This window comes from Haliotis cracherodii, unplaced genomic scaffold, assembly GCF_022045235.1.
Source record: "Haliotis cracherodii isolate W230 unplaced genomic scaffold, xgHalCrac1.p SCAF_7, whole genome shotgun sequence".
Taxonomy (NCBI): Eukaryota; Metazoa; Mollusca; class Gastropoda; order Lepetellida; family Haliotidae; genus Haliotis; species Haliotis cracherodii.
In genome coordinates this window covers 37631247-37703335 of record NW_027266330.1, presented here as the reverse complement: position 1 = coordinate 37703335, position 72089 = coordinate 37631247, and the positions used below count along the sequence as shown (strand labels likewise).

The window sequence follows — 72089 nt, the reverse complement described above, 5'->3', positions numbered from 1 at the left end:
TTTATGGTATTTTGTTTTACTAAAAGCCAAGGCAAGTCTAGATCAAACTTACCAAGGCTAGTTTGCTTGATTCCACATGACTGTGGAATTTATATTTTTATGGTATGTATTGTTTTACTAAAAGCCTAGGCAAGTCTAGATCAAACTGACCAAACCTAGTTTGCTTGATTCCACATGACTGTGGAATTTATATTTTTATGGTATTTTGTTTTACTAAAAGCCTAGGCAAGTCTAGATCAAACTAATCAAGTCTAGGCTGCTTGATTCCACATATAAGAGTAAAGGTCATTTCAAAGAAAAAACAACTATATTAAAGACATGTTTCTTTCAAAGAACAAAAAATAATATGTTAAAGACATGTTTTCCCTGACTAAATATTAGTCTACGGTCTTCCAAACAACTGAACACATCTTTTCAGCTTTTACCTCTACACAACTACACACTGAATATAAATATATTAAAATAGTACCTACTTCTAATAACACATACTTCTTCAGTCAACAACAGACCATTGATATTTCCCCAAACCACACAAAATCAATAACATCAGCCTGTCATCATTGATATTCGTATTGGAAATTAATGGTCAACTGATCAAGAAGCTTATAAATGTCTTGCTAAAGGCCAAAGTCTGGGTCGTGTCCAAGAGTTATATATGATGCTGACTGACCCATACAGTGTATTCCAGACATATGTATTATTCATTAATGCTTGCCAAGTAAAGGTCAATAGCGGTATGTCTGTCTCAACCAATTTACAAATGCCAAACTTTATCAGACCGATACAATTCGATTACCATACGATACAGCAGTAATTGCAGATGCATCTCTTGTCCACGCTTCAACCTTTATTTGAAATGAGGATTATGTCGGATCTTAATTTGATAATTTCTTCATCGCCTCTTCCCCAGCGTGTAATATTAGGATCAAACATTACCGTGATTAAGTCAAGTGACGATGGCCTTCACCACAGGATGTCAGCAGTATTATATCGACCCTTCTTCAGTACCTGTTAAAGATGGTCATCGAGTCATAATAAAAGACTGGAAGACATAACGTAGCATGTGACCTACATGGAATTTCCCTTTTGCACGACACCAGTACTAGTGTTATAACTGTCACTTCAAAACCTGCATTGGACGTATCTCGCGAAGCAAGGACGTATGGTTAGCGACGACCATGTCAGTAAGTCTTGCTGTGGCATGAAGCTGCGCTTGATGAACACTTGATGCTGACTGGATATGACAGTGTGTAAGTCACGGTAGGAGAATATGGTGTTGAAACAGTGAACTATTATACAGCACACTTGATGGTCATAATTTAGAGCACAGGTGTTCCGATATCGTGCACTATCCAGTCCCAATATGTAGAACAATATCAGATGATCATGTATTTGTTACTGCCATATACGTTGAATGCTTTATTGCACAAGGATACAATGAATAACTGAATCTGTGGCAATATGATGTATATTATGTCTTAGAAGGGCTGGCAAGGCAACCCCTTTGTCCACGTGAAATGAAGCAAGACAGATAATTCACAGAAAGATAATATGCTGCTGTAATCGTCGCGGGTTTTTGATCCACATGTCCTTGTTTTGAGTGGATCAAAGAGTGGATGTACTGATAAATGCAGTTCACAACGACATTCTACACATCCGATTTTCTGTTCAACACACACATATGCTTGTGTCATCCTTAGCGGATTTGGGGGGCACAGGTGGCCGAGTTGTCTAAGGCGCCGCGATTCGAACCCCCGGCCTTCCTCTCTCCGGGCAGATGCTCCACCACTCGTCAGGGGCGGACAGATAATGTAGGTTTACAACAGCGAGTATACGGGTTCCCTCGTTTACATTGCCCGATGAACGATGAAAGGGCAAGAAACAGCCTTGACATTCTATGCACAACAATACACAGTGAATGAGTGGAGTTTACCGTAACACTTTCAACCAGTATTCCAGTTATGTCAGGGGCTAAGGTAGCCCACTCGTATAAGGCGCCGCGATTCCCTGGGCAGAGTTGCGTCCCTTGGGCACGCCCGAAACCTATGATTGTGGGTTCGAATCCCGGTTCGCCGGGATTATGTTTCTAGGTTTGGATAATGTTAAAAGCGGTGTTAAACCCAACTCACTCACTCACTCAAATAAAGGTCAGTGCGTCAAAGATAATCAATTTACATGTGCATGCATCAGTAACAGGTAAACCAAACAGAAATAATCACTTCATCTAAGGTGATTTTGTGTTGGTATGTGACGCTGTAGAATGTGTCTGGTCGGACTTATCGGTTTAGCAAATGGGAGTCAATTCAGAACAGGGCTGATACTGCTATGGGGCGTTACTCAACAAACAAACATATTATGCAAATTGCGTGAGTGGTAATCAGTGAGGCAGAAAATGATGACTATTTCGCGAGCATCTGGTGTCATCCCTGGTTTCAGCGATCCATTCAAACAATGTTCATTTGATACCCGGGGGAGTCTTTTTCGGTGGCTAATCCAGACTGGCTATTCTGTGCTGTTAAAGTTACATTTTTACGTATAGCGTCCATAGAGCTGATATCTTGGGGTTAGAATGCACTGTTTTATATAAATAGGTACCTGATATTACTTACTAACGTATACGGCGTTGAAGACGTTCAATCGATAGCTCTTCAAGCTGTATTTGGTACGGATACGATGGAACAATAAAATGATTGATGTGTCAGGGAAAAATCTATAAGTGAAGTTTTTGGGTATGCTGGCAAACGGATATCTTGTTGATTTAGGTTTGCTCCTTGAACAGCTAAGTGCAACTGGGTAAGTAGTCCATACACATCAGATGTGCGAGGATCACGGGTACATATGGTCATTTACAATTCTTATTTCCTTTTCAACACACCGACGAATGACAAAGCGATGAGAAAACAGTGGGGGTTTTATATTGCCCCCTCTTGTTTCCTTTAGACACAGTTATGTCAATTTGACTTCAGTTAGTTGGGTTTAACGCCGCTTTTAACAGTATTACGGCGTGTCAGCTTTATGTGGGAGGAAAGCCCGAAGGGATGCAGGTCTCAGATGTTTACCACTTCGGTGAAACCCACGAGTACGGGTATGGTGCTGACAAACATAGAAACATAATTGGGGCGAACCGGGATTCGAACCCACAATCATAGGTTTCTGGCGTGCCCAAGGGACGCATCTCTGCAAAGCGATTCGCGGCGACTGGGCCACCCGTGCCCCCAATTTTACATCAACATGTGAGTAGCATTCCATTGAATGATTCTGCAAATTATATATGAAATTATATGTACAAACTGGTATGTTCGTCGAACACGTTTTGAAATAATCGAGCCTGGATCGGATAATCCAATGATTGGCATCGTGACATCGGTCTTCACAATTGGGTCACGACGAGATGCATCGGTGATGATAGCAACAGTTAAATACCTTCCTGTTCTATACGTAAATATAGCATAATGCCAAGGAATTCATCTACTACTTCAATTAGTTTTTACTTGTAAAAAGAAGTCAAAGAACACCCGATCCGTTCATATTACTCAAAAACATAGTTACTCTGTCATTACATAAACTTGTTTTGAGCAGTAAATATGAATATTTGTATAGCTATCAGAAACCAGAAATCGCTGCACAGCGAAGTGAACAAATTGTGAATTGTCTTCCCGTGTTGTGTTGAATGTGAACTTGTCAAAAATAAATCTGACCATTTATTACTACTTATCCACTGAGGTTTAAGCTCCCAACTTCACTCGATGCATTTATCCTTAAAGAATATGCATACAGCATAGTGTTAAAAATGACTGTCGTGTTGTTCGAACATTGACTTCAGACAATAGCACTACTCTGTTCCGGCCTTGTGGATTATGTAGGTAATAGGCTCAATAGCCCCCGAGTCACTTACCGGTAGATGAAAGGCAAAGATCGTATTATCATTTGTAGATAAGCACATGAGGCAATGATTCAGCATATCCAAGACCACCAAGTCAAGCGAATCATTTAAGTAAACTCTGCAATACAACTATCATACGCTCCTGGCACACAACCTACAACTCATCAAGGTGGCCACAACTTGTCCAAACTATATCGCTTTATTCCTTTGCGTCTGTAATGTGTATGGTATGGGTATATTATCCTTAGACAGTACATGTACAATGGACAAGTCTGCAGTAGTTCTACATAGGTACATGCAATACAAAAATACGATATGTTAGAAAATAACACTATACACCCTTCAAAAAATGAAACGCACAGGTAGATTATTAATACATTTATTGTACCTAATAAAGTCGATATATTTAATTTAATATCATGGATACATTTATGAAATTTTGGAGCTGGATAATCACATGTCGTCGTTGTACAAATGAATTGAAAACTGTTCATTGTCATGTCACTTACGGCCACAAAGTTGCGCTGAACTCGTTGCCTTTGACCGCCCCGGGCAGCAATCACGGCTCTGCATCTCCCCGGCACTGACTGGATAAGTGTACGAATTCTGTCCTGTGGAATTCTGCGCCATTCTGCTTGTAATGCGTTGGCCAGTTGTGGGAGTTGGATTGAGATCTGGAGACCTCGACGGCCAGGGGAGGCCGTTGATGTTGGCATTGTGAAAGGTAGTCTACAGTGGCACGAGCTGTGGAGCTTTGTCCTGTTGAAACAGCTCCCTCTGGCGGTTAATGATTGTAAGAAGGTGAAGTTGAAGAATTTGACTCATGTAGCGATTTGCTGGCAAATCTCCCTGAACCACAACCAAGTCAGATCTCGTTGTGTAGGATATGGCCCTACACACCATGACACCACCGCCAGAGAATTTGTCGAATTCACGTACACAATGTGGGGCAAAACGCTCATTTCAACGACGATAAACACGTTGTGTTCCATCTCGCCGGTGAAGAAGAAATTGTGATTCATCGCTAAACCACACTCGTCTCCAGTTTCCAAAATTCCAATTCCGTGAGGTATGGCACCAATGCAAGCGTCGGTGTCGATGAATCTGTTGTAAAACATGGACGATAACTGGTCTTCTGGGTCGGTTTCCAGTTTCGCGAAGATGGTTCCTGACAGTCTTGTCCGATGTCCTCCTCAAACCAGGGATGCGTCCTGCAGTCTACGTAGCATTGCGATGACATAGGTGGAACAGTCGAATGTAGCGATTCATTGCAGAGGTGGTAACTCTTGGACGGCCGGTTCTCGGACAATCTGCTGTGGAATTGAACTGTGTGCATCGGTCACAAAGACGGCAATGGTGTTGTGGTGGAAATTGAAGTGGCGTACAACAGAAGACTGCGATTCCCCTCTTTGGACACGTCCAGTGGCGATGTTCCGATCGGCAGCGCTGAGTCGCGGCATTTTCAAACTTGAAAAATGTTGACAATTGAATGACATCTTATTGGCTTAAGTTTGGCTTTTTGTAGCAACTACTACGAGTTACGAATGCCATAACTTGCACGTCCATTTTGCTTTAATAATTTCCTCCATGACATTTTTTATCAAGTGTGAAAACAATGCCCTTTAAAACATTACAAATCGACAATGGCTGCGTTTTAACGCTCTGTTTGTCAAATATCAGGCCACCAAAATTTTTCAATAACATATATCCAATTTATATACCGTTATTTTTTGTTTAGTCAGGTTCAGTGAACTATACACTACCTGTGCGTTTCTTTTTTTGAAGAGTGTATGTCAAGGTAAATGTAATGTTGTTGATGTTCCACGTCGACACAATGTACAGTAAATAAACAAATATCTCAAAATATGTTGTGCTAGTGTCCCAGTTGGCAAAATATTGCTACCAGCGGTGACGCAGCAGTGACAATTCAGTATTCAACCCAGACCAGGAGCGTTTGGGTAAAACAAACAAACAAGCACGCTGTGACTGTTAGAGTACACGTGGCATGATGAGACTAAGCTTTGAAGATTGTGTTCGTTCATCTTCTGGGTAGATAGATCGTGGGTTCGAATCCTAGTTCATCCTGATCACGATTAAAAGTTGATCATGTCATGCTTGTGGGTTTCATCAAAGTGGTAAATGTCTAAGACATGTATCATTTGAGGCATTCCTCATGCCATTATATGAGTGAAATACCCTTAAGCCAATACGGCGTTAAACGCAACTCACTCACCTGACATTATTTTAAATTGCAGAGGGTCTCGGCTCATTACACAGCGAAACTAAAAAGGTTTCTGGCCTTCTCGTCAAGGCTCTGCAGGTGATGGATGTAGAATATTGCACACTTGCGGTTATAAATATATGTACAAACCTGCAATTATCAAGATGCGTAGACTTTTGGATCTTAATAAAAGAACTCTCTGCTCTTCAAAAAAGAAAGAAACGCAAGGCCAGATTTGTGCGAGGTAGGAAAATACATTTATACAAGGAACCATACAAGGTATTGAGCCAAAATGTTTTGGAGAAAACACTTGGTGATTGTAGTCATCCCAGTCATCGGTAAATAGGAAAAGTCCAAGGTGGAGGTCAGCTACCATCAATAACGCGTATGTCCACCGTTGGAATCGATAGCGGCTTGACATCTCCTGCCCATGGAAAAGACGAGTATGCGAATCACATCCTGGGGAATGGTATCCCACTCGGCCTGCAACGCAAAAGCCAACTGCTGCAACGTGTGGGGTTGTGGATAACGTCGGCGTAGCCGTCTATCCTATTCATCCCACAGGTGCTCTATCGGGTTCAAGTCCGGGGATTTGAAGGGCCAGAGGATAACATCAACGTTGTCCTGCTGGAATACACTGTTGCCGTTGGCTGCAGTTGGGAGGACGTGATGTAGGAGAATGTTGTTGACGTATCGTTGAGCCGTAAGATTGCACTGGATAGGGACCAAACCTGACCTCCCATGATGAGAGATATCCACCCACATCATAACGCTACCCCTACCATACTTGTCCACTTCGTGTAGTTAAATTCCGGCGTAACGTTCTCACCGACGTATGTAGACCCATGCTCTTCCATCCCCTCGACGTATGAGAAATCTTGATTCGTCGCTGAATCTGACATCTCTCCATCGCAGTTGAGGCCATACTTTGTGTTGACGACACCGATGCAGTCGTTGTTGACTATGTTGTCGACTCAATATGACGCGTCGAACAGGACGTCTTGCTCGTAGACCTGCTGCTCTTAAACGGATTCGTATGGTTTGGTCGGAAGTTCTGCGCAAGCCGAGTATTTGTGATACGGTTGAGGTGGCTGTGGTCGTCCTTTCACGTAGGTGGCGCAGTCGGATGTAGCGATCTTGGGCGGGGTTACTCTTGGTCGTCCCGACCTTGGCCGTTCATTTGTTGACACATGTTGGTGAAACCGATACCATAGCCTTGTGATGGTGCTGGGTGCTACAGGGATTCCCTTACCTTCAAACGACCTATGACGTTGTTTCTTTGCACTTTTGTTTATCTTAGCATCTGGTTGAACTGTCACTGTTCGACTGACGCAGATGCCAAAATCAAAACCCTGCACTTTAATACCGTCCATAGTGCTGCTGCACGTGCAGTACGTGAAGCTCCATGGCCCTTTTGTTATTGCACTGGTTGCGTTTTTCCGAATCGTACGTGTTTCCTGACTAATAGTTTGCATGTCCTTGTTGTGTTAATTTTGATCTGGGAAATTTTTCACCGACAACATAACACATTAACACGCTTCATTTGCACCTCTAGGTCCGCTAATTATGCCCTTAAGGCCAAAAAATATCTGTATTGCGTTTCTTTTTTTTTGAAGTGTATATTTCAAAGTTTAAACTCTTTTTCTTTGGAAGAAAGACTTTGTCCCTTGTCTAAACGATAACCCTGTAAATGGGGACAACGAAAATAGTAGGGGTTCAAGGAAGATGAACGACTCATTGCGACATTCTTCTACTTTTGTTATCACTTTATTTTCTTTTGAAGGTACAGGTACACTCCATAGGTATTAACTCATTTCAAAGAAAAAAAATGATGGACAATATACTTTGTAAACTAGTTTTGACATAAGGACCAGAATGCATTCTGAATAGTTAGTGAACTATTTGAAATAATAAGAATTTGTTAGAAGGAGACCATTCAAATTCGTACGTTTGTTATTGTAAAGGTATGATTTAGTTAGAAGGAAAGTCAAATTGAGTACGTCATTCCTTCTATCCAAATATGACATTTTGATTACTTACTCCAATTTTATGCCAGTACGGCTTTCTATCAATTTCGACATTGTTATGGTTTCTTTGACGTTTAGACCTAAAAGCAGCCACGAACATGATAATATAATTACGTCTCTGACACCACGTCTTTCGTGAAACTGATGGCCTGCCTGACACACCCGACAAGGTCAAGGTCAAGGCAACAAAATGTGTGTCCGGAGAGAAAAACATATACGGCTGCCCAATAAAAAACATGAGGCTGGTTTTATTTGTGTATCTTTATAGCATATGATTCATCTTAACGGGCATGTGTGTCCTTGGGCCTCGGGTGGTATGTTCAGGCTTGCAGGTGGAAGGAAATGTCACTGCTTGATTGGGACATGTGTGGGATCCAAAATGTTGAGTTGAGAGTGGTCCGGATAAGGGCGAATGTAGCAGAAATTGTGTCCAGTGAGTTGGGTTTAACGCCGCTTTTAACAGTATTCCAGTCATATCACGACGTGCCAGCTTAATGTGGGAGGAAAGCCCGAAGTGATGCATGTTTCAGACGTTTACCACTTGGTGAAACCAACGAGCACGGGTATGGGGCTGACAAACCTAGAAACATAATTGGAGCGAACCAGGATTCGAACCCACAATCATAGGTTTCTGGCGTGCCCAAGGGACGCAACTCTGCACAGCGAATCGCGGCGCCTTAGACGACTGGGCCACCCGTGCCCCCGTCAGCGATATGAACACATAGGGTCAAATATAATATATACTTGAATTCATACATGTGTCAGGTCTTTGAATCTACGACGTTTACAATTCAAACCTTTACAACAATCGTATTCCTCTATTCTTTGACCGAAGGGTTGTAGGAAGTTCAGATTTAAAAAAAACTTAACATAAATTACCGTAGTAAATTTGGGTTTGTCGAAATGTCTGGTATTGAAGGATATTGGATTAGTCCTAATCCAGTTTTGACAGATCTCACTGCATGCAAGTGCTGATAAATACGATAAAGCAGTGTAGAGGATCAAATATGTTGACAAACCTATTATCCATCACCCGTTCACTGCCATCTCGTTATAATGACACTGGGGGTGTTATATTATATAGGCTGTCGTTGCATTGGCGTGAATTGTAGTCCCTATTAGTTGCGAATAATTGACGACAAGGCAGGTACTGTTTCAACTAGGTTAAAAATATGTGTTTAACAAATGAAAACGCGTTGGCTTGTTCATCTAAACAGCTTTTTCATGTCTTTGTAGATTTATATAATTCATGAAAACATGTAAGAACTCATCCTGGTCCAATGAGAAGAAACATGTGAATTGAAACTGTTGTCAAGGACTCACCTGGAGGTCTTGCTGTTGCCACAGCGCCAGCCGTGCTTGTGACACAAGCTATTCATCATCTACCTTGTGTCATGTCGACATCTTTTTTTTAAAGGGATATAAGTTGAACACCATATTTTAGAATATTGATATAATCATATCAGCGTCCGCTTTACATGTTTTAAGATGGTTTAGGAAAACCAAATAGGAACCCGTCCAGGACCCGCTGTTCCTGGTTTCCTGGTTTCCTGGTTTCCTGGGTCCTGGATTCCACCTTGTACGTTTCTACATCGTGCTTCAAGTCTACTACGACGTGCGTATTAAGCTCGAGCTCACAAGCTGTAATATTTCTATGTAACACTGTTCAAGGGGCGTTAAACCAAACTCACTCATTCTAAAGTAACCAATTTTCAAACTCTGGAAAATGACTCTTAACCTAAAATCTAAGTGATACTCAAAAACCGCATCTGTGACTTCAGTTATCCTACAGTGATCGTCTGACATGTTTATTAACTATTTACTAACAAGTTCAATACACATTTCAATAGTTTATGTCCCATGGCAGACTTTATGTTGGTTCCAGACGCGAGCTTATAGGCTAAGGCTTTCGCCGAAGACCCGAGTTCGCTTGACCACATGGGTACGATGTCTATGTCCCCCGCCCTAATATTGCTGGAATATTGATGAAATCGGTGCAGGACATGTGGGTTGGTACGTAAGCGTTCTCTCTCCATCCTCCATAGACCTGCTTGACAAATATAGTTGCGAGTTTGTGATTTCGGTGAGGCGCGTCTTTATTTACTTCATAAGACATCAGCGCAGATTGATTTGGCAAACTTCCGAACCAGCCTTGTTCTATGAGCAAACCGTCTAGACAGCGTAATAGGCAAGCGATAGCCTGAACATGCGTGTAGAAGGAGGGTCTGTTGATGACTGGAATCCGAAAGACATTTTATGTAGATGTCGAACTGAACAAAAGGATATATTTATATGTGTGCGTAAGACGACGTAATTATCATGCTCCCTGGCAACTGAAGTGTTATGACGTCTTTTCAAGATGCGTCATAAAACAGCCATATTAACAAACGTCAATGTGATGATCAAAAGAAATCAATCGTTAATACTGAGCAGAATATAGTTAATGTCATAACTGCTACCAAGGTAGAAAGGTCAAGGCAGCCAAAGGAGGCGCTCTTGTCTCAGATGGAATGCAGCTGAGACATAATTATGAGCTGCTTCCCTGTGGACGGGAACCTTAAGGCGCCTTATTTTGCTGTGAGGGCTGGGTTGCGGCCCTTTGTTCAGCCAGGAGCAGCTGAATCCCGATTTCTACTCACAAATTGTGAACCTTGTTTTGTCAACACCCAACTTATTTAATTAGCATACGCCATGTCAGGATCAGCGTGACATTGGATTGGATATATATATATATATATATATATATATATATATATATATATATATATATATATATATATATATATATATATATATATACATGTATATTCTATAATTACTTCCTGATGCATATAAGTTAACAGTTCCGATCGGGCTGCATATACGTACGTACACAGTTGTTGTGCTGTATGCCAGGTGAAGGGCGAGTGTCAGCACTGTATCGTGACAAACAGATGGACACGACAACAACATGATGTGTTTTTCACAACTATACCTTTATCATGATCAGTGAAGAAAGTTATGGCCGCTTTATTCTGTGATGATCCTTCGTGATTACTTTCGTCACGATATGGCTGAAACATCGACGATGTGACGTAAAGCATGAACTCACTCACTCACTCTTGATTACTGAGAAAGTCAAAAGATGATTATGCGTGCCTACTATTTGTGGCATCGCCTGAAATATTCTATAAAGAAGGACGACACGGAATGGTGACTGCTGGAGTTCTACTACTTCATGACAATGTCTCTTCTCACATCTCTCGACTTGCAAAGGTTGCTGTGCGAGATTTCCTCACCCTCCATACTCGCCAGAACTGGCACCGACATATTTCCACCTGTTTCCTAAACTGAAAGAACACCTTCGTGGAAAAACTTTGACGACAAGGGTGACCTCATTGTTGCCGTGAATGTTTTTTTCAGGGTGGTTTCAGAAAACTTCTCCCTGACTGGCTTTCAAAAGCTTCACTACCGATATGAGATGTGTATGGAAAAGCAGCAAGATAATGTTGATACACAAAAAAACACTTTCACATTTGTTGGTTTTGTTTGTTAGGCTTAGAATTTTTTTTCCTCGTATTTCCCCTACATCAAACCTATTCATTCCCGGAATATACGGCTGATTTGAAAAACATGAAATGTTAAGAAGTCACATATTTTGACGTCAATGCAAATAAGAAGATATTTTGATAAAATAAAATAATGTTTTATGTTTGACACGTTTTTTAACCTCCGTGGGTGAGTATGGTTGTACGTCGCTTTTAGCAATAGTCCAGCAAAATCACGGCGGGTGACACAAGAAATGAGCTTGACACATTGTACCTATGTGGGGAATCGAACCTTGACCTTCGGCGTGAGGACGCAACGCTGTTATCACCCCGCTACCCACCGTCTATTTGAAACGTATGCAGCGCGCCCCGGTGCACGTAGTCTCTTTACCTCCATTAAGCAAGAATAACGTGTCTTCAAATTAAGATGCAAGATTTAATGATATTCTTTATTATTGTCTGAATCGTGCAGCCTCATCTTTGTACAACCCTTCATCCCGACGACGTAATAAGTATCGATTTTTAGAACAACCGCGTAATTTGCTTCCGGTGACTAAATTTTATATCGCGTCTGATTGGCTGATTTTATTGCCTCATTTCAGAGGTCGCTCGGTTTTATTTTCGCGACAGAAATGTAATGAAAACTCGGAGGCAAATGAAATGTGGTCGATAAAACAAGGCTGTTATATTTGACGCACACAGTTGTATTCCACGAAGGTTTGAGATTGTAAAAGGTGGATGAAAAAATTGACATATCACTTGATGGCAGAACAATAAATATGACAGATCGTGACCATGTGTTTTTTGCTACAAGCTGACATACCTAACCTTGATAGAGAATGTCAACTCACTTGTCTGTATTTACTTTGAATGTGGACTCGTGAAGATCCGGGGTAGAATAGGTCTTCAGCAACCCATGCTTGTCGTAAAAGGCGACTATACTTGTCGTAAGAGGCGACTAACGGGATCGGGTGGTCAGGCTTGCTGAATTGGTTGATGCATGTCATTGATCCCAATGGCGTGGATCGATGCTCATGATGCCAATCACTGGATAGTCTGGTGGAGACTCGATTATTCACAGACTGCCGTCATGTAGCTGGCATATTGCTGCGAGCGGCTTTAAACAACAAACAAAAAAAAACAAAAAACGTTAACTATGTCCGCCAAGCTCACGTGGTACAGAATGAATAACCCCAGGGAGATGACGAGTGAGAACGCTAATCGTGAAAGGCGAGGTGATGGATCCCGATGATTGGTGATTTGGTTGATCGGCGTCGTGTATCGTTGGTCATAACATCAATCACTGGATTGCCTGATCCTGATTCGAAAATTGAAAACTATTTTTCAGTTGGAATATTTCTTAGCGCGTCGTTAAGCACCGACATCACGATGTCTCTGAAAGCGACATTTAGAAACTAGTTTTCTTGAGCACATATGTAAGGTGTGTGTGCTTGTATGTGTGTATGTGTGCGTTTTGTGTTTATGTGTGTTTTTGCGTGTGTTTGATTGTGTCTGAGTGTGTTCGTCTGTGTTTGTCTGTGTTTGAGTGAGTGTGTGTGTATGTGTATGTTTATGCTGTGTGTGTGTGTGTGTGTGTGTGTGTGTGTGTGTGTGTGTGTGTGTGTGTGTGTGTGTGTGTGTGTGTGTGTGTGTCGTCTCGTAACATAACGAAAGATGAAATTTCCATTACATGATAATACTTTGGGAATTTTGAGGTATTAGTCTTCTTAACTACACTACTATTATGAATAATAATGAAAATATTCGTGTGTGTGTGTGTGTGTGTGTGTGTGTGTGTGTGTCTGTGTGTCTGTGTGTGTGTTTGCGTGTGTGTTTGATTGTGTCTCTGTGTGTTATGTTATGTATATCCATGTGCGAGTACATGCAGAAATATTAAGTGTACTCTAAATGTACCCACACATTCGTTCGTGTGAAATTCGTTATTTCTCAACACATAATAGTAAACGAAAGTGGAGGTTTGGCATGTTTATACGACTAAATATCAAATCTTCAATTAACGAAGAACAGTAGCTTCCCATCCAGGTCGACAACAATAGCTCACTCACTCTTTCATCACAGAAATTAGACAAATACAATACAACACACAATGGAAATTGTAATGATCAGACTGGCCATTAGAAACATTAGGATCGATGGAGTTGTGCCCCTTTAAGGAGACTATTGAAGCGCCAGTAAAATAGAACTGCCTTTAACGACTCAAAATAACCAGTTCGCCGCGATAATAAAACATTGCATGATCCTCAGATTGGTTAAAATAACTACAAACATGTCAGAATGCAGAGAGATAAAAGGAATAGTAATTTTACAATGAAATAGTGAAAGCAAATAACAGATTTATCACGGGGGAAAGTAAACTGGCGGATATTTACTTTCCAGATGATACATAATAGATTTCTTTCCCCGTCAAGTATTGGTCGTCTAGGGTTAAAGTCAACTTGCTTTTTATGTCTATCCCATTAGAATATACACATCTTGCACTTTAAAAAACAATTTGTTTCACGTCACTTCCGATTCCCAAATTTGACATTTGTTTATCTACAATGTACTTGGAAATTACTAGATTCTGATTTTTAAATCGGAGGCTATTAAATCACAATAAAGCCCCTGTGATTGAAACAGCTTGTTTTATCACCGCGGAAGCTCATATTCATAGACTATGTAGGCATATTTAAATAATTATATCTACAATTACAGGTTACAAAATGCGGTTAATACAATATATAAAGGATGTATGGTAATACATTTCGTGCATACAACACGATAGAAATCTACAAAGAGAATGTATTTTAAGTTTTGGAGACAACAGAGAGCTTGGAATTTGGCGCTTTTCTACATACGACTATATCATTTGCGTCACAATGAGCGATATGACGTCATAATGGTGACGTGCGGTGTGGAACGACAGCCTTGCGAGGCTTGCATGATTTTCTTTAGGGATGCCCACCTCATGTCAGTTTGCCAAGCTGCCGCGGTTATATGCTTTCAATGCCTGATCACATGCTCGAGTAAAGTATTACTACGTTAAACAAAATGTTTGGGCATATGCAGCGTCATATTTAGTTTACTGGCCGTTATCGGTGATTCCGTAATTCAGATCGACAAACTCAAAACACTGGACTCATACCGCTTCACTCAATATATTTGCGTTTTATTTAGTCATGGTAGTATGCGCGTTCGGTTCCAAATTCAATTTAGCGCGGTTAATCTGCAGGTAACCTGGCTCTACATCGAAAACACAGTATGTTTATCTCCCAATGATCTATGATAAGCAAAGCTTTCAAATACAAAATGACAACTCTACCCTGAAACCAAATAAATCAACACTTAGTTAGTGTCTTGAAAGGCTTTATTTATCTAGTGTTATCTCCATTTGATTTAAGCTCTTATGCAGCGCATACACGACAAAAATAGGCAGCTGGGTCAGCCAGGTTTGGATTTCCCGTATTGAGCTATTATTATGCATGACTTATTTTGTACCCAGGGATTTTTTACATGACAGAGATACCACGTGTGATAATTAAGTTTGCGGATTTAATATTTATACAAAATGAAGATGTCCATCAAGTTAACCCCCAATTAGGAACATATAAAAGAACACAGCACCATTTGACTAGGAGTTATTTACAAGATTATGTATGTACACAGTATCATTCGTATTGTTGACGCTTGAGGCGAAGGGTGGGGGTTAGTGGCGCTGTGTTTATGTCATGTTATTTTACCTTACGTTAAAGATAAACTATGCATGTCTATGTTAGACGATACTGACTCACCAGTGGGAGATATTGTCACTAGGTGATGTTCGGATTCATTATATTCTTAAACTTTAAATAATTTTAGCGATAATATTCAATCATTTGTGAATGTGTTTGACCATTTGTGAGATGGCATTGTATCATTTAAGAATATGTGGAATGATATTTGAGAATATGTGGAATGATATTTCAAAATAAGGATGTGTGGAACATTTAAGAACGTGTGATATGTTGTTTGAGAATATGTGGAATGATATTTCAGAATGTGTGGAATGATATATAAGAATGTGTGGAATGATATGTCAGAATGTGTGGAATGATATATAAGAATGTGTGGAATGATATGTCAGAATGTGTGGAATGATATATAAGAATGTGTGGAATGATATGTCAGAATGTGTGGAATGATATTTCAGAATGTGTGGAATGATATATAAGAATGTGTGGAATGATATGTTAGAATGTGTGGAATGATATATAAGAATGTGTGGAATGATATTTCAGAATGTGTGGAATGATATTTCTGAATGTGTGGAATGATATATAAGAATGTGTGGAATGATATGTCAGAATGTGTGGAATGATATTTCAGAATGTGAGGAATGATATATAAGAATGAGTGGAATGATATGTTAGAATGTGTGGAATGATATATAAGAATGTGTGGAATGATATGTCAGAATGTGTGGAATGATACTAGAATGTGTGGAATGATATATGAGAATGTGTGGAATGATATATAAGAATGTGTGGAATGATATTTAAGAATGTGTGGAATGATATATAAGAATGTGTGGAATGATATATATGAATGTGTGGAATGACGTGTCAGAATGTGTGGAATGATATTTCAGAATGTGTGGAATGATATATAAGAATGTGTGGAATGATATGTCAGAATGTGTGGAATGATATTTCAGAATGTGTGGAATGATATATAAGAATGTGTGGAATGATATGTTAGGATGTATGGAATGATATATAAGAATGTGTGGAATGATATGTCAGAATGTGTGGAATGATATTTAAAAAATATGTGGAATTTAAAGAATTTGGAAATAATATTTAAGTGAGTCAGTGAGTGTGGTTTTACGCCGCTTTTAGCAATATTCCAGCACTATCATGACAGGGGACACCAGAAATGGCCTTCACACATTGTACCCATGTCGGCAATCGAAGCCGTGACTTCGCCGTGACTAGCGAACGCTTTAACCGCTGGGCTACCCGACCGCCCCTGGAATGATGTTTAAGGATGTGTGGAATATTATTTAAGAATGTGTGAAATGATATTTAAGGATGTGTGGAAAAATATTTAAGAATATGTGGGATTGAACTGAAATATATGTGGGATTATATTTAAAAATGTGTGAGATGAAATTGAAGCAGATTTGTTCAATGATATTTAAGAATGTTTTAACAGTTTGGTCATACTGACTGAACATATTAAGCATGAGGCTTGACTTGACATCACATAACCAGCTAGGCAATGTCTCACATCAGTCTGTTCATGACAGGGATCTGAGGATAAGTTTAATCTTCTCCTTTGGCATGTGCATCTCCGCAACTGTCACAATACGCATACTAACTGATACTCTTTCAGGGTTGTACACGCCAAACATCGGCAACAGTGGCTGACTGAAGTCCACGTTTTCCAGTACCTTCATGACCTGGCTGGTCTTCACGTCAATGAACACAACCTTTTTCCTGCTATCATCATAAGCAACACCAATATGTAGGGAGTCGAAAGCCCCTGTTGTGTTGGGGAGAGTCTCAGTAGGTAGACACAGCAGATGCCTCTCCTCCTTCCAAAACATTCGACAGATGCGATTGTGGATTGAGCAATGAGACACTGCCATACTGTAAGAATGGGGCAACTTCGAAATGGTGTGTTCCGTGTCCGCATAGTCTTCCCAGCACATACCTATCTCAAAAATGAGATCTTGGTTTGTAAGGGTCCTGTTCAAACCAACCCGTGCCACCATCTCCAGGTAGCAGGGAAAGCCAGGACAAGGGAAATAAGGTGTACCGCAGGTGCCCATATATCGCTGAAGCCTTCCTTGACCTTGAAAACGGATAAGCTGTTTCTTGTTCACCAGTTCATCGTTGGCGGTTATGGAAGCCTTGTGGACGTTCACCTTGTCATTGTTAAACGCATGTTGAATGCCTGTGAATTGTAGATATGGTCATCTGGTCAGAACATTAATACAAAGGACGAAATGCAGCGTAATGTTTGCTAACACATTCCTTAAGCTATTATTCTTTGATTGACTCTCGATTGATGTTTAACGCCGCACTGAGCAATATGATGTTCACGCTCGCTTAACTTAAAATAACACAATTCATCCCTGATGTCTGAAGATGAATCACAGGGAATGGAAAAATACATCTTTTAGCAGTGGGGATGTTCATAAACTGAATAACTCACAGTGAAGGATGCTGGTCTTTGTTAACTGCGTCGGCTCTTGGATGTAGAATCCTACGGAAAAGGATACGTGTACGTCACAATTGTGGATAACATGATCACAAAGTAAAAAGTGTTATTTTTCACAATAGTAATCACGTTAATAACATGTTCCATCTAGTACCATACTTACCATTCTGTTTCAGTTGTTCATTCAGCAACGAGAGTGCTTCACCTCTTAGATCGTTTTCCTGAAAAGAAAAAAAACAACATCTTAGGTTATAATGGACCCTTATATCTTGCATGCACACCCATTATCAATACACTGATCCATCTACCAAAACGTTCTTTGATCAACCATATATATTCATCCATCCATCTTTCTTTCTATCCCAGTTCCAACAGACGCCATTATTCGGGGTACCTCACTGATGAGATACATCGAAAAAAGAAACTGGCCACTAATAGATGCTTCTCTTGGTTGTTTTTAGTTGTGCAGTCCCACGTTAATAACCAACAACAAATTTTATGTTTTATAATCAGCCTAGACCAAACATAAACATTATAAGGTTATTACAACTTATTACAAACCCAACTTTCAAGGACTCGTTTAAACACAATGCTTCAGATTTACCGTCTACCGTCTAATTATGTGGTAGTTTTTGCTCACTTGTTCTATAAGTATAATAGATCAGGTTATGAAAAAAGAAACAGTTTGCTGTGGTCTTAGGTGTAACTCAGAACCATCAAATATCGGTAGTTTATGATGTGCCGATTACTGAGACAGTTTCAAACTCACTTGCTTGCTTTTGGCTTCTTTCATTTTGTACTCGTCAGTAAGTGATGCAATTGTCCGTTGCGAGACACCATTCTGTTGTTGTAGATCTAGACAAAACAAAAATGTTTCTTTATCCCGAGAAACATAATTCATAGCGTGAGTTTGTATGTATTCAAAGCAACGAAATGGTCATGAACTGAAAATGGTCACCATGCGAGAAATATAGCAAATACATTTCACTGTGCGGGGGAACTCTTACGAAATATTGGCATTCAAATACTCCTACATACAAATTATGATAGTTCATAATTGCATATATCCGCCCACATGTGTTGGTATAATATTTAAATTGAATAACAAACTTCATCTTACCTTTAAGTGTTGGCACTTCATCCCTGTGAACTGTATCTCTCTCCGTACAGATAATGTCGCCGACTCTGTGTATCAGGCTATGTAATGCCCTCAGTCCTTGAGGAGAGAACACAATGTCCTTATTCAGTGATGTACATTTTGGAAGTAATCGCTTCCTATCTTCCACTGCGTTTTGGGCTATCATTGGTGCGAGAGCAATCAATTGCACCTGGTCAACGTCCAAGCATCGTTGGGCGTAGTCTGTTGTCATCCTGAACGCAGCTTGTGTTTCTTGTAAAGACTTCATATCCTGTTGGATGGCATCTTGCAGTCTTTTTATTTCAAGTAGTGTGTTTTGTCTAAGATCTTTGAACCGATCCTTTAGGGCTAAGACGATGCTTTCGTAAGAGTTGGACAGATTTTGAAGCAAACCATTCCTTCGCTTCTTGAGTGAGTCCAAAACTCTAAGTCTTTGCTGGAGATAGGCCTGATTGCTCTGTAGATTTCCTGTATGATCTGCGATCACCTGCTTCAGAAGTGTCATTTGTTTTTGGTACTCATCGTCAATGAGGCTTATGTCATGATCAGCAGGCAAATTTGAATGGCAAATGCTACATACGGCCTTTTGGCATTCATGGTCTATGAACATCACACTTTGATTAGAATGGCTATCACATATTGGTCTCTTGAACTGTTCAAAATTTGGATTTTCAGGAAATCCGTTAATACTCTCTACGTCATGAAATGTACTTGCCTTGATCTTCTTGTGAAGCTGTGTACAACTTTGGCACAGGTAGTTTTGGCAACCCCTGCATAACGAGACCACTACACCTTCGCATGGTTCCTTAAGGAATCCACAGCGGATATTTGTATCACGGGTTAGTTCATTTCGTCGAACATGATCAACCTGCTTAATCTCATTGCAAGCGGCCTCACGCCCGCAGAAACAGATAAAGGTTTTCTCTGTATGCTGCTGAAGACAGGGCGCACACACAGTGTGAAGACAAGGCAGGACAAGGCCTTGTTTAGGGTCACATGCCTCGGAGGTCCCTAAGGCACATTTCATTGCATCAATATGACCTACAGGAAAACATAAACAATATATACATATAACAACATATGAAACATATTGTTAGGCCGTTTTCGCTCACCCAAGGTGGGTAGGGAAGCCAATTTATCGAAACCAAATCTATTTATATCAAGCAACTTTTAAAACTTACTTTGTTAATTTTGGTATTTTGGCAGCATTTAAAAACTATTTAATCAGAACAACATTTATCTATTTGCGGTTTGTTTTAAATAAGCCCACGGTTCCCGGGTAGGCTTGTTGTTGTACCTATTATTACATACGCCCAGATCAACAACACATTATTCCGTCATGCATATCATTCTGATTTAGCAAGCTGCTTATCCGAATATGAATATTGCCGAGACCATGAGCAAAGCTAGGAAGTTGAAACACAGTTATATGATAATCGAATCTATCATACAATGAAAACTCCATTCGTTAATCATTTATTTTGTCCTAGATACGTTCGAAATGTTCTGAGATGTCATTTTTGTTCAGAATGTTATAAAAATATGTTAGGAAAATGATTAACATGAGTGGTAGTTCAAAAGTTAGGTACTAATACATACAGTGTATGGCTTCAAACGAAGTACAGTTTACAATGCAGAAACCAGGCTTACCGATGACACTTGTTTGTTTCTCTTCTTCCATCTCAAACTCAATTCCAGGAAGAGCTAGCGACTTTGACTGTAAGTCTTTAATCTCCTTTAAATAAATTTATAAACATGTATTATTATGAACGTCATTAAAATGTGCGTGATAAACAATACGCCTGAAAACTGCACTTATACAATACTCTACTTACAAATTACATTTGATTTAGATAGGATTTATGTCAATGTTCAGAAATGATATACATTCAGAGTTATTTTACTATTTCAGAAAATCCTATCTTAATTTCTGAAATAATACACGTTCAGAAGACCCGTGAAGATCCGGGGTAGTATAGGTCTTCAGCAACCCATGCTTGCCGTAATAACCGACTATGCTTGTCGTAGTTGACTAACGGGATCGGGTGATCAGGTTCGCCGTCTTGGTGTATGTCATCGTATCCCAATTGCGTGAATCGATGCTTATGATATCAATCACTGGATTGTGAAACAAACACCATGCAGAAATAATTAACAAGTCAGAACTTCTTTTTATAACAGAGATAATCATTGGGGAAAAAACTAGGAAACAAAACAAAGTCATATTCTTACTTTCTCCAGTGTGGCTATATGTTTCTCGAGACGGTGGCACCATGTTATCTGACCCTCCAATTCCTTTTCGGCTATGAATGGAATGTTAAATATGTATAACCGTATGCCGTATTGGTTAAAGTAAAATGGAGCCATTGTCTACCTTGTGGTTAAACAGTTTTTTAATGGTTTTCTTCAACATTAAGTTAACAACGAACTGCTTGCTCTTAAAGAAATATTTTTATTTCATCTAAGAATCTCTCTTCACCAAAGACCACACTAGTACTCATGAAATACAAATACATGTACCGTTTATCGTCCTTCGCCTTGCCTCATCGAGTTCTCTTGCAATCTGTTCGCTCTTGTGGAAGACATTTGTTTCATATTCTTGCTTCTGGAGCTCCAGCTGCTGCAGTGCAACATAGTGAGTGAGTGAGTGAGTGAGTTGTGTTTAAGGCCGCCTTTAACAGTGCATTGTGTATTCCAATCAGATCACGATGAGTCAGCTTAACGTGGTAGGAACGCCCGAAGTAATGTAGGTCTACCACTTTAGTGAAATGCATGAGCACAGGTTTGATGCTGACAGAGTAAGAAATATAATATTTTGGGGCGAAACGGGATTCGAATCCACAGTCATAGGTTTATTTGCGCAATACACGGCTAACGGAGGCGCCTTTGACGACAGGGCCACCCGTGCCCCAGTACAACAACGAACCTTGCTGTCATCCCATTAAGCAATAGTTTAAGCGAGCCATAATACAGGAACCTCACAGGACACACTACATATAAACCTTTTACATTCACATTCACATCCACATATATTTTGGCTTTTGCTATTTAACAAGGAACTATCGTTAACAGGAATTTCGACTTCATGATATACCTTCAAGGCAAAATATTGAGCCATCATTCTTTTTTTATAACTTTGTGATGGTTCTGCAGAAGGATAATATATATTACTGCATCTTAACCGCAGCAGGGATATAATGTTAACGTTGCTGACATTTTACAAATAACACCGCGCAGTATAAGAAACAGAGCAATAGCTTTTTTTGTTCGGCTTAGGAATCCATTAAACATCTAAAACATACCTGTTGTAAATGACGAATCACTTCCTCTTTAGCTAGAAGTTGTCTTGACACTTCCGTCTGAGGAATGTATACCAGATCAGGACGTTCTGAAAGGAATATTCAGCTCACATCAACATGAACAGGTACAATGATACTAGTACACCATTGGATAAATGTGTGATCGTAAGCGTGATAGCAGCAAAATAAATACAGACAACAACATTTAAGTAAATGCTTCCTTATAAATATCATAAGTACAAAAATAAAATTAGGTGCCTTATCGAAATGACATATGCAGAAATAGGACAACTCGAATAAGCAATAATAATCACGATCATAGTTAGTATAAGTTTGACATATTACTCCTTTGTATATATATCATAAATAAACTTGTTTGATCTAAAACAAACAATTGATTTTGTCATGCACTCTATTGTCTATGTATTATATCAAACTAAAATATTGGAACAAGTACATTTCAATAATTTGCGAAGCCATACAATTGATTGTTTGTCAATGACTACACATTTACGTCTTTTAACTCCAAATCTGCTCTTTTTCGAGATGATAGGTGTCCCAATGATTGCTACACACAGTCGAATCTGACAATATATACCTGTCCCAAGTGCTATGTCATCCAATACCTGCTTGACATGGCGCTGATCCTGGTTCAGAACAATACAGAATTCCTTGTATGCCTGCTCCCCCTTGCACATTAGCAGCATGACCAACTCCCTGGTCTGGTCACACTTGACCTTCATGTCCCTGCATCGGTCATACTCCACCTGACTGAGAAGATCCACAGAAAGCAGGTGGTCAAGTACTTCCTCCGGCTGTAGCTGTTGCTGCAGCAGGCGGAGGCCCTTCTTCAGAATGGTAGATGGGTCCATGTCGAATCTTGTTATGTATCAGAATAAGGTATCATCTTGTCCTTCATCCTGCAATATGACGGTGTGAATTTATTGATATGCAGTTCGAATGCACGAAAAGCTAAAGAAGACATCCGTCATCTTGGAACTTTCGCCCTGTGTGAATTCATTGGAGTGTGAACTTTGTGGAGTGAGAGCCATAATGTGAAATAGAGACGACATTCACGCAATGTTTTTTGATCATTTTTGTATCCCAGTTTTGTAACTTTATTTCATTCTGTCAGTGTGGAGGATTGCAGTCAGGACATTATATCGCGAACATGCAGTCAAACGCTCCGAGGTGTTCATATTATGTATGCAACACGATAAAACTGTACATGTGATCCTAAACAAGCGTTCTGTATTATTCAAGAAAGGGAAATTGGTGGTTTTCACGGGAATGCGTCAGTGTCGTAAATACAGTTTTGTGAGAAAAAAGAGAAAAAACAAACGTGTGAATGTCAAAATGTGTCGTTCTTTCTCTTATGGGCGTCGTCACCTTAAGGTGAAGTGAAGGTGGGGTTTAACGTCGTGTGTGTGTGTGTGTGTGTGTGTGTGTGTGTGTGTGTGTGTGTGTGTGTGTGTGTGTGTGCGTGCGCGCGCGCGCGCGCATGTGTGTGTGTGTGTGTGTGTGCATGTGTGTGTGATTGGCCACTGATATACCATGCCGCAGTTTAACACGAATACCCAAATCAGACACACAATACTGACTCGAGCCGACCGATCCTTGTTTTTAAACCCTTAATGCCGGGCGCCAAGCAGGGTAACAACAAGTACCATCTTTTAACGTCTTGTGGTATGACGAACGGCGATCGCACCCCTGACCTTCAGCTTTCCATGCGGACGCTTCACCACAAGGAAGCATCGGGGAACCAGGTATTGTGTCTTCCTGTCTATATGAGAGATATACAGTTTTATACATTCGTAATTACTACCGAGTAATGTTGTATTATGATTATAGCACGAGTGGCAGATTAATTAAAGGGGTGAATATAGACCATCCTGTATATTACACATAGACATTCTTTGAAAACTCCTGAAGCAGTTTCTGTGGTTTCCAATCACAAAATGACATCATCTCACATCATCTATTGTATGAATGACACATCTTTAAGTATGTACGACAATGCAATGAAATGGCATCTCATTGAAACCTTCAAAGGTGGGTCCTGATGGAGTATACTGCTCAGCGTTAATCAACTAAAATAAACTATTGGTAACATAAGATGAGTAAAACAAAACAATTCGTTAAATATCAACGTTAAATGTCAATAACATTTGCTTTAGATAGTCTAAATGTATAGTTATTCATCATATAACATACATTTTATAACACCATTCAAATCAACTGCCTAACTATGATTGGAAAAACCTGTTCGAGACGTTTCTACTGACAAAGCCGAAATACTAATGACTTATGACTAAACACCCACATTATTTTATTTCATTTTATTTTTTTATTTATCTATTTATTTATTTTTAATATCTTTATTCACATTTCAAATAAAATACAATGTGTAGCATTTCATCAATTATACATTAATCAAAAACCAATCCCTTTCCCAAATTATATTATACTGACTGGTGACTTGTGTCACCTCGCCGGAATCCTCACATGCTGCAAGGTTGTTGGCATACTTAATGAACACGCATCACTCGAGATGAGGATGTTCAATACCCATCCGTCTGATTTCATTCACTGGTATTCGCTTACGTTTCGCTGAAACAGCTTTCGACCGGTGGGAAATCCCAACAGTATTACAGTCTAATCGTTTTCGCGTATTTATACGCTATGCGTTATTGAACAAAGCGACCAGGATGTAGCATTCTTGACACATGCGGATGTTGTATACGAACATAATAGATATATATACATACACTTCAGTACAAACTCCCAACAAACGTCGATGACCTTTGCACTCTAATATCCATTGTTCGTGGACAAAACCTTTCAATTTGTTTCTCGGCTTACGTCACTGTAAGCATGGGTATATATTTTTGCGACGCCTGTAGCCATATTCTATTCATATCTTGGTGGGTGACACCATGGACTCGACACTTTGTACCCATCAGGGGACTCGATGCGGGCGTGACGGGCGAACGGTTAAGCCACTAGTCTACTCATTCGCTCCTATCTCTATAGACTGTACATTTTATTATCGGATCTCGGTCAGAAAAACCTGTGATTTATTGCATGATGAAGCTTTGTGTGTGTGTGTGTGTGTGTGTGTGTGTGTGTGTGTGTGTGTGTGTGTCTGTGTCTGTGTCTGTGTGCGAGTTTGTACTAGTCTTGACTAATGCCCATTTTATAGTGCTAGGCCACAGAAATATCCATGCCACAGTAAAACATGAATACCCCACTCAGACACAGGATACGGACGTGGTCCTTGTTAAGCCTCTTAATGCCGGGCGCCAAGCAGGATAACAACACATAAAGCTGTCACCCACTGGAGCATGAACAACTTGGTATACATGTACATTAAGGGACACACGAGACATTCCAGGCAGAGTTTCCCGTTCAGGCCATGACATTAGACGTGTCAAAGAGATAACATTCATAGACAAAATAATTCATGAAAATTATTGGTTATAACTGTTATCTGAAGACGAACTAGTTTAAATTTAACTACGAAAATAAAACTAGCATAATCGTCAATGGTTTTCAGCAATTGTGTATTAGTTTCTATTTTATGTTCCTTTTGGCCAAGCAAACTGGAGAAACGAGGGAACATATATAATTTTAGATTATGAGATAAATATCCATCTGTATATCCACAAGAATGCATTCATCTTGCTCTAGTCTTAGATAGGATTTATCTTTTTTCAATTGTTTTGGATTAAAGATATTTTTTTGTAAATGAATAATATTACCAATCTTCCCAATCATGATGCACTTCTTTTTTGTTCAGTCAAAGAAAATATTATTATTATTTAGAAATTAAAACCACGTGTATCCATGATACGCCGACGACACTAATCAGCTGCTTGATGTGACGCCATTCACGTCACAAAATGCGAGGTCAAACCACGAACAACTGTCCAGACAGCAAATATCTCAGAAGCGGGAAATCACCGACCGTTTTAGCCTTGATTCTAAATCGGTGAACCAAAGACACAAAGCATTTGCTAATTGCTGACACTACAGATAATATTTGAAACAAAATTTCTGCAATACCTCATTCTTTCAACACACATCAATGCAAATCCTTGCAGGACTGTCCAATTCCTTTTTGGTATTAATTTTGTATGATTGTCGGCTATACCCTGTCAGATATTTACAATTTTACTACTTATGCGTTTCTTTTTCTGCAGAGTATACACAGCTGTATGTTGAAATGACGCATCCTATCGACTTCTGGTAATATTTTATTTTCTGAGGAAATTTTTTATGTGTATTATAATATACGACATAATAATAATAATAATAATAATAATAATAATAATAATAATAATACATCTGTATATTGTACTATCACAGTATCATAGTGTCAGATGTACAATAGACACACGGGACATACAAATCGGCGCCATTATCCCAGTGTATGGTATCCATAAGTGGATATCTCAAATGCAAAAAAATATGATCCATAAGATTAGAAGTTGATGTTTTCAGTAGTTGTAAATTTTGTGCATCGCCTGTATCGTCGACAGAAACTGGACCGAGTACCTACTTACCTTGCCATACTGTGTTGCGTCAAATCACGTTCCGATGTTGTGGCCATAATCTTAAAATCTCCTTTTGCGATAAAATGTGCAGCGGTGGGGGTAATCAATTCACACGAACACAAACATAATTTATCTTTCGAAACGGGCGAGCATGGACGTCAACTGGTAGGCAACTACACAATGTTGACATAAAAACGTAATTTGTAACACGCTGGTGTTGACGTACGTAGCTTTATTTCCATATCTTAGATTAGAATAGATTCTGTCAATCAGTGCCATAAACGTCCTGACAATATGCACTGTCGGTTCGTCCATACCGCCGTGTAAATCGCCATTACATACCGTTGAAAAAATGCAGTACTTTACAAAACTCATTCATTACAGACCGCCTCCGTGGTCTACTGGTAGAGCGTCCGCCCGGAGAGCGGAAGGTCCGGGGTTCGATCCCCGGCCGCGCCATACCAAAAGACGTTAAAAGATGGTACTTGTTGTTACCCTGTCTGGCGCTCGGCATTAAGGGGCTAATACAAGGACTGGTCGGCTCGGAGTCAGTATACTGTGTGTGAGTGGGGTATTCATGTTAAACTGCGGCATGGTATCTCAGTGAGCTAGCACTATAAATCGGCATCAGTCCGGACTAGTACAAGCAGCCACACAAACACACACACGTACATGCACGTCCCTATATAAGTGCAATAATCTTGGACGCGACGTCAACCACCCTCTTAATACATCTGATCAGGTCCGCCCGGAGAGCGGAAGGTCCGGGGTTCGATCCCCGGCCGCGTCATACCAAAAGACATTAAAAGATGGTACTTGTTGTTATCCCGTCTGGCGCTCGGCTTTAAGGGGCTAAAACAAGGACTAGTCGGCTCAGAGTCAGTATACTGTATCTGAGTAGGGTATTCGTGTTCAATGATATAGTATCTCAGTGAGCTAGCACTATAAATCATACAAGTTCGTGTTGCGAGGGCAATGCTGGAATTCCTGATCAAACAGGTCCCGGCTCCCAACACAGGTCGTAAGAGGCGACTAAATTCGGATTATCTGGATAGGTGGGTGTGGCGTTACACAACGAAAACAACTATTAAATAACTTGGCCTCAAATGACACACGTATTTGCATTCAATATGCCGACATTTCACCATGGTTTGAGCTTGCACCCAGGTATTATCTAAAATGTCAAAGCGATATGACTATAGATGTTTCAATCTTACATTGAATTCAAACTTGTTCCGACTAGCTCGGGGATTTATGCTCGGTTATTTTTACCACGTCGTCATGTTTGATTGTAAAGATATCTAACAATCACGGAGGAAGTTCCCGACACGGGTAAACTAAGAATGTATTGACAATAGTTGTGTTTTCAATAGTGACGGTTGCGATTTACGTGTTTGGGTTGCTAAACACATTGAATTGATACAATGGAGCTAAATAGCAATATTTCATTTACATTACTCCAAGTGTGCTAAGGTTAAAGTTTTGGTGATATAAAAAAATCATCCAACAAATAACGATTGACATATGCTGGTACATGATGACTGGGGAACCCCTAGAGGGTAGAGAGGCATTCTGTCATGGACCATGTGCATAAGGTGCTTGCAAACCTGTGTTTGGGTGTATCGTAACAGAATCGCTGCACATCATTATACGAGAGCACAACATTTCCTATTAAGGTTTGCAAACTGAATGCACTTATGCAGCCTCAGCGTCAAGGAGAACGTTCCACGACAGAATGATAAGGCTGATGCATTGGCATGCTTGAAACTAGGTTAATACGTCACTTTGCAAACGTTGTTGGTGTCAGCTCAAAGTGTGATCAGTAGGGCATGGACTCGATTAGATCATAATGAATCGTAAGCAAGTTTGTTTGTTGCTTTAGGCCCCACTAAGCAATATTTCAGCTACATGACGCCTTTCAGTAAATAATCGAATCTGCCCCAGATAATCCAGTGATTGATATTGTGAGCATCGATCTGCTTCTCTGTTAATAGTGAGTGAGTGAGTTGGGTTTAACTCCGCTTTTAACAGTATTTCAGCGTGTCAGCTTAATGTGGGAGGAAAGCCCGAAGTGATGCAGGTCTCAGACGTTTACCACTTCGGTGAAACCCACGAGTACGGGTATGGTGCTGACACACCTAGAAACATAATTGTGGCGACCCGGGATTCGAACCCACAATCATAGGTTTATGGCGTGTTCAAGGGACGCAACTCTGCACAGCGAATCGCGGTGCCTTAGACGACTGGGCCACCCGTGCCCCCTTTCTCTGTTAATAAACAATTGCCTCGAAGATGACCCATGATCAGAAAGATATCACCAAGGTACATGTTGATAAAACACGTGATATGATTATGAATGATAGATGACTCACCAGCCGCCACATCCCCCTTGAAAGAGCTTTGAACATTATCAGGAATAAACAGGACTGGACCAGACAATCCAGTGATTGATATTATGAGCATCGGCCCAGGCATTTGGATACGATGATACACAATCAAACACAAAACATAACCTGACCACCGCCGTTTACGACAAACATAGCTTATGGGGACCTACATTTTTCCCCGTAATCCCAAAGAGGTCATAAACATGTACACCACGCGGCATACAAAAAAAGTACTCCAGAAACTGCCAGTATAGTATTCACGTAAAAACGGAGTGTCAGCGTAGAAAATGGAAAAAACATAACAAAGAACAGAGACAGCGTGAACATGGCCACATGTATTTGCATAAACTACTCACATGGCACTACACCCGTACAGCTAAGTATCAATATGCTTCGTCCCTGAGAATAAATCTTTCATATCATTAGTTCAGCTGAGGCAAAATGCCCCCCCCCCCTTCCGCCTCGTGGACTTTGCCCGAGCAGTAATACACGTAGACTAAATGCTTTTTGGAAATATGCCATAAACAGGTTGTCATGTAGAGCAAAAAGAACAGGAACAGGAATACAGTTTACTGTGAAATGTAGGACTATATACAAGGATGTATCTGGAAAAGATACGGATGATGTATTGATTATTCATAGTCACAAGCCCAATTATCGGAAGGAAATTGTTTCATAAAGTAGTGACGCATGGTGGACTGTTAGACTCCATTAACTAGTCTCTTTTGAAACCAACGTCCGTCAGCCTATCTTTCTCGGAATCCATCTTTTAACGCACACACATACACCTACACGCAGCCAAACACAAACACGCACGCACGCACGCACGCACGCACGCACGTACGTACGTACACACGAACATGCAGCATGCATGCATTCAGTCAACCACCCTCTAAATACATCTGTTCAGTCAACAACCCTCTTAATACATCTGTTCAGTCAACCACCCTCTCAGTACATTTGTGCAGTCAACCATCCTCTTAATACATCTGTTCAATCAACCACCTTCTTAATACATCTGTTCAGTCATCCACCCTCTTAATACATCTGTTCATTCAGCTACCCTCTTAATACATCTGTTCAGTCATCCACCCTCTTAATACATCTGTTCAGTCATCCACCCTCTTAATACATCTGTTCATTCAGCTACCCTCTTAATACATCTGTTCAGTCAACCACCTTCTTAATACATCTGTTCAGTCATCCACCCTCTTAATACATCTGTTCAGTCAGCTACCCTCTCATTAAACCTGTTCAGTTAACTACCCTATTGATACATCTGTTGAGTCAAAGACCCTATTGATGCATCTGTTCCATCAGTCATCCTCTACCATAAATGTGTTCAATGAACTACCCTCTCTGTACATATTGTCAATGCAATTACCTTTCGGGACATGTTTTGAGTCAACCCTCTCCTCTAATATCTGTTCAACCAAACAACATCCTGGTAATATTTGTACAATGCACCTTCATTCAGCAGCGATTAATAATATTACCTAATAAAGGATAATAATTGATTCAGATTGACAAAATACAATACCTGATACCACGATAATATGTCAGACAGAGTCTACACACTGCCAGTCTGCCAGGAATATATCGACTTTCTGACCAGGAAATATTTACCCCATCACGAGTTGCAGGACAGCCATTGTTACGAACAATGACGTGCGTGGGTTTTTGAGTGAGAGAGCGACGTGAGTGGTTGAACTAAGATACTCGTACAGTTGCTATCATCATTTGCCCCATGTATCGACAGTCAATATGATCGAGTACATCACAGAGTGAAAAACACAATCAATGATGGCTACCTCGAAATTATTACACCTATATAAATATGGTTGAGGTGCGGTGAGGTGAAATGGGGTTTAACGTCGCCTCCAAGAATATTGCACTTATATAGCGACGTGCATGCAGGTGTGTGACTGCTTGTACTAGTCCGGACTGATGCCGTTTTATAGCTAGCCCACTGAGATACCATGCCGCAGTTTAACATGAATACCCCACTCAGACACAGTATACTGAATCCGAGCCGACCAGTCCTTGTTTTAAACCCTTAATGCCGAGCGCCAGACAGGGTAACAACAAGTACCATCTTTTAACGTCTTTTGGTATGACGCGGCCGGGAATCGAACCCCGGACCTTCCGCTCTCCAGGCGGACGCTCTACCACTAGTCCACGGAGGCGGTCTAACTATGGATTCAGTTATATAGGAACACGCATTGCATTGTCAAGTGATACCTCAATAACCCTGACATTTCTAATCAAAGTGAATTCGTCCCGGTTAACAAATGTGTGTGTGTATGTGTGTGTGTGTGTGTGTGTGTGTGTGTGTGTGTGTGTGTGTGTGTGTGTGTGTGTGTGTGTGTGTGTGTGTGTGTGTGTGTGTGTGTGTGTGTGTGTGTGTGTGGTGGGGGGGGATACGTTTCCACATTTGTCAGCACCATACCCGTGCTCGTGGTTTTCACCAAAGAGGTAAACAACTTCGACATGCATCACTTCCCACATTTCACGCTGTGATATGACAGCAATACTGTTATAAGCGGCGTTAAAACCCTAATCACTATGACTGAAAACATTCATAAACATGTACCGCGCCATTAATTGGAAAGGGGCATAAGAATACGACTAAACTAGAATAACAGCCATTACAAGTTATACTGTCATATACACCTACATATAGCCATGACGAGACAATAACGTCCGATCATACTAAAACAGCAATGCAAAATCCTGCAATGATATCAGTTTCAGTGACTGCTATGCGGATTGCTCCTAAGTGTATTCAGTCATCGACAGAATGTCAACTGCCGACGTAACATGACACATTGTCCTATCAGTAAACATACAGAAATATTCACAGTTTGTTTTACAGAAGTGTAAATGATTGCCCAAGGGTAACTGTAAATGTTTGCCCGACTGTAACTGTTAATGTAAGTGTAACTGTACCTACGAGTATATCCATGTCTGGATGATGCAGATGCAGGCTTCGATCAGCATAGGTTGTTTGGAACCTATTTTAACCCGGAAACCTCACGGCATATCAAAACAACAGCAGCATCTAGATGATTTGCCACACATGTGTTATTGAGGGGCTCCACAATCGCTGCACAGATGCACAGAAAAGTTTGAAACGTATATAAGCAGGGACGAGTTATCCTACTGTGGGAGAAGACCTACAAATCACACTACTGTCAACAGGATAATGCATTTCGTGCAGTTCATTCAGCATGTAAAGTTTCCAGAAGAGGTGGTTGTAGGTGTTTGAATAATGTCCTTGTCATGACATAGACAGTGTATTTCACTTTCATACATAACCGTTACTTTAAATGTGTGCTGTTCCTATATATATATATATATATATATATATATATATATATATATATATATATATATATATATATATATATATATATATATATATATATATATATATATATATATATATGTAGTGAATGCTTTTGAATAAAGATGCATTTTCCTCATTTTAATACACACTGTTTACATTATAACTAACACCATTCATTGGTCATATAATTTGCAATGTGATAACGGATTATGTTTCTTTCTTTAGTTTCCAATTTTTGTGGAAATAGGAGCATATGCCAAACTGTTACTCGTCTTCAAAGTTCCTCTGAGATAAAGGGACGCCAGTTTATATTATATATATTAAACCGGCGTCCCGTTATCTCAGAGGAACTTGATCAAGATCGATATGGTATAATGATTGCGTATACAAGACATTGTAGAAGGAAATAATTTACCGATTTTGTGTCGTTGGCATCAGGTTTGACATGTGAGACAGCTGTTTCAAATACACGATAACTATCCTCAATGTAAAATAGTAAATACAGTAGGTCATGAAACGCGAACCATAGGACCCTTGCGTGAGCCTAGTGTTGAATTTTTCTGTCCTTTGGTATACAAATACCATTGAAAACGACCATGTCACTCACGCACAAAGAATATACAATGACAAAATTCAGCACAGCTTTGTGGATACCGCATCGACGCATTATTACGCACTAACTTGTCATAATCTGGGACAGAGGAATGTATATAGTTGTATACAAGTAAACGAAATATCATCCTTTTGTTATGCTCCAATTCGAGGTGCGTGTAACACGATATACACGACACTGCTGGATTTCCCTGTGAGAAATCATCCGGTATACACGTACATGTAAGTTCGCATGAATCTGTCCTCCACACGCCTGTCAGCGCTGTACTCCGTCTGTGATGCGGTATGTCATATGAGTAGCACTCCATTACATGAATAGTCTCAAATCAAGTGTCGAGGTTTTCAATTCTAAGGGTAAACACTCCTTACCTTAACTGCCTCGATGCCCTCTCGATTTTCGCCTGTCAAACGTTGTTGATATAAATAAACGGGTGTTCTCAGCGCATGCGTACCAGGCCATCCTGCAACTTTGTTCACTTATTATTTTATATATTCACTTCGCCTAGCTGTTTGTTTAGGTATTTAATAGACTTATTGATATCCCATTTTACAGGACCCAGAAGTATATTTGATTATTGTTTGGTTACAGAGACACGTTGTAACGTCGCAGTTTCAGACGAGGAAGTATATTGACTTTACATAGTTGTGACTGTGTCGCTATGACATGACAGTAAAACCATACAAATTACTTACGACCTTTCTATACAAGGCGTTCTACCATTCTTTATACACTACGCCAGACTGAGCATAGAGCTTTATAACAGGTTGTTTATCACAAGGTTAAATCAGTGACCCACATACAATGTAAAGCCGTTTCATGCCGATGTGTCCTGCCTGTCATACTATTTCGACATTGAAAATACAGTAAACTACGTTTATAACGAACACGATTATAACGAACTAACGGATATAACGAACTAACTTTTTAGTCCCGACTACATGCTGTAGTAATGCTGTTCATATGCTTATAACGAATTACGGTTATAACGAACTAAAATTAGTAGTCCCTTTGAGTTCGTTATAACCGTAGTTTACAGTATCTTTGTGGACTGTTAATGTGCAAAATACTAAAACGTGGTTAAATCTGGACCCTTTCGGTAGGTAGTACCGTACATTCCTTCCTGTATCAGGCCGGGTCAACCTACGCTGACACTGACTGTAAGTGTACGCTAGGTTTATATCCTACTTAGATATTATCCCGGGGGAAGTTTTACTCTAGAGTATAGAAGCCTAAATTAGTGTTGGACATCTGGGACAGGTTATGTCCAAATATTAAGGGTAAATCATCCCAGTAAAACACACCTAAGTGGAAATAGGAAAATGTGTGCTGGGATAATTTACACTAACTTGAATCAGTGTATATTTTCCCATTAGTGTATCCGATCCTAGGATAAATAAAACTATCAATAGGTTAAAATATTCTAGTGTTATTTATGTTGATACAGTAAACTACGGTTATAACGAACTCAAAGGGACTACTAATTTTAGTTCGTTATAACCGTAATTCGTTATAAGCATATTATACAGCATAACTACAGCATATGGTCGGGACTAAAAAGTTAGTTCGTTATATCCGTTAGTTCGTTATAAGCGTGTTCCTTATAACCGTAGTTTACTGTACTTGAATTTTCATCATGTTTGGTAGGAATGTATAGCTTGGTGTGAAATAAGAGGTGTGTATGTGTGTGTTGGGGGGGGGGGGGGGGGGGGGGGGGGGCGGGGGGGGGGGGGGGAGATGTTGTGGTAAATATATGTTGATAGGGTTAAACACACTGGTATGGGTTCAAATTCACTAGGGAGAATCATCCTGACACAAGAGAAATTCATCCCCGGGATAAAAAAAGGGTAGGATAATATTCACTCTTACTTAAGCTGGCTGTAATACTCCAGATAGTTTTTTTTTAGAATCCCACGTGGCTTATACCATGCGACGCTAGTGTGAGGGGAGATGCCTCATACTTAAAGCATTAATATGCCGAAAGCAAAAGTTTAACATACGTTTATGTCAAGAGGGGCAGTATTACCCTCAACCTGAATGAAAATATGACATTGAAATTTCAGTTTCTACTAATATAAGGTTTTACGCCGCTTTTACCAATATGTCAGCAATATCACGGCGGGGGACACTAGAACTGGGCTTCACTCATTGTACCCATGTGAGGAATCGAACCCGGGTATTCGGCGTGACGAGCGAACACTTTAACCACTAGGCTACCCAATCGCCTTCTATTAATATAAACTCACCGAAATTTCATATTATAACACTGTTGCTTGATAGTAATTGTTTCACAACCAGTCTACATAATCACCTACTTATGACACTTCACAAATTAGTGTGATCACCATAGAAATGTACCATCCTCATCAGCCAAATGTCTTCCTCTTGCTGACAGGGTATCCTGACTGTACCCTCTGATTCCTGACAGTTTCAGATAGTCGACGTCATGTGATCGGTCTATCAAGTTCTCCTTCCATTCAAGGATCGCAATGTGGACTCTCAATCTATAATTATTTTCGGGAAATACCATCCTTTTATCCACACACTAGAGCAAGGCATTAAAGGACTCCACATAATATGTGTCCGTACATAATGCATATACTTCAGCTTTCTTGTACAATGGGAGGGTGTGAAGATATGATAAGAGAGCCCGTGACGCATCTTTATTTGCGAATGGTTCATTCTTCGGATCACGTTTGCATCTTGATGTGGCATGGCAGCTTTTGGTAATGTTCCACACTGTTGGAACATATTGTTCGTTAGCTTTTCTGGACCATTTTCACAAGTTTTAATTTCCCAAAATATGTGTACGAAAAGAACTAGCTTTGTCTTCCTGAGCTTTGTACCATACCTTCCCTTCATTCGTCTTGGACCCCTCAGTAAATTTCCGTACGCTATGCTCCTAGCTATACCGTTTGTCATGTGTGAGGTGTCATTAGCATTTTGAGTGTCACCCCGTTCTCTTACAAATCGTGTCACTGATGCGTTGTTATTATGTTTTCTTTGTTTGTTTGTTGTTTTACGCCGCACTCAGCAATAGTCCAGCTACATGACGGCGGTCTGTAAATAACCGAGTCTGGACCAGACAATCCAGTGATTGACATTATGAGCATCGATCAATTGCCATGCATGAACCAAGTCAACGAGCCTGACCACAAGATCCCGTTAGTCGCCTTTTACGACAAGCATAGTCGCCTTGTTATTAAATGATCGTACAAGGACTGGCACTTGTAGCTTGTCAAAATGGTCATAAATCGTTTTAAACTCCAAGTAGTCCATGTCGTTGAGTAATGGGATCATCTCATTTTGAAATGGTCCCTAATCTAAGTACCCTATGGGTATATCAGAAAAGCGTGCATTTCTTCGCCAACAATCTCGCGCATCCGTCATTATCCCATTACCTTCTCTCATGTCGGGGCGGTCGGGTAGCCCAGTGGTTAAAGCGTTGGCTCGTCACGCCGAAGACCCGGGTTCGATTCCCATGGAATCAATAGGTACAATGTGTGAAGCCCATTTCTGGAGTCCCCCGCCGTGATATTGCTGGAATATTGCTAAAAGCGGCGTAAAACCATACTCACTCACTCACTCTCTCATGTCAGATGCAACGTACCACCATTTAGAGATTTTTCCTGCCATGTATTCGATAAATCTGTTTGATTTTCCTCATTAAACATTTGCACCTCCTGCACATATCGTTCCCAAATATTTCCTAATCCTGCGCCCTCAGAAAATTTGTTGAACTGTGATGGGAGCATAAAAATTCCACCGTAGTTCGAGACAAGCGATCTGTTGTTTGTTTAATGAGCATATTGTTTGGCTTTAAATTCATCCTAAAAAAATTACAGTGTTTTCGGTACGCACACTGATTTATTGGTTTGTTTGTATGTTGTTTCACTCAGCTTTATTCTAGGTGTATGACGCCGGTCTGTGAGTAATCTGCACCAGACAATCCAGTGCTCGACATCATGGATCAACCAACTCAGCAAGCCTATTAAAACAAGCATGGATTTATGAAGAGGTGAGGTGAAATTGGGTTTAACGTTGCATCAAAGAATATTGCACGTATATAGAGACGTGCATTCACACGTGCATTCGCGCGCGTGTTTGTGTGTGTGTGTGTGTGTGTGTGTGTGTGTGTGTGTGTGTGTGTGTGTGTGTGTGTGTGTGTGTGTGTGTGTGTGTGTGTGTGTGTGTGTGTGTGTGTGTGTGTGTGTGTGTGTGTGTGTGTGTGGCTGCTTCTACTACTCAAGACTGATGCCGATTTATAGTGCTAGGCCACTGAGATACCATGCCGCGGTTTAACATGAATATCCCACTCAGACACAGTGTACCGACTCCGAGCCGACCAGTCCTTGTTTTTGAGTTCAAACATACCAAATCAGGTAACTTATGCCATTCATAATCAGAGTTATTGTGCATTGATAAACGGTCTGAGGTGCCGCAATACGCTGTGCCGAGTTGCGTTGCTAGGGCACACCAGAAACCCATAATGTGAGTTCGACTATCCCGGTTCGCCCCGATAATGTTAGCAGTCAAAAAAGGGGTAAACGCCTGACACTTGCAACACGTCGAACATTCTACCCACATGAGCGGACACGCCGTGTGAGAACTTGTATACTGTTCGTCGTTAAACCCAACTCACTCTCTCACTCATCTACACATTCAAATGAAGAGAGTGGCTTGAGAGTCAGTGTGACTAGAATACTTTGAGCTTACTTATGTTTACCACTGCCGTAACAAGAGTAGGCCAACGCTTTGCATAGTGAAGTAAGGTAACAGGTAGTTACACATTTCACAAACTCTCCCATATCCACTCATAGAAACAATATAGCCGTTCATCCAGCCACTCACTCAATGTCAAGGTTAACAAGCCCACTGCCACACATGCCGACACACAGCCTTACCCCCCACCCCCCGCGCTAGCCCCCTGCTTATTAACATAGGTTACTCACACTTATCCATATCTATTTCCCCCATTTATTTATTACTTATTATCTCTTATTAGTATTTACTCATCAGCTTACATGATCCCCCCTGTCTCTCTACCTATCCTATTTATTCTCACCCCCATAGACCAAGGTTAACGTAGGACTTTTTACCTCTTCACGGCTCCTTACTGCCTCCTAAACCCCAACCCTGCTTCTCACTACTTTATCCCCCTTCCCTTACATTTTTTTGGGCTAGACGTTTATTATTATTCCCACTATTTTTGATTTTATAAAACCGTCTGCCCCGAGTGCGAAATAGCCAGAGGCTGAAGCGCTCGTAAAATCTCTTAACTATTGATTGATTGGTGCATGTGTCTATTTACAATGAAGTTGTTTGGCGTTCCAAGTATTTCTATACTATCTCATTGATTACTTGTTAATTGGCCACTGCAAGTGCCTTAAGTATTTAAATTTTAGTGATTTTATTCACATGTTAGCTTTCAAAGGTTGTGATGGATACTTGTATAATCATCAGTTGATTTTACTCACTAACGACTGTGAGCGTTTTGGCATGACTTCTGTGCTTGTATAAACACAGTAACTGCTAAAAGCGGCGTAAAACCATGCTCACTCACAGTAACTGTTAATCCTCTGCATTGTGCTGGCAAATTTGGGAAAAAACTGTGACGATTAAACTTATTTAGAATCCTTGTTTATCTGTGACATCTTCCAACTGGTGACATTTTAGTTAACTTCAAAAGTGATGATGAATTTTAATATTAATATTATTATAGTTTTTCAAATTGTAAATAAAACTTGATAAAATTGTGCTACACTCTCTGGAAAAACGCATTGTCTGTGGGTAAGTTTATATGTCACGTCACTTCAGCATTTTTTCAGTTATATTGCGGCGAAATAATTGCCAGCTTGTGGGACTACATGTAACATAACTCTTTAATATTTTGTATACAGGTGCTTGATTGCCTCAGTAGTGCATTATCAATTCGAATTTTTATTGTGTAAACAAATCAGTCAAGTTTACAACAATAGATGAATAAGTTGATAAATTTGGACTGCAGTTACCGATTAACGACTTAAGACATAGTGACAGGTCGTCGATATTATAACAAACGTTATGGTCTTGTAAAGACGATTGACAGTTCGAACGTTGAAGTAAATGACCATTGATTGTAGGATCAATCGCTTTTGACAAGTTTAAACTCACTTTAAGGCACACGAAAAGTCAACACCTGTCGCCCTGATTATGTTCTTATGTTTGACAGCAACTCTGCCCGTGGATTTCAGAGAAAGATATGAGTTTTACCTTGATGTTATTACAATAAGCGAAAATGTCTTCAAACTCCACAGTTTGTTAAATAGTACAAAAATAAGAGCGTTAAAAATCAAAGTTTTCTTTCATTGAACACAATACTTGTATCTAGCCTGCTGCCTATGTAACTGAAACATATTTATGTATGATCTTCATATGCCACGTCTGATGTCTTCTATTATCCCTGCTGAAGCTATCATAATGTTCAATTTCAGTCTGGCACTCCAAGCGTGAATAAGCATTACACATGTGTTGATAATCCACACTGACGCATATACAATGTTGAAGATATGAAACATTCTAGCTAGTTAATTTTGGATACACTGGGCACATATACATAAGAAAACCCCGTGACCGATGAATTGGTACCTTGATATGCAACAAGAAAGAATCTTGTTTATTTCCAGGCCATCCCGATCATCGTTTACTCCTACCTCATGCATGGTTAGAGGCAAGATCAAAGGCGCCGCCCAGCATTCATTAGACAACAGACTTGGTTGATTGTTTCGCTTTGAACCACCATCCCCACCCTGTCGGTAGGGGGTTAGCTAATCGGTGAGCGCATAACTGTGTCCAGTCTACCGTGGGGTTTGATGCGGTGTCAGTGTCGGATGGTTTTATGATAGTTGTGCAAATATGCGTTGTATATCGTATATTTTTGTTACTAACTATCCTCTTATTTGCTAAAAGAAAACGGATATTACCAGCAGTAAGTTAGCCAACTGGCATATCCACTGCCTGCTACATTCCTTATATAGGCTAAACGGTCCTGTTTGTGTGTACTAGACGTAAAATCCAAAGACTAATAAAGTCAATTTTAAGACAGTACAGACTATGGAGCCGAAAGGTAATATGCCCAGAACACATCTGCTGTGTATAAGTGGATGTCTATGACCAACTTGTGACATTTTAGTAAACTTCAAAAGTGATGATGAATTTTAATATTCATATTATTATAGTTTTTCAAATTGTAAATAAAACTTTGATAAAATTGTGCTACACTCTCTGGAAAAATGCATTGTCTGTGGGTAAGTTTATATGTCACGTCACTTCAGCATTTTTTCAGTTATATTGCGGCGAAATAATTGCCAGCTTATGGGACTACATGTAACATGGCTGCTTTTATATTTCTTATACAGGTGCTTGACTGCCTCGGTAGTGCATGATCAATTAATTTTTTTTATTGTGTAACGATTAACAACTTAAGACATAGAGACAGGTCGTCGATATTATAACAAACGTTATGGTCTTGTAAAGACGATTGACAGTTTGAACGTTGAAGTAAATGATCATTGATTGTAGGATCAATCGCTTTTGACAAGTTTAAACTCACTTTAAGGCACACGACAAGTCAACACCTGTCGCCCTGATTATGTTCTTATGTTTGACAGCAACTCTGCCCGTGGATTTCAGAGAAAGATATGGGTTTTACCTTGATGTTATTACAATAAGCGAAAATGTCTTCAAACTCCACAGTTTGTTAAATAGTACAAAAATAAGAGCGTTAAAAATCAACGTTTTCTTTCATTGAACATAATATTTGAACTGTATTGCTGTAAATAATCTAGCCTGCTGCCTATGTAGCTGACACATATTTATGTATGATCTTCATATGCCACGTCTTATGACCTCTATTATCCCTGCTGACGCTGTCATAATGTTCAATGTCAGTCTGACACTCCAAGCGCGAATAAGCATTACACATGTGTTGATAAACCACACTGACACATATACAATTTTGTAGATATGAAACATTCTAGCTATTCTATTCTATTCTAAAATGTTACCCTATGAGATCTGTCAAATCCATCACGGATTTGACGCTATCTACAGGTTCAGCCATTTCCAATTTCTTCCACTAGTTATTGGAAACGTTCAGGAAAATATTTCCTTTCTCCCTTAATCCCATCTTTCATGCATGTAAAACATATACTTTGTGAGAGCTTTATATAAATCCATACAATAAACTAATGTTCATTCATTATGATATTGATGGATGTAGGGAACATTCTCTTTGAATTTTATGATTTAACACACACACGTTTATGTACAGTTTGACAGATTATAATAATATGAATATAAAAAAGCATCACAACTTCCGAAGTTCACTAAAATATCACCAGTGGGAAGTTGTCGCGGATAAACACGGATTCTAACCAATTCTGATCTTTGTTTACCATGGAATGGTTGTGTGACTACTTTCCATCAGAATTACACACAGAGAAAGAAAGGGCTAAAAATCCTGAAGATATCCTTACTTACTTACTTTGGAGATTTAACGTGCGCTTTCCGACTGATGCGTATTTCGTACACGGGCCCGGCCAGGCCATTTAATGTGTTTCCGAAAGGGGCGAGGGTGGCCTGTGCAACCCTAAGAGGGGGCTTTAGGGGTTGCTTATATATAATTTGGGAATTTTGAGATTTGGAATAGAGGCCGATGGGGTTGGGGAGGAGAACTAAGGGAGCTGGGCATGGTGGATGTTTGTTTGTTTATGTGATTTTGATTTGGTAGGTTATTATGTTTTTAGATGCGTTTTATTAGTTCCGTTTTGATTAAAAATACGCCTAAGGCCTTGAAGTTTTCTAGTTTATTTTGTGGGTTTAGTATTGCTTCTAGAGTGAGAGCCTTGTTTAGATTAAGGGTGGTTTGTAATGCGGTTCGATGTGTGAGGTAGTGTGTGCATTGGATAAGTGCGTGTTCTGGGGTTTCTAGTTGTTTGCAATGTGGGCAGTTACCTGTAGTGTGTTTTTTTAGGTGGTTATTTAGGTTGGTGTGTCCTGTTTGGAGTTACTCTGATTACTGGTGATTACTCTGTCGATTCTTTTTGATGGATGGAGAATTTTTGGTTTGGTTAGTGGTTTGCTGAGCACTTTTTTGATTTGACTATTAGAGTTTAGATATTTTTTGGTGATTTTTTGCTTGTTTACACTTTTAATTTCTGATTTTGAGATGGGTAAGTTTAAGCTTATTTCTGGGATTTTGAGGGATAGTTTAGCTGCTTTATCGGCGTTTTCATTACCGTATATTCCTACGTGGGCGGGGATCCACAAGAAGGTTATTTGTTTGCCTGCCTTAGTTAGGTCGTTGGAGTTTTTAAGTATTTGATTTATTAATTTAGGTCGGTTTTTGGTATTTTTGTTTTGGAGGGCTTGCAGTCCACTTAGGGAGTCGGTAAGTATATATTAGGATTTTTTGTGTTTTTTGGATTCTTGATTATGGAGAGCTGAGGCCATGCTCATTAGTTCTGCCGTGAATATTGATTGGTTATTTGGGAGTCGGAAGGATTGTGTGGTTTTAGTTGGTTGTGTGGTATGGACTCCGAAAGCTGTGTGTTTGGAGGTCGGATCTGAGGATCCGTCCGTGTAAATGTGACACCAGTTTGGCCAATTTTCGTGTATGTATGCTAGTGTGGTAGTTTTAGCTATGTTTGGGTCGGTTTGTTTATTTATTTGGCTAGCTAGTGTTGTGTCTATTTTGGGTATCTTAAGTTTAGGGGTGAAGATATTTGATTGTTTGCAGTTTTGTTTAAGATTTTTAATTTGGTGTTCATTTAGGTAGTTTGTTATTCTTTGGGATATTGGGGTAAGTAAGGGGTGTTTACGAGCTAGAGCTTGGTTTTTAGGGCTGATGTTTTGGTTTATTAAGTTTTGGATGAGAGGGTTTGATTGGGACGCGGCCCAGAAATTTAAGCTTAGCTGTTCCCTGCGTAGACTTAGTGGCATCTCTCCTGTTAAGGCCTGAAGTGAGGTGTAGGAGGTGCCATGTTGGGTGCGTGTAATTAGTTTGAGAGCCTGATATTGTATTGAGTCAAGTTTTTTAGATAGGGAGTTCTTAAGGGTGTTGTATATGGCGCAGCCGTAGTCTAGTTTTGATCTAATTAGTGATATGTAGAGAGAGAGGAGAGTATCTTTTGAGGCTCCCCAGTTAGAGCCAGTTAGGCATCTTAGGGTGTTTAGGTCTTCACTGCATTTAGTTGTTAGGTTTTGGATGTGAGCATCCCAGGTGAGATGTTCATCGAAAATAAGTCCTAAGAATTTGGTTTGTTTTTGAAATTTGATTGTTTGATTGTTTAGCTGGAGGATTGGGGAGGCGGGTTTCATGTTTTTTTTATGTTTGAATACTATTCCTGTTGTTTTTTCTGAGTTAAGGGAGAAGCCCCATTTGTCAGCCCATTGTTGTATTTTATTAAGAGATTTTTGGAGTAAATGTTGGGCCATTTTCATGCTTTTAGTGCGGATCCAGATGGCTCCATCATCCGCGAATTTTGATGTGTTTACTTTGGGGGATAGGCCCTCGAATAGATCGTTTATCATTATATTGAAGAGGGTGGGGCTGAGGATACTGCCCTGTGGAGTGCCATTTTCTAGGGGACATTGGTCCGATAGAGTTTGGTCTATACCCACGGTTATTTTACGATTGTTTAGGAAGTCCTGGATGTAGTTTAGTATCTGACCTTTGAGTCCTATTTTTTTAAGTTTTTGTATTATCCCATCGTGCCATACCATGTCGAAAGCTTTAGAGAAGTCTAAGAAGATGCCTGTGGTATATTGTTTATTTAGTTGTCCTGTCTTAATATCTTGTTATAGTCGGGCGAGGTTATCTAGGGTTGAGCGGCCAGGAGTGAAACCGTTTTGATCTGGGTTTATGATGTTATTTTGGGTTAAGTAATGTTGTAATCTATTTTTAGCCATTGATTCCATTACTTTACATAAGTTTGAAGTTAGGGATATTGGTCTATATGAGTTAGCTTGATTAGCTGGTTTATTAGGTTTAGGGATTGGTATGACTAGGGCCTGTTTCCAGGGAGTAGGAACCTGTCCGTTTAGGTAGATGAGATTGTATAGTTTGAGTAGTGCCTGGAGTAGTTTTAGGGGGAGTTTTTTAATTATTTGGTAAGAGGTTAGGTCTAATCCTGGAGCTGTGCCCTTTTTCCTGTTTTGGATTACGTAGAGGAGCTCTTCCATTGTGTAGGGTTGATTTATTTCTAGATTGTTATTGTTTGATTCTTTTGTGGGTTTGTTTTCTGTTTTAAGTTTATCTTGGAATTTTTGGCTGAAGTTGGTGTTACTGCTAACGGCCGAAAAGTGGTTGGCGAGATTATTTGCTTTTTGGGCGGGGTTGGTTGAGTTGTTAATGTTAGTTTTTTTATGTCGTTTTAAGCCTCTAATGGTGTGGATTTTGCGCCAGACCGTTCTGGCATCTGTACGGTTATTTATACCTTCGCAGAATTTTTTCCAGTCTCTACTTTTGGCTATTTGGACTAGTTTTTGAACCTGGTGGTTTAGTTCGTGGGCTATGTTTAAATATTTGTAGTCGCGTTTTGCTTTATTGAAGGCTGATTTACGTTTTCGTCTAGTCTGTTCTATTTTCTCATTCCACCATGGTACCGTCGGTTTGCCTGTCTTAGATGTTTTGAAGGGGATGGAGGTTTTGGCTGCGTTCATTATATAGTCTGTTAGGTTTTTACAATAGGTTTCTGGATCCTTATTTTCTATTTCGTTTAAGTTAGCTTCGTTGCAGATATCTTGGAATTGGTCCCAGTTAGCTTTATTGTAATGGAATTTTGGTTGTTGGTTTTCTGTTTGGATTGGTACGTTTGTATTTCCTATGGTTATGTTTATGGGGAAGTGGTCACTACCTAGCGGGACGTCGTGCACTTCCCATTGAGTGCTTTGGGCTAGATCTGCGGTGCATATGGTTAGGTCGATAGCCGACATTTTTTTGTTTATCTTATGGTACCTCGTGGGTTTGTTGCTATTAAGGAGTACTAGGTCGTTTGTTTCTATCCATTCGGAGATTAATTTGCCATGATTATCTATTTTATCATCTATGCTCCATGTAGGATGGTGAGCGTTAAAGTCTCCTAGGAATATAGTAGATTTATCGCTTATTTGGAGTAGTTTGTTTTGATCCTCATGTTGGACTTTTTGTTCTTCCCAGTGGTAAATATTTATGATGTTTATGTTTCGGTTATTTAATGTGATTTTAATGCCGTTGGCTTCTAGGTTTGGCGTGTCTATTTTTATTTCTTCGTAATTAATATCTTCCCTGATAAATATGATTAGTCCTCCTGCGGCTCTTCTTGTTTTCGGTTTAGCTCTGTCAGTTCTAACTGAGTTGTAGTTAGGTAGTGTGAATTTGGATTTTTTTTGAGAATTTGGTTTCCTGTTTACAAGCGATGTGAGGGCCTTTATTTAGGGGAGGGGAGTTGGTTTGTTGTTTTTTACTGTGTTTAGGAGGCGGAGGAGGTTGCGCTGGTTATTTGTTGTTGGTTTTAGTAGGAGGGTTTGGGAAATGGATTAATTATTGAAGATTTAGTTTGATTTGGAAGGCTGGGATAAGGTGAGACAAGTGGAAAGCGGGGGTTAGGAGATATTTAGTCGAAGGAGTGGAGGTGTGTGAGTGGTGGGCGTGGGTGGTCAGTAGGAAAGAGCGTGCGTTGTGTTTAGGAGAAGGGGGGATTAGGTGTTTTTTGTTTTTAGGAGTTGGGTCAAAGGGTGTTTGAGTGGTGGGCGTGGGTAGTGAGTAGAAATGAGTGCGAGCTGGGTTAGGGAGATTGGGGAGGATAAGGTGTTGGTTATTGAGTGTTGTTGTTTTTTAAGGATTTAGGGGTTTTGTGATTAATTCGGTGAGAGTGATTTTAAGAGTATGTGAATAAGGATAACGTGATAATTACCGATGATGGAGTTTACTTGGCTGGCTATCAGGCAATGCTCCGTGCTGGCTTGGGGAGTGTTGCTCGCTTGGAGTACAAACTGCAACTGTCTGGCCGAGACTGGTTTATTTACAAACCGCTCTCCTATAGCTGAAACACTGCTAGGTTGGCGTTAAACAACAAACAAACAAACGGTGAGAGTGATTGTAAGAGTATGTGAATAAGGCTGAAAGGATGACGTGATAATTACCGATGTTGGAGTTCTCCTTGGCTGGCTATCAGGCTTGGGAGGTGTTGCTCGCTTGGGGTACAAACTGCAACTGTGAAGATATCCTTACTTACTTACTTACTTTGGAGATTTAACGTGCGCTTTCCGACTGATGCGTATTTCGCACACAGGCCCGGCCAGGCCATTTAATGTGTTTCCGAAAGGGGCGAGGGTGGTCTGTGCAACCCAAGAGGGGGCTTTAGGGGTTGCTTATATATAATTTGGGAATTTTGAGATTTGGAATAGATGTCGATGGGGTTGGGGAGGAGAACTAAGGGAGCTGGGTATGGTGGATGATTGTTTGTTTATTTGATTTTGATTTGGTAGGTTATTATGGTTTTAGATGCGTTTGATTAGTTCCGTTTTGATTAAGAATACGCCTAAGGCCTTGAAGTTTTCTAGTTTATTTTGTGGGTTTAGTATTGCTTCTAGAGTGAGAGCCTTGTTTAGATTGAGGGTGGTTTGTAATGCGGTTCGATGTGTTAGGTAGTGTGTGCATTGGATGAGTGCGTGTTCTGGGGTTTCTGGTTGTTTGCAGTGTGGGCAGTTACCTGTAGTGTGTTTTTTAAATTTCTTTAGGTGGTTATTTACGAAGATATCCTGTATAGATTGTATTAAGTATTCACTACCAATTTCCTCTAATAATAAATTGTTCCATTTGACATCACTAAGCACCACTACTCAGCAGGATCATTTGGGCAATTGTTACAATCACCTCTAATGTGAAAGCCTCAGTGATTGTTAAGATAACAAATCTTATCTGTAGTCAGACAACATGACAGTCGATATTCATTTCCAATATCCTCCAGTAAATAGTGGGTAATGCCAGAATAACACCCTCTGAACAGATACCTCTAGCCCCCCACCAAACCTCCTCTTATTAACTTTTACCATAAACAAAACAAAAAGTGGGGTGGGGGGAAATGTCCAGTATCGAATATCAAGAGAACTATTTTTCATAACGAAATACTAAATACCCGTATGGACCTTCTATTATAAGAAATACATCTTCTTGTAGACCTTTTAATTTCAACGGTTACTTACGTTTAAATGTATCTAATTTTACAGTTAAAAAAAGTGTTGAAATATGTTAATGTGTCAAATGTATTCAATATATCTTCGCACGCAACGCTTGTTGCATAAATTATAAACTTCATTTATTATCATCATCAAGTTTTAGGTTTTACGTCAACTTCACAGTCCTGTATTTCGTCGACGGGACGATAGGTGGGGTAGAATAACATTACAATACATTACATTATTGAGTATAGTAAAGAAATTTAAGGTGTGTATGTTGACTATAAATTATAAATGATGTATATATGTAAATACGGATATATCAAATATAATACTAGAACATATGGATTTTGTTACAGAGGGAGAAAGTTTTAAATATAGATAAAATAAAGCCCTAATATATTAGTAATGTATAGCTTTGTTAGATGTAAATCATAGCAGGATATAGTAATATAAACAGTTAGGCTGTTTTTCAGTATGAGGGGCCTCCTAAATAAAGGAAAACAGAAGTGAACCCCAGCTTCAACATTCATATATTTTTATGTTAACATGTTTTATAGCGCTTGTACAAGAAACATATTCTCCAGCAAAAGTAATTAAGCATTTAGAAACCTGACAGACACTTTTTACGTTCAACCCGTAATCTGTAGGTTTGTTCATGGGGACAGGACGTCGATATTTCTGAAGCATTGTTTTTACACAACAGACGATAATCCCTAAGCTTGCTCTGCTCTATTCGCCTTATAAAAAAAACGCGAATAGTTTCAGCTCTAGTGACCAACTGCGAAAGTAGGCTTCTTTCCCGGGAATACCTCTGCCTTCTGGCTTCAAACGACCTAAGCATTTATTTTGTAATCTAGGCTTACATACATTTACACACATAAGTAACATACATAATTTACATACATTTAATCATACATACAGCCATACATACCATGCATACAGACAGCCATGTAATCATACGTACATACTGAATAGGAAGCGTGTGTGGTCTGTGCAACCCAAGAGGGGGCTTTAGGGGTTGCTTATATAGAATTTGAAAATTTTGAGATTTGGAATAGATGCCGATGGGGTTGGGGAGTTGAACTAAGGGAGCTGGGTATGGTGGATGTTTGTTTGTTTATGTGATTTTGATTTAGTAGATTAAAGTGTTTTTAGATGCGTTTGATTAGTTCCGTTTTGATTAAGAATACGCCTAAGGCCTTGAAGTTTTCTTGTTTATTTTGTGGGTTTAGTATTGCTTCTAGAGTGAGAGCCTTGTTTAGATTGGGGTGGTTTGTAATGCGGTTCGATGTGTTAGGTAGTGTAAAAACACTTTAATCTACCAAATCAAAATCACATAAACAAACAAACATCCACCATACCCAGCTCCCTTAGTTCTACTCCCCAACCCCATAGGCATCTATTCCAAATACCACAGACCACTTTCGCTCCTTTCGGAAACACATTAAATGGCCTGGCCGGGCCCGTGTGCGAAATACGCATCAGTCGGAAAGCGCACGTTAAATCTCCAAAGTAAGGAAGTAAGTAAGTATGTACTGAAAATGGCACATCTTCAAAGAGCTGAGTTCGTCACTTCACAGAGAGGAGGTCAGCAAGTACAACATGCTGGGTACCGGTACAGGTTGAATGTCAAGCGGCAACTTGCTGTTCACTGGATGGCAAATTAATATGGCAAATCGGTTTTTGGATATCAATAACTGAATTTACTATCAAATGATGTACTTTATCATCTAAAAAAATCAAATATAGTATTGCATCTATAGCCTTCGTCGCCGTGAACTTTATGTCCATTTTTTAATAATTCGTAAAGATAGGTACAGTATCGTAACATTTGCATATTTAATCATATTCAGATGATGTGTCTACATACATGTAAGGGCAAGCTTCTTCCTTTTGTTTAGTCAGCAGCTTTCCTCCTGGCTATGGATGTGGAACACAGGCTTTAGGGTTACATATGAATCTTGTTATCATTATGTCTCCCCCAGAATGGAGGGAGACATATTGTTTTTGGCACGGTTCTCGTCGGCGTCGGCGTCGGCGTCGGCGTTCCCACCGTTTCCGGACCATAACTCAGAAACCGTTTAATATATTTTCGCGAAACTTTGTATACACATTAACCCAGCACTGAAGTGGTGCCTTTTGCTATTTAGAGATTTTTGACAGTTTTATTTTTTCTCGTTTCCATGGAGATAAGTTGAACATAGGCTCTGAATGGGGGTAAGCTTTGTTTCCTGACCATAACTCAGAAACCGTTTAATATTTTTTCGCGAAACTTTGTATACACATTAACCCAGCACTGAAGTGGTGCCCATTAGTTGTTTGAAATTTCTAGGAGTTCTATTTGTGTCTCTGTTATTTAGTAATGGAGGGTGGGAATGAAGAGATGGGGTTTAACGTGAAGTAAACGAATGAATGGGGGTTAGGGAAGTGGGGGGAGACATATGTTTTTACGAGTAAAAACACTTTCTAGTTATCATTGTATTTTAATGCGATTTGAATATCATTATTTACTACTGTACTTACCTCGTGTTTTAAATGAGATGTTTTATATTTATAGGTCACCACAAATTACAATTATTGCTTGTAAGTTCAACACAATTGACAAATACTTTAAAATATATGACTGGTAAACCATTCATATACGTTGAAGAATATAAATTGTAAATACCAGAATGTATGATCCTGTTAAGACGATTGACAGTTAGAATGTTGGAGTAAATGGCCATATATTGTAGGGTCAATCGCTTTTGACATGTTTAAACTCACTTTAAGGCACCCGACAAGTCAACACCTGCCGCCCTGATTATGTTCTTATGTTTGACAGCAACTATGCCCGTGGATTTCAGAGAAAGATATGATTTTTACCTTGATGTTATTGCAATGAGCGAAAATGTCTTCAAAGTCCACAGTTTGTTAAATAGTACAAAAATAAGAGTGTTAAATATCAACGTTTTCTTTTATTGAACACAATATTTGAACTGTATTGCTGTAAATAATCTAGTCTGCTGCCTAGTCTAGTCTAGAATGTTACCCTATGAGATACGTGATCTACAGGTTCAGCCATTTCCAATTTCCTCCACTAGTTTTTGGAAACGTTCAGGAAAATATTTCTTTCTCCCTTAATCCCATCTTTCATGCATGTAAAACATATACTTAGTGAGAGCTTTATATAAATCCATACAAGAAACTAATGTTCATTTATTATGATATTGATGGGTGTAGGGAACAGTCATTGAACAGTATTGACAAATACTCTAAACGATATGACTAGTAAACCATTAATGTACGTTGAAGAATATAAATTGTAAATGCCAGAATGATGTATCTAGGATCAAGTAGAAGATATATTGACAGTAACGCTGGGAATTTATTCAACAAGCCCGTGAAAACAACACTGCTTTAGCTCAATGTTTACCACTCCTGGCGGCCATTATGCAACGGCCATCTTACACACATCCCCGCGCTCACGTCTACAGGTCTTTTCCCGCGGTACGGTAATTAGTAGAACACCCTCCCTCAAGTGTATCCTCCATGATATAACCTACTTAATTAAATGCTGCCCTTTCCCAGCATCACGAGAGAGAGAGAGAGAGAGAGAGAGAGAGAGAGAGAGAGAGAGAGAGAATGTGTTTATTTAAGTGTCACGTGCACATTATATGAGAATGATAAAAAGCACCTGGCTATATGGCCTATGAGACACTATAATTTAAAATATAATATCACAGAACAACAATAAGTTAAGAAAGCACAAATGACAAACAGTCCCTACATTCAATATATAATTAAAACATGAATTATACCCAAACCTGCATGAGAACAATCATACAGATCTATCAACAACATAGATTCTCGCACAGACATGCATTCCGCCGAACGCATACACACATGTACATACACACACGCATACACACACATACATACACGCATACACACATATCATACACCTAGACCCACAGCCCCCCCCCCCCCCCCCCCCCCCCCCCCCCCCCACACACACACACACACTTACACACATTACAGAAATTACGTTAACTACGTAAATCATAAAAGAGCATTCCTTCTTCTGACCATGAGATGAATCTTAGAAGCAAGTAGGAGTTGGCAATTAGGATTTTGCATTAAAAACACATATTTTTCTGTTGGGTTTTGATGCATAAATTCATCGTCTTCATTCAGGGCATACTTGAAGACGTCGCACATTATGTCTGAGTACAGTGGGCAGGTGATGGTGAAATGGGCTTCATCCTCGATATCTAGGGGGCAGAGAGGACAGATTCTGTCATGAAGTGGAATAGGCTGCTTAGAATATCTGCCTGTCTCTACACACAGAGGCAGACTGCAGGCTCTGAGTCGTATGAAGGACTTGCGGTGGTGTCTAGACATTGTATTGGTTACATAAGCTTCTGGGTACAGGTCTTTCTTAAACATGCAATAAGTCCTAAGTTTATTTCCGTTTGTTAAATTTCCTTTATCGTCCCATATGTCAGTAAACCACTTCTGTTCATCCTGAATGTTCAGCTGCTTGCGAATAAGTAGTACAGTGGATTTAAAAGTAACTGCGGTTAAGTATTGCTCAAGTCCCAAGGCTTTACTCAGCTTCTGCACTCGGTGTTCCCAGGATCTCCTCCGGTTGAGTGACCACTTATGTATCTTGTGTGGTAGTCTGGATTCGTGCATAAGTCCCACTCTCATCCACAATCTGAAGACCTCAAGACGTTGTTTGGTTACACAAGAGGTCCAACCCATATCTCCTCTCGTAGCGATGTTCGAAGTTTTACGACTGGCTCCAAGGAAGAAGCGACACGCTCTGTTTTGGATTGTGTTAAGGCATTTGTGTTCATAGAGTCCCCAAATACCTGCCCCATACGTTAGAATAGGCTGGATCAAAGAATTATAGAGGGCAGTAAATACTTCATAGGCCATTCCACCTGCATCACAAAACTTGGTGAAAAGTGCACTCAGAGCTCTGCCTGCTGATTTTGCCAACTGGTTGACCGCTGTCTTGAAGTCCAAATGTTCATGGAACCAGAGGCCGAGGTATTTGTAGGACTGCGTGTACTTCAATGTAATATCACCACATTTAAACGTCACTATGGAGCATTCTCGCTTGCCTGGTCTGAAGTGAACGATTTGAGACATCTCACCATTAAGCTCCAATCTCCACTTAAAACACCATTCATGAACTTTGTCGAGCATCATTTGTAAATATTCTTCTGTCGGTGCAAGTAACACTATGTCGTCTGCATAGAGAAGAATACTTATATTATCATCCTTGACATCAACACCACAGTTCAAGTTCTTAATACTGCGAGCAAGGTCATCAATATAAATGGCAAAAAGGGTTGGTGAGAGAAGGCATCCTTGCTTAACATCATTGGGTACTTTAAACCATGGAGTTAAAGAGTCATTTATCCGGACAGCACAATTGACCCCTTCGTATAGAGATTGAATTGCTTTCAACATTGGTCCTCCGATACCTGACATTTTCAATTTATACCATAAGCAGTCTCTGTTTACGTTGTCAAACGCTTTTTTCATGTCGATGAAACAGGCGAAAGTAGATTGGTGAGAGCATCTCCTGTTGTTGAGAATCTCATACAGGCTGTATATATGGTCCATGCAGCTACGTTGTTTCCTGAAGCCATTTTGCTCCTCAGCTAATAAGTGATGATCTTCGATGAAGGCTGATAATCTGTGGTTTAAAATGTCACAATATACCTTGCACGGGACTGAAATCAAGCGAATACCTCTGTATGTTAGTGGTTGCCGAACATCAGTGGTGCCGGGCTTAACGATAGGGTTGATAATTCCAGATTTCCAAGACTCAGGAACACATCCGCTCTCAAAACAGTATTCGATCAACCTATGGAGAATGTCAATACAAACATCGTTCTTAATTGCTTCAGCTGGTATAGAGTCAATGCCTGCAGCTTTTTTGAGTTTACAACGGAAAACAGCAGCCTTGACTTCCTCCCGAGTGATCTCACGGTTGATGGCTGTTATGTCATCACGGACCGTTGTGACGTCATCCGTCGTCAAAGAGTTACGTACAAACGACAGGTGTGTATCATCAAAGGACATTGTGTTGGTGTTGTCGTTGTAGAGCACTTCGTAGTCATCTCTCCATCTTTTCATGACGAGTTCAGGGTCGGTTATTACGGTACCATCATCGTTCGCAACTTCCATGGGAATACGGACTTTGCGATCGTTTCCAATTCCCATTTTACCAAAGGATTTCCAAAATACTGAGGAATTACAATGCTGTAGTTGCTCCAGTAAAACACTCTGTTCTTTTAGCTGGTATGATTTTTTAACCTTTCTATGTAACTTGTCAAAGTGGGTTCTCTGACTGCAGTACAATCTACGTAGGTTCCGTTTCTGTCCCTGGTTGTTAGCTCGTCGCCACTGGCGTTCCAATTGACACACTTTATTCCACTGGAGTTGTAACTCCCGCGCTCACGTCTACAGGTCTTTTCCTGTGGTACGGTAATTAGTAGAACACCCTCCCTCAAGTGTATCCTCCATGATATAACCTACTCTCATTAATTGAATGCTGCCCTTTCCCAGCATCACGACTATGGAGCTGAGAGAAAGAGACCCAAGCATCATAAAGTAATTAGGGTCTAATAAAAACAATGCTCCACCAAACCTCATAAACATGATCACTGAAAGTCGTGCTGCAGACGTTTAATGTCAAATCACAAAAAAAACCATTTAAATAGCAATAACATTTAACAGGAACAATATATTCTCTTAACTTCATCGCAAAACTTCATGTAGAAGCCACATCAGTACTCATGTCTAAAAATGAGACATCAGCAAGTACATATATTAAAATGTGTGTTAACATTTTTCCTCAGGAAGTCCAAAGGTTATCTCCTTGTTACCACCTCCAGGTTCAGCTAAACATGGGTCCTCAATTGGTCAAAAGTTTGTTCCCCCTTTAATGAGAGTGACACGCGTTGCACACGAGTGACGAACGGGGTGCACACCTGTGTTCAACGCGTTGCAAACGGGTATCACACGCGTAGCGGAGGGGTTCCACTCGAGTGACCAACGGGGTGCACACGGGTTGCGTAACGCGTTGCCCATGCGTGTAAGGGGAATAAACTTCTAGGCAGTAGTGTATATCGAACAAACAAAGATCCTAACTCATATCATCCATCGAATACACAATTCATATGCATGCAGTACACCATATACCAGTGTACTACGATTGCAGATTGTCGTCTGAGGCGACCTCCGTGACTTGCTGAATTGTCACTGGATTGTCTGGGCCATACTCCATCCATTATTTACAGACCGCCATCATGTATTCTGAGTGCGACGCTAACCAATAAAAACAACAATAATGTGTACAGTGCGAAAACGTTAATTAATGAGATAAAAGTGATAATTCCTTCTTGAAGCCAATGGAGAAACGATTGGAAAGAGATGTTTTAATAACGGCATTTTGTCATGAATACACAAAGCCCTTTTTTTCTTTTCAGATACAGCAGCTCCATTTTGTATGCTTTACGCTCTGCCTGTCAGATTTTAAAAAAACCTCTTGCGATTCAAACTGATGGAGGAAGCTACAAATATTTTCTTTTTCAGTGCATTTGGTTAAGATCAGATATGACCATTACATTTATAACAGTTTGGAGCCATTTATGTAGAGCACTATGCATTCTTCCTTGATTCAACAGAGTGAAGTGGGGGCACGGGTGGCCGAGTCGTCTAAGGTGCCGCGATTCGCTGTGCAGAGTTGCGTCCCTTGGGCACGCCAGAAACCTATGATTGTGGAATCGAATCCCGGTTCGCCCCAATTAAGTTTCTAGGTTTGCCAGCAACATACCCGGGATCGTGGATTTCACCGAAGTGGTAAACGCTGCATCACTTCGGGCTTTCCTCCCACACGAAGCTGACACGCCGTGATATAACTGGAATAATGTTCAAAGCTGCGCTAAACCCAACTCACTCACTCACTCACATACATGAAATCTCTATCTATAATTTGAATTCGTACGCAGTAATTCTCAAGATTAAATATTAAGAAAAATATCATAGGCTCTGGAACATCTCAACTAGAATCAGTTCCCACAACTAACCGCCTCGTGCATCACATAATTACATCATAATGCAATATAATATATTGACATAAGAATCCAGAGCATAATGATGCTATGTAGTAACTGTCGCACTATTCACATACTACTGGACAATCTCGTTGAATATGAGACTAAAGAACAACAGAATAATTCAATAGCGCAGATCATTAAAATATAGCATGACAAATTGTTAATTCATTAACGATATGTCACGTTATATTTTTAATGATTTTAAATTGTGTAAATTTTACAAACATGGTGACAATATTCTCATTGGAACGACTTACGAGTAATGCACTCTTAAACTGCTTCTCTCTCGATATTGGTAGGAACGCATATTTTACAATTTATACTAATACCACACAGTAATAAGGTTTGTTGGTTTGTTGTTTAACGACACGCTCAGCAATATTCCTGCTGTATGACGGCAGTCCGTAAATAATCGAGTCGCTACCAGACAACATAGTGTTTGACATCATGAGCATCGATCTACGAAATTGGGATACGATGACATGCATCAACCAAGTCAGCGAGCCTGACCAACAAGTATAGTCGCCTTTTTTTGCAAGAATGGGTTTCTGAAGACCTAGTCCACCCCGGATCTTCGCGGGTCCTCATGAGTGAAATGAATATTCGGTGGTTACAGTAGATAATATTGATCACGATAAATTACCTCAATATGGAGTTATCTTAACTTTTATCCACAGGAAAGGATCCCCACAACCATAGGCTCATAATGGGCGAGTAACTGAAAAGGGTGGTCAGGCCCGTTGACATGACTGATTTAATGTCATCATAGTGCTATCAGTGCTCGATATCAGCCATCATGAAATAAATTGTATATCGATGACAACGCCCTTAAACCACAAGCACATCACAAATGATTGAAAGCACTTTCACCTCTTTATTTGTTATGTCAAAAACCTTTTCAGGTTATTTAATTTAAGTACTGGGTCTGGAGGCGACGACTGGCAGGGTTTGTCGTGGGAAAGGACTTTGACGCCATTTTGGTCGACCCATTGGTGGCGGATTCGCCGTTTGACGTCTTTTCTACTGACACTTTCTCTGATGTACTTCAGAAGTTCTTTTTCTTAGGTAAGGAAAGGCAATGAATAAATTATCCCAATCTCATTAAAATCAGATCTTAATCCTCGCTACCGCGAACAAAGATCTGAGGATATCCCATTACAGGTCACGTCAGGCCGACCTGACCGACCGACCAATGGAATGACCAATCAAAAGGCAGCTTTCTCGTGCTTTACGGCACTAATTTCAAATTGGCGACTACGCTTCGAAACATATTTTGACAAATTATCGATTAAAAACCTGAACAAAAAAAAATTCGGGAATGGGCAATAGATTGTCTAGATTGTATGGCTTCAGTCGTTAAACCTGTAACTATCGTTCGGAATACCCGTGTTAAAGTTTTCGAGGATGCATGATTAGAAAGCACGTTCCGACTGTCACTTTCATGATCTGGTAAGCGACGCTTTGATTGGTCGGTTGAAAGGTCGTTCTGACGTGACCCCAACTGGGATGTCCTCAGATCTTTGTTTAGCGGTACCAGGTCAATAAGAACAAAAAAAATAATACGTTTCATGTAAAGCAAGGTTACATGTAGATTTAACCCTGCTCATTGAATTTAGAACCGAACGCGCAGCGTGAGGTTTCAAATGTTAATTTAATCTACATTTAAGCTATCTCTACATTGAAAAGATAGTATGTTTATCTCCATTCTACCACGACTACCATGGGTTGTCGATCTGAATAAAGGAATCGGCGACAATGGTTTGTAAACATAATAAGTCGCTGTACATGCTCAAGCGGTGTGTTTACACAGTAATATTTTACTTAAACATATGACAGGCATTGAAAGCATATCAGCACGGCAACTTGGTAGGCTAACAAGAAGCTGACACCCCTACAGTACTAGGCAAGCTTTGCAAAGCTTTCATTCTACGCCGTGCGTCACCACTGTGACGTGATAACGCCCATTGTGAGGCAAAGGATATGACGTCACAGTCGTATAGGGAAAAGCGCCAAATTCCAAGCTCTCTTTTCTCCCCAAAATTAAAATACCTTCTCTTTGTAGATTTGTCATGTTTTGCTGCACGACATGCATTGCCACACATCCTTTGAATATTGTAGTGACCGCAACTTTGCATTTTGTTACCCATAATAATAGATATAATTATTTAAATATATCTACAGACAATGACCGAAAAAATATGCCTGGGGACATTGGAAGAATACTAACTGACGCGGTGATGCGGCCGTCAAATCGGCTGTTTCAATCAGAGGGGGTTTATTTCGACTTAATGCACCTCTGATTGACCAATCAGAATCGAATAATTTCTAAAAACATGGTAGAATAAAACATTGGTTTCATCAGCGAATAAATGAAACTGAATCAATGTAACAGCGTCATCAATCACTTGTCTGATGTGTTCATGCTGATGTGTTTATATGTATAGAATAGCTTTAAAATGTGCTTGTCTCATAAGTGATATGGTGAGGTGAAGTGAAATGGTGTTTAACGTTGCGTCCAAGACTACTGCACTTATATAGCGACGTACGTGCACGTGTGTGGCTGCTTGTTCTGGTTCCGAATAATATCGATTTTATAGTGCTAGCCCACAGAGATCCCATGCCGCAGTTTAACATGAATACCCCACCCAGGCACTCAGGGTGTACTGACGTAGAGCTGATCAGACCTTGTTTTAGCCCCTTAATGCCGAGCGCCAGACAGGGAGACAACAAGTACCATCTTTTAACGTATTTTGATATGGTGCGGCAAGTGAGTGAACCCCGACCTTCCGCTCTCAGGGGGATCTTTCTCCCACTAGACCAAGGAGGCAATCCTTTAGTGGTATGGGTAAACATGTACACAAATTAAAGAAAATCTTGCTACAATTGTAACCTTGTAATATCATTTTCGACACCTTGCCTTCTAATTACTATTTCTTTTCTTAAATATCCCCATGACAATATATAACCGAGCAACTTCTTTCAGTGGCATTTAGAAGTTGGAGTGCTGAAGTAAGACGAGTTCTATGGATGAACTTGTAATAAAGAAGTTGTTCATCCATAGAACTCGTCTTATTTCATATAACCGAGCAGCTGTTTTTCTAAACAGGTGATGACAGGAACATGACTGACGTGTTTGTGTCTGGGAAGCGGGTGTGTGGAAATAATAAAATGGAAAACCCATGACAACCCACTGTCCAGAAGTACAGGACATAAGCTGACACGACACATATCACAGCGAACACAGGATGCTGAGGTACCATTTTGCACCACTTAACACATGATTCAGATGTTGTATCTGAATCTACAGTATACCCTTGGAGGAATACAAGGCTCCATCGAAACCCATGCTCGAGGAATTCACCAAAGTGATAAATAACGAAAACACTTAGCCGTCACACCATCATTAAAGTGAAGACTGAAGATTAATAATTGAAATACTGTTTAAATGAGCGTTAAGTCAAACTCACAGAGTTTCTAAGCCACGATCATCGCTTTCTGTGACGCCTGAGGAAAGCGACACTGGACAGTGATTTGTGCAACATCGGTTATTTCCGTTGCCCATGTAACAACAATGGCGCTCTTTAAGTGTTCATAAAATACTGGAGTATTCATGTGTGTGGTACAAAGTGTTATACTGATATAAACACATAATCAGATTTGATTTTGTCTCTTAGGCTCTCCATATTACACCTACAATTAATAACCCTGTCTCTACTTCCTCTGTGACTCTGATACAATGCTAACGTTTAAAATCATATTGGCCATATCATTAATTCTACAGCTGAAAGCAGTTAATGAAGAAATAAACAAACTTGTTTGTAAACGTAAGTTTGAAAACTACATATAATTTTATTATCACCCAGAAGAATACAGAAGCAGGGTTGTGTCTTCAATAACTTTATTTTAGCAAGCTAATCAAGGCTTCTTGTATCCCATTTACGAAAATAGTCATGCGTATGTTATATAAGTGGACATCATCTTCTCAAAACAACCCAGGGTATCTGTCTACGTTATCTGAATGTTGCATTGCTACATTTTAATGGTATTGACGCATTATCCTGATTGAAGGTCCCCAAGCATGTCTACTAGGTTGTCTGAGCCTAAGTGTATTATCAATATGTCAGGAGGTGCGCTATGTGATATCTAGTGACTGTTGGTGAGTGAGAGAGTGCGTTTGATTTTACGCCGCTTTGAGCAATATTCCAGCAATATCACGGCGGGGGACACTAGAAATGGGTTTCACACATTGTACCCATGTCGGGATTCGAACTCGGGTTTTCGGCGTGACGAGCTAACGTTTTAACCACTAGGCTAACCGACCGCCCCAGTAACAGTTGGTGTTCGTTTAGATAGATAACTTGACATGGCTTGAACTGGACAAATGTTGTCGCTGTTAGCCCTCAAGCCCTCAAGCCCAATGTACAGGAACGGCTTGTCTTGGAAAATCGAATTCAAATTGCTAATTTCATATGATTGAGCCTAAAATTTCCCAACTGCAGCACTGAGCTAGCATTGTGTGGGGCGGGGGGACTTGACAAGATCACCGATGCGCAAGAAGGCAAAAAAGGCTAATGAAAGCATACTGTGTCTTCGGCGCTTGAATGAGTGAGTGAGTGAGTAATAATTTTTCAGTCATATCGTGACTATCAAGGGTTAAACGTAATAAATACATTGAAACTTATATATAAAAAAAACCTGCCAACGAAGGACGGTAAAATAACTAGACTTATCACAGAAAAAGATATAAATCTGGTATGGCATCATGAACAGGATAGCACTATACAAAACAATACAAGATAAAAACGGGCTATAGATCGCCAACCACTGAAGGGAGACCACCATACAGGGGACCATTGGGACCCCAGCAGGATTTACATCATACCTTCAATGTTAGCCACATTTATAATTAAAAATATTCTACGTTTAGAGGAGTAATAGGCAGAAAAATTCTTTGAATGACATGGATTTACGATATCCTCTCAGGGGGACAATGATTTTACTCTACGTCAACCCCTTTGAGGATACAGCCAGTAACAAACTCAGATATAAATTCATTCTACCAATTTTAAAGGGTCATTTATTTTATACAAAACATCAAAAATTATTATGCCATTCTATTTCTTTTAAAAAACCAATAAGTATATGAGAATTAATATTTAATTTATTAAAAAGATCCTTAATGGATGATGATTTGAAATATTTATCCCTTGTGATGGCAAAATCAATACTGTCAAGCAGGACATGCTTGACTGTGATTCATCACAAGGGATACAGAATGGAGAATCCTCACCTTTCAATAAACAATCATTTGTATACCTGCTATGGCCAATACGACATCGTCATATTATGACCTCTTCAAATCTAGACTGACAACCCAAGTAGGTGTAACCAATAGTTGGTTTTATTTCATGTAATTATTGATACCTTCAGGGGTGTCCCACTTCTTTTACATCAGCTCTCGGATGTAATATCTGATCACTGGTTTATAATCGCTGTATGGAATATGAAGTGGCGTCACAGATTTGTTAAGAGCTGCTTTAGCTGCAGCATCAGTCATTGTGTTACCATTATTCCAACATGGTTGCATAACCAGCAAAATACAATGTCGTATTGGCCAGTAGCAAGATCATTATATAATTCAACAAATTCTAATAAAAGTGGATGATGGCATGCATTATTTTGAATAGCCTGAAGACATAAGAGAGCCATTGAGTGTCAACTAGGATGGTGCTGCAGTGAAAGCCAGGCTGCAACACCAGGGCTACAGGGGTGTTATACTCCAGAAATAAAGATAGCTGTCATTAATAAAAGGAGGAATGTCAGGCTGGTTCGGCCCATGGCATTTTCCTATAAAAACACAGAATTAAGGGGTCCGTATCACCAGATTGGCCCATGAGCCACCACCTTTTGGCACACGACTTTTTTTGACATAATGAAGGTCATCATATATTGTTATCCTAACCTGTGTGATAGGATATGTCTAAATTATCAAGTATGCCATGCACAGGGCATGGCGTGACCAGCCGATTGATATAATCGGGCCCATCCTACCACCCGTCCAGGTGAAGTAAGGGTCGAAGTGAACAGCTCAGTGTAAACTACAACAAATCAATTTTGGAAACATTGCCCTTCTTCAGCTTTTCTCCTCACCACTATGTCAGTTAGTGAAGCCAGGGGTGGATCTAACATTAACTTACCAAAAAACCTGACACAAATCAACTAATTTGTCAACAAGAATATAATGAGTTACGAAGCACATATGATACTTACAAATTACAATATTACAGACGGATCCAAGGGTAGTGACGCTGTTACCAGCACCTCTGTCCTTTGATTCAGGACTATTTTCAGAGCAGAGGCAAATGCTATTTTATCATCACTAAAATATATCGACAGCCAAACTAACCATACACAGTTTATCATTTGCTCAATTGTTTTCTTTCTTGCCTTCAGGCTATTAAGACACCTTCCACACATCCATTTTTAATTGAAATTATTGAATTGTTTAATGATCTTGCTACTGGCCGATACAACATCGTTTTCTGTTGGTTACCCAGCCATGTTGGAAACACCTGCTTGACTATAGATTTGTCCGTCACAAGGGATCAATATTTCAAAGTTTCATCCATAAAGGCTCTTTTTAATCGAAGTTCTCATTTAATCATAGCGTTTTTTTTAAAGAAATAGAGTTAATTGATAAAGACTAATGTACATATATATTATTTTACGAAATGGTAGTTTATAATTATTAACCGACTGTTTGTGACTGTGCCCTGGAAGGGGGTTGAAGTAAAATTATGATTACCCTGAGAGGGTATCATAAGACCACATCATTCAAATCTTGTTATTCCTACCTTAGTTTTAATCGTAGAGTGAGTGAGTATGGTTTTACGCGGCTTTTAGCAATATTCCAGCAATATCACGGTGGGGGGCACCAGAAATGTGCTTCACACATTTTACCCATGTCGGGAATCGAACCCGGGTCGAGTGAACGCTTTAACCACTAGGCTACCCCGCCGCATTTTGGCCGAAGGAAACCATAGAATTGACTTCAATGAATCGAATCCGGGTCACCATTATGTCTAATATACCAATTAACACTGTAATCACAAGGCTACACAATCACCCTAACGAGGGGCGGTCGGGTAGCCTAGTAGTTAAAGCGTTCGCTCGTCACGCCGAAGACCTTGGTTCGATTCCCGACATGGGTACTTTGTGAAGCCCATTTCTGGTGTCCCCCGCCGTGATATTGCTTGTGTTATGCTAAAAGCGGCGTAAAATCAAACTCACTCACTCACTCACTCACTCACTCACTCACCCTCATGAACATAGCTGAACATAAGAGTACATCATCACAGCTGTAGTATACCTTAGTTCATTCGTATCATCAACAGGGAAATGATATTTGAGCCGCAAAGTCACATTACAATTAATTATTATTTTTTTTCTGAAGTTCGAAGAACTTATAGAACCAAAAAAATGTTGTAAAACACACATCCTTTTTTGTCTTCGGATGCTGCTAAACAAATTAAAAAAAGTACATTTTTGGAACAGTACATTTTGAATGCATCAACCATATTATATAACATTCCAGCAGCAATAATCTACGTTATAAACGCGGTCGTGTTTTGGTCCTACGTTTAAGTTCCTACTCCAAACATTGGTACTTCTAGTGTAGTGTAATCTGGGGTGACAGATAGTCACCTCCTTAGGTTGCGACTCGACTGGTACATCAGTCGCATCATCTCTTGTCCATGTGACGATAGCTGTTATCAATGAACTATACTCGTGATAACACCTCACGTCCTTCGCCTACATCTCCTTACTAGACTCGTAAACATGTTTTTCTGTTACATGTTCATTGTTAGATAAACGACGTTCGGGTATTTTATAGTGCATCAATAACCTACAAGCAGTGCATGATATGAATTTTATTACTTTTAGTATTGGTCATAACTTAAACATAACATTGGAGACACAAAGAATATCAAAATTAATAGCATGTGTTTAAATTAAGGAATTCAAAACTGATTCAATCGTCTTTTTCACAGGGGAAAAAGTCTATAAGTTTTGCGTCTCTGTAATGCTTCCGCTTGCAATTCACCTGTCCATCTATAGCTGATTGAAAGATTAAAGAATGCTTCTCTTTGTTTCACGTGATGCTTAATTACCCGACAAAAAACAGGGTTGTATGTACTTTTATGTAGCGTATCATATCAAGGTGCAGCGATAGTTCAGAGGAATAACCAGACATTCCATTGTAAGCATTATTTGCAAGAACCATGTTACTGGCTGCACTGATAAGTAATTTGTAAAATTGATTATTGATAACTATCTGTTACAAGGCTCCGCTGACTCAAATGTTATTGGTAAGATTTCGATATTTCAGTATTGATAACTACTGCTATGACTTCGAATTGGCGTATACTTAGCATGCACATTGATGTAGTGAGTGTTGATAACCTTACAAGCTATCCATATGCGAGTCAAAGGTTCCTCTTATTTAAGGCCGTGTGATCAACTGTCACGAGTGTGCAGCAACGTGTAGCTATTGGTTATGACGTGATAACTAAGCCTCTGAAGAGAAGTACTGATTGAGGAGGACCATTACACGTTTCATGAATGTATATTTAACTTATAATGAGTTCAACATGCTTCACGATGCTACATTTAAATAATAATGTCATTTAAAGTCATAATCACATGTTCGTTTTATTCGAGCGTCGGTTGTGACAAATAACCGTTATAGTCTTCTAGGTGTTTAATCATCGCTATTTAATTTCATACTTTACACTGTTTTTTTTCACGCTGATTGGCTGAATGGATAGTGACGTGATGTAGGAACGGACAGAAAAGTTCACACGATGTGAACATTTTTTGTATGAAATTGATCGTGTGAACTTTTGCCGGAATTACTTTCCGGGGTTCCCCGAAGTCTCGATCGGTATTTACAATCAACTCGTTTTTTTCTTTTTAATCCCTACATTATAATCAGCAATACAATTAATTTAGTATTTTTGCCTGGAATTGTAACATTTCATCTGACTAAAAATTTAAATAAATGCTTTGGTTCTGGTGTTTAACGTCGTCTAGCTGCTAAATGAAACAAAATGGATTGTCCTTACGGTGATTTGGATATGGAATGGCTATCCATCAATACTAATAACGCAAGTGAAGAAAATGAATTCTATAAAATAACTGAGGTGAACAAAATTGATTTATTGAGCGATATTGACTTTGATGACCTGTTTTCTGAAATGACAGGAATCTAACACCAAGACAATTGCGAATAAAAACAATGTTGTAATGTGTCAGATGTGACCGTCGACACAGGTCCTAATCCTGATTCGCTATTGTATTGTAAAACATAAAAAGGTAAGGAAAGAAACTTAATTTAAAAAAACTGAAAAATCAAAAAAGCCTACCCGTTTTATCGACTGGTCACTCGAAACGAAAAAAAATGTCTGTAGACGGAATTACTATCCCGGTTTCTGAGTTGGCCGACCTTCTCCATGCATTCTGGGCCGAGAAGCGGCGGTACAAGAATGATGGGTCACAGATATGAAACTGGCATCAGGTCAATCTCAGGTGACAAGAAACGTAGACTAAGCAACGTTTTAAAGCATACACAACAAATCCCAAACTCCAAATATAACATGCCATGACGTTGCAAATTAACACAAAACACACAAGTTTCATAGCACTCCGTTCAGTCCCCACCAGTCCATTCCACATGGTCCGAATTGGTTTGTGATTATCCAGACACAAGCAACACATTTATAAATCAGTGATATTCACAATTTGCTAGTGCCATGGGAAGGTTCATTCGTCGGGGTGTTTTCTATAACTGTTCAATAAACTTCATTTTCAACAGCAGTAAGTGTAAATTTCATCCTCATGACCCCGTTCGACTCGAAATGCACATTTTTACAAACTTATGTGACGTCATATATAAATCCACACTTGATGGTTGACCTCGCCTCGGTATATCGAGTAATGTTTATATCTTTGTTCACTTTCCTCTTACCTATTTTTAAGATTTGATTGATCCCAAAGATCGTTTGTCAATGTGTGCAGGGGATGCACTTATGTTGATGTTGACATATTTTCAGATTATGTTGTATATATTAAAAAAAAAACTATTTTTCTTTGCGTAGATGAGTATGAGTGGGGAACGTATGTGACCGAGAGCCGGCGAATATCGACAAAATAACATTGTTGCTATGTTCTTCAGCGAAACCAAAGGTCTTCAAAATATTGTTACTATATTATTCAGCGAGACCAGTGAACTACAAAGTATGAACTCGCTTATTTCGAACCAGAAAGCTATATTCGGGGATTGGAGCAATTGTGCATTGTGACCAATTAAGAATTGAAGGTCAGCTTGGATGGGTTCATGGAAGTGTGAACCATTTAAAAGCGCTGGTTAAACTTTCGCTTGAAGACGAACAGGTTAACCAGCTCTTTTAAATGGTTCACACTTTAATGAACCCATCCAAACTGACGGTCAATTCTGAATTGGTCACAATGCACAATAGCTCCAATCCCCGAATATAGCTTTCTGGTTCGAAATAAGCGAGTTGATATTAATTCCTACGAGATACATACAGGCGGAACGCGACGACAATTGTTCACGTAATACAGGCAACATCCTTGACATAATGCTCCTTACATCATGTCACTGTTGGCGTCATGTTGACATCATAACAGCAATACTGCCACCTTAGATCATGTCACTGTTGGCGTCACGTTGACATCAGAGCAGCAACACTGCCACCTTAGATCATGTCACTGTTGGCGTCACGTTGACATCATAGCAGCAACACTGCCACCTTAGATCATGTCACTGTTGGCGTCACGTTGACATCATAGCAGCAACACTGCCACCAGATGTATAGCAAGAACACGTTATCATGGAATACCCGTCAATTAAAACAGTACAACAGTTACGTACAGATCCCATTTCTATTTTATCAAACAAAGCAGACACACATAATAACAATATGTTTTCAATAGATGACTCTATCTATAAACACTAGGTTCTTGACCACCAGGATCCAAAACGAGACCACCTTACAAAAGATCATTAGGGTAAAATGTATATCTGATCCTCACATGATTACTACATCATCAGTAGCAGAAAAACAACAACTATTGAACTACCATTTCGCTTCAGCTCTTCTATGACATTTGTATATGTATCCTACTGATTTACCAAAACAGTTTCATTATTCATGCAACTATCCCTCAGTAACGTTCTGACAGTTTTCGTAGATCATTAACATTTTATGTTTGTTTGTTTGTTTGTTTGACTCAGCACTCACCAGTATGACGGTGGCCTTTAAATAGTCGCGTCTGGGCCAGAACATGCAGTGATTGACATCATTAGCATAGATCTACGCAATTGGAAAACGATCAACCAAGTCAGCGTGATGCCGCAAGTCTTACGACAAGCATTGGCTTCTGAAGACGTATTCTCTTCCCGGATCTTCACGGGTCTAAACGATCTGTGTGGTAAACAGGGTAGTCTGCAACACGGCCGCAAGGACGATTTATAGGAGAGAATATAAGCGCGGAAACATAAATATTTTCCAAGGAGACAATTTTAAAACAAGTTACTCGTGTTATCATAGAAAACTTGGATTGATAAAAAAGAGCGAGGGAGTATATTACGTGATACGTGATATCCCATCGCATTAAATATGATTTATGTCATATCGACGTGCATGCACTGTGCCCGTGGCTGCTTGAAATTGTCCGGGCGTTTGATGATTATTTAGTTCCAGCCGATAATACTGACTCCAAGGCTGTCAGTGCGTTTTGTCCCTTAATGTTGTTAGGCGGGGTAACAACAGATTCCATGATGCAGCCAGGGTCTCAAACCAGTGTAACTGACATTGACATATAATGACGTCATACTTATGATTACGTCATAAATTACAACTGTGACGTCATAATGTATTTACACACTCCAGCGACGACACCAAGTAATTTAACAATTGTAGGGAGACATTTGAATTAAATATACAGTATTTGTAAAGTAACAGTGCAACATTTACGATTGAAATGACAAATATATTAATACATTCTAGAGTTCAATTTTGGTTTCATCAATTGGATAAACATTAGTTCTTTTTCCAGTCTCAGCTGCTTGTTACTTGTATACAATTTATAAAACGGAAAAATAGTAAATGTCCCGTTTCCGCAATCATCAATGTGTTTGCTGACACCTAAGCATCGAACATTAGGGTCTCTAATCTGCTGTTTGTGTACAGTGACTATCTTTTAATTCCATGCCGGTTTCACCAATGTAGTTCCCGAACATCTCATAACATACACCACATCTTTGCTGCGGCAGTTCATGTCCGCTTTCACATTGAAACCCTTGCCATTTGCAAAAAGGAAAGTAGTACCTTCACTTATGATGTTACACGTGCCGCATCTTGGTGTGTTACATCTACTTACACATGGTACACTCTCTGTACAAGAATATTTGGATGGACAAAGAATTTGCTTGAGATTTTTTGGTTGCCTGGTACTTTTTATAATCTTAAATTTATTCAGTCCTTTTTTCATTTTATCGATTTGCTGTAAAATTGGGAGGTTGTCCCTTATGACTGGCATGATATCACAGTTATTAGGATTGAAGGTGGACACAAACGGTATAATTTGATCGCCCACAGATTTTTCATTAGGTTTCAGGAGAGTATGTCTTGGAATTTTTAAAGACTTTTCTATTGCGTCATTTTTTCTCATTTTTTAAAGGACAAAATACCAAATGTAATACTCGGTATTACAAAATCTCCATCAGCAATAACTGGGAAACTCATTGAACCTTTCCTGGTAGCTTATTGACATATATACGTGGAAGCTTTATAACAGTTTGGCCAGCAAAATGTCCTCATATATATGGAGAGACAATAAATATGTTATGGAATCTAAATAATATCATTTAATATTTACAAAGGCTTCAAAATTACCAACTTAAGACAAATAACATACATTTAATAAACCCATTACTAATAGAGAATTGAACTTGTTATCTCATGCTCTGTCATCATTGACATTAATATTTGCAAGACAAAGCAACAGTAAGAGTTATCCTATCCTCCCTTCACAACTTGATCAAAATGGCTCCCATGTCACGACTACCCACCGATGCTTATGAAAACTGCCCTCCGGATGGTGCTCATTGGGTAGTGACGGCTAGGACTCCAGCTGCAGGGGGTTTCAGCCCTTTTAGCCATCTCTCTTTTGAAGACGCAGACTCACCTCTCAACATTGAGGAGGAGGTGGAGAGTACACAATCACCTTCTGGTAAGAATAACGGAACTGTTTGGGGCGTCTAGAAGCGCACCTCCCTACTATGTGGTGATTGTATGTATATATGCCAGATTTCTTGGCAGCTTTGAAGTGTTATTTGTATATATTTTATTTCAATTGTAATAAAATATTTTCAATGTATGCACTTTTTAAGGTATTATTAAAGACTTAAAGAGAGAGGAGGGAGTTGGGGGTGGGTTGGGGTGGGGAGATATACCAGGTTTAGCTACGTCACAAGTAGAATATGTTGTATGACGTCACACACACATGCTCAGGGAATGATCACGCGATGTTACATACGTGTTCGACGATGCTATGACATCACACAACACGACCAGCGACCCAAAATGGCGATCACCCAAGGGACAATTCCCCCAAACTCAACATGTATCCTTAGGATCCTTGAGAATATAAAGAAAACATTTCTCATTTGACTTTACATTTCATTAGATTGTGTTCAAATGCGACATACAATTTCTATCTAGAAACATTAATATGTTACAATATTAACGGAATAACATGCCTGTTTATGAGAGTACCCGACTAGAGGAAATAGGTAGAGGTTATTATAACAGATGGTAAATAATATCGATTATCATGGCAAATATATGAGCTTGCCATGAACATATGGCTCATTGTGAGGACAGGCTTCGCACGGATGGGTCGGTTGGAGAACTGCTGGTTGTTGAGGGCAGTTAACTTCATGGTACGAATTCATTTATTATTTCTCTTTTAACCACCATCGGTAGTACATGATCAATAGCATAACATATGATATACAGAATGTGAATCAGTGAATACACGTTCAGTTAATGCGACATCAAATTATATTCTGCATATATGACTATTTAGTTAACTCTGCATTTACAACTGCCAGGAACCTACCAAGTTGCTTTAAGTATTTACATTTAGGAGTACAATACAGACGTTTTAGATACGAAATGTTTGGGCAGTTAGGTATTTATTATCGATATGTGTTATTCTTAGTTTTCTAAAAGCCTCATGATCACAACGAAATATATAATGAAATTCGTCTGTATTGCCTTCATTTGTGACCATCTCGTCCCATTCCTGGGCAAGCCGATTGTAGACTCGTGTCCCTCTCGAAGACAAGCTTCTATGTATTTGTTAAAGAGAACCATGAGTTTTGAGCAAAGGGAAATAGTTTTGAGAAAAGGAAAATATTCTCGCCCATAGGCGAAATATTTTAATAACGCCATAAGTTAGTTGAATTCAGTTAAAATGTGTTGAATCATGTGTCATAAAGCTTGTAGACAAACCTCTATGTATTTGTTAAAGAAAAACATGAGTTTTGAGAAAAGGAAAATATTCTCGATTATGATCAATTAAAAAAGCACAAAGACGATAATATTTTCGCTGTTATCTTGCATGAGAAATGATTTTGATTTTATATATTTTGTTTTCAAAATATTGAATATTTCTATTTAATGTCATGAAATCAACTTAAACATTATTGACTGGCACAACAGCAAACACACTGCCCAAAAAATGTCGATCTTGATGGCGAAGCACTGCCTCATACCATACATATTATTCATAACTTCGAAACAGAAACAGTCGTGATAGAATATATGCAAATTCTCTATTAACTCTGTCCAAAATTAACGTTGTTCAGGTTGTAATTGTTTGTTTTTCAACGCCGCACTCTGCAATATTCAAGCTGTATGACGACGGTCTGTAAACCAGTCTGGACCAGACAATTCATTGATTAATATCATGAGCATCGATCCACGCCTTTGGGATACGATGACATGCACCAACCAAGTCGGCGAGCCTGACCACCCGATCCCATTTGTCGCTTCTTAAGACAAGCATATCCTGACCCACCGGTGGTACCAATATTAATCACTAACACCTGTAAAAATATTTCAGCTATATGACAAGCATGAGTTGCTGAAGACCAATACTAACCCGGTCTTCACGGGGTAGGAATGCAAATAGAATAGATAGCATTACTGTAATAACGTCATGTAGTCTTGATGGCCATACCAGCTACACCATTTAAGGATTAACCAGTTCAGAAATAATTTACAATAAATATGTGTACAGTTACCTGCTTCTTTTAAACAGCATCCATATACCACATGCTTAATGAATATTTACTATTAAATTCTATATTCAGTGGAACTTTACAATATTTCATTGATACCATTTTCGTACAATTTCAGATGCAAGATCGAAAAGTCTTAATTATCCTAATTGGGGCCTGCGTGGCATGCTTCATGTACCTTTTCGCGTTGCCATCATATACCGGAAGTCGCGGTTTTGTTTCTCCCCTTGATGAAGGAGAGCGTCAATTTTCATATCTGAAGGCACACACGTGGGAGGATACCTTGATTGGGAAAATGACATCAGGATCAGACATGGTTAAGAGTAACTCCTACACAATCTTACAACATGCTTCATCTCGGCTTGTCTTCAATGAAGCCATTACAAAGTACTGGAATCCAATAGATGGGGTCAATATGGATCTCCCATTCACATACAAGTCCTTGACAAATTACCCTGGAAATGGAACAAAGCTTATTGTATTTGATAATTGTCCGGACTGGTTGCGCTCAGCACTTAAAGGTACGATGAAGCTATGCAAATACAGCAACTGTTTGTTGTCAGAGAATCGCTCAATGATTGCAGAGGCAGACGCAGTGCTCTTCAATGGCAGATCGATAACCCCGACACCCCCAACCCGCACCCCGGGACAAGTGTGGATAATATTCGCTTGGGAGAGTCCTGCTCACCTTGCACACACAATGACCACAATGCAGACACTGAAATGGAGAAGAGTATTTAATTGGACTATGACATACAGAACAGATTCCGACCTCTTCGCGCCCGTGGGGATGTTTGTACCGACTCTGAAACTCCCCTCGTATCATGATCTTCTGAATATCGTGCAACGCAAGACGAAGGCAGTCGCTTGGTTTGTTAGCCATTGTAAAACAGTTTCAAGACGAATGGCATATGTCGAAAGGCTAAAGAAAATCATTGACGTTGACGTATTTGGACGTTGTGGGCCTGAGGAATGTTTAAAATCTAGGCCAGAATGCTTAAACATGCTGAACCATACCTACATGTTTTATTTGTCGTTTGAGAACTCCTTGTGTAAAGACTACATCACGGAGAAGCTGTACAAGACATTCAACGTGCCCTGCGTCCCGATAGTCCGGGGCGGGGCCGACTACAAACACCTAGTACCCAATGGGACGTACATCAATGCAGCTG

The 72089-nt window shown here is 39.7% G+C and overlaps 2 protein-coding genes across 2 annotated transcripts in view; one reads left to right on the top strand and one right to left on the bottom strand.

Annotated features, from left to right (window-relative positions):
* Positions 1–13644: 13644 nt before the first annotated feature.
* Positions 13645–33635, bottom strand: LOC139448155 (uncharacterized). The gene is made up of 11 exons (XM_071229673.1): positions 33573–33635; positions 22898–23219; positions 22303–22388; positions 21521–21620; positions 21233–21303; positions 20651–20735; positions 18983–20041; positions 18632–18717; positions 18026–18083; positions 17857–17907; positions 13645–17595 (listed from the first exon to the last, which is right to left on the bottom strand). The coding sequence occupies exons 2-11, from the start codon at positions 23169–23171 to the stop codon at positions 16937–16939; spliced, it is 2529 nt and encodes an 842-aa protein (XP_071085774.1). The 5' UTR covers positions 23172–23219; positions 33573–33635; the 3' UTR covers positions 13645–16936.
* A 37400-nt stretch (positions 33636–71035) lies between these two features.
* The window catches only part of LOC139447076 (alpha-(1,3)-fucosyltransferase C-like), a 1293-nt gene continuing 239 nt past the window's right edge, over positions 71036–72089 (top strand). The window contains exon 1 of the mRNA XM_071228229.1: positions 71036–72089. This exon is cut by the window's right edge and continues 239 nt beyond it. Within this exon, the coding sequence (XP_071084330.1) occupies positions 71036–72089 (1054 nt within the window).

Bases quoted from the DNA above. Each gene is read 5' to 3' on its own strand.
- LOC139448155 (XM_071229673.1), bottom strand. From the start codon at position 23,171: ATGGACCCATCTACCATTCTGAAGAAGGGCCTCCGCCTGCTGCAGCAA. The intron at 20,042-20,650 runs GTAAGCCTGGTT...GTTTTCCTGTAG, and splicing joins GAAACAAACAAGTGTCATCG to GTCATATTGATGCAATGAAA. The intron at 18,084-18,631 runs GTGAGTTTGAAA...TTTTCTTTTCAG, and splicing joins AAGAAGCCAAAAGCAAGCAA to GAAAACGATCTAAGAGGTGA.